Raw genomic sequence first — 54,009 nt, forward strand, 5'->3', positions numbered from 1 at the left:
AAAATAAAAATAATGGCATATAAATTCTCATCTTACTCATTTTAGACAATAGAGATATAATATGAACAAAAAAAATTTAAATACAAATCAGTTAAATACAAAAATTTGAACCAACATGTCAAAGATGGAATGTAATATATGTGGCAAACTAGTCAAGGAACTTGTATCAATAAACAAATAATTCGAGGACTAGACCTAATTATTGGTTGGATTTTTGGACCTCTATCAAATTTTCTAAATTAATAATTACAACTCATCGAAAAATTCCTAGTTCTTTAGTTAATTACTTGTCTCATAATTGAACCTTGGTAAAACTGTATAATGAGTGGTAAGATGTGAGATAATTGCTTGAGAATAGTCTGGAAGGGTTGGTTCAACTAATCCATTGAACATGTTGTTCAAGCTTTCACTTTGCATAATTTGATGAACTCTGAGGCACTGAAGATATGATCTTAACAAGGCTTGGAGAAATCGGGTTATGCTTGTTGGCCTGATGAAGGATGGGAAGAGATTTTTTTAATTAATAGATTGTAGTTGTTGATTGCTGATGGCATTCTTGATTGATGTAGTCAATGGTGGCCATGGAGGAAGAGGAATATAAGTAGAGCCAATGGTGGACACGGAGAAGAGATATAGAGAGAGAATCATGGGAATTGTGGAATTCATATTTAGTCTATTAAAATAATTCTTGTCTTTTCCCAAAAGCATTTAATGTTCTAAGTATTGTGTGAATTATTCTTGTAGCAGTAGTCAGTTGTTGTAGAAGTTTGAATTTTGATTGTATTCCTTTGTGTAAATATTACAATATTTATAATTGCACAATAAAGATATAAACGGTAAAAGCCTTGAATGGTAGTAAATACAAATTATTTGGAGAGCAAGTCAACTATTGTGATTAAGAATAACCCGTTTCAAATTATTCTTCCTTGATGAGTGCATGTGGTTTAACACACCCCCGCAAACTGAACGGCCTTGGACAAACAAGTTTGGAACATAAGAGATGGTGGCGTGGCTTGTGAAGTGGTTTAGTGAGAAGATCCGCAGGTTGATTAACATAGGGGATGAAGCAGGCTTAATGACTTCCCAAGGGCCACCTTCTTGTGAACAAAGTGGTAGTCAAGTTCAATGTGGCGAGTAAGAGCATGGAATACCAGGTTTGCCACCATATAAGTTGTGTTGAGATTGTCACAATGCTTGAGAACTGGAAAAGGCAGTTGAACGCCCAGTTCATGTAACACAAAACAGAGCCAAGAAGATTCGGAGCAGGCATGAGCAAGAGCATGGTACTCAGATTCCGCACTAGAGCGCGAAACTATTTTCTGCTTTTTGGAGCACCAGCAAATAACCCAATCGACATTTGAGTAAACGATGAGACGAGTGGAAGGACTTTGGGGTGTAAAATGGAGGCCAAAGTCAATGGTGCCCTTAACATAGCGGAGAATCCTCTTGAGAGCAACCATGTGAGGAGAGTGAGGAGAGCTCATAAACTGGGCCACAGTGTTGACCGCAAAGGAAATATCTGGGCGGGTAAGGGTGAGGTACTGAAGACTCCCTACAAGTTCACGGTATTCTGTGGGAGAAGTGAGCAAGTCACCATCACTAGCAGTTAGAACAGACTTGGCCGCAAGAGGAGTAGAAGCGAGGCTTGGCATGTAGAAGATTACTCTTGTGTAACAAATCAGGAATATACTTGAGTTAATTGAGATGAAGAGCAACATCATGAGAAACAACCTCTAAACCCAAGAAGTAACTAAAAGGACCAAAGTTCTTCATGTCAAATTGGCAGCTCAAAAGAGATATAAAATTCTGTAAAATAGAGGAATCATTGCCAGTAATCACAATGTCGTCAACATACATGAGGAGAAAGATGGTGTGGGATCCCTACTGAAAGATAAAAAGTGAAGAGTCTACCAAACTTCTTGAAAAACTAATGGATAATATGAAGGTGCTGATACAATTAAATCATGCACGCGAAGCCTGTTTGAGGCTATAAAGAGACTTGTGAAGTTTACAGACATGAGTGGGATGAGAAAGGTTCACAAAACCAAGGGCTGGACCATATATACATCTTCTTGAAAGAACCCATGAAGGAAGGCATTCTTGACATCAAGTTGTCGTAAAGACCACCGGCAAGAAACAACAAGACTAAGAACAGTGCGAATTGTGGCTGGTTTGACAATAGGGCTGAAGGTCTCAAAGTAGTCAATGCCAGGGCGTTGATGAAATACCTTAGCCACTAGGTAGGCCTTGTAGTGTTCAACAATGCCATCAGAGTAACGCTTGATGCTGAAGACCCATTTACAACCTGGAGTATGTATGGGAGATGGAGGAACAAGAGACTAAGTCTGATTTTGCAGCAAGGCATTGATTTCTTGACATTGCGCGCGCCATGCAGGATGTTTGGAAGCCGAGAAAAAAGTGGGTTCAACATCGTCAATGATAGTTAAAATAGCACGAGGACAGGTATCAAATTGTGCCTTTAGTGCCATTTTTAGGTTGAAAGAGCCATCATGTAAGGGGAGCAAGGACTAGCGACTAGTGCTTGCGCAGGTTCCATAGACTTATGCGAGGTCTTCGGAATATGTGTGGAGCAAGGGCTGGATTAGCTCAAAATGAGCTGCATCAAGTGGATTAAAGGTGCTTTGCTCGATCGGGCCGATCTTGTCTGTAGGGTGGGGACTATGGCTTGTGGAAAAATGGAGGGATGAAAGCTTGTGAAAGGATGGAGGTGCGAAGCTTGTGGAAGGATGGAGGTGCTGGAAGCTTGTGGAAAGATGGAGATGCCGAAAGCTTGTGTAAGGGTGGAGGTGCCGAAAACTGGTGGAATGATAGAGGTGTTGGATGCTACTGCTCATGATTGTAATGTTGATGTAGAGGTTGAAGATGTAGCTACTGCTCATGATAGTAATGTTGAGGTTGATGTCGAGTCTACTGAGCCATCTCAAGTAAGTCCCAATGATCCATCTTCACTTACGAGTTTTAAAACTCACATAGCAGCTTGCAATTTGGAATAACCAAGTAAGTCATTTTACTGTAACAATAGAAGGCAGAATATAAGTCGGGTTCATGGTAATTAACCTCTCTTTTTTTCTTCTCTATTTTACTAGTAACATGAACCTCTTAGGTGCATGTCAAAGACATCTACCCGTTAGTGAGTGGAATTGGTGGGCTAATTCAAATAATGGTATATTCAAATGATACATTCAAAGGTCTAGATTAGAGCAACTTATTAGGTGTTCTTATCATAATGCAGATAAGATTGTGGTATCTATATTCGTTAAGATGTGACATCCCGAAATGAACACCTTTCACATGCCTTTTGGTGAGATGACCATCATATTGGATGATGTGTCATCTATTTTAGGCATTCCTGTGTCTAGTGCAGCAGTTGCTCCGTTTGAAGATGATAACGACACAAATTTCAAGTTGTTAGTTAATTACATAGGAGTGACTAATAAAGAGGCTACTGGACAATTGCACTAATACAGTGATGATTATGTGAGTTTGTCATGGTTACGGGCGTGATTCTTCCAATGTTTCAGACACAGATTCAAAGGAGCACATCATGTATTCGGCCAAAGCATATTTGCTAATATGTCATCTACATAATAAATATCGTGCTTTTGAAAATATAGACGTAATAGAATTCATGAGTGCTAACTCTCGATTAGGTGACAATAACACCATGAAGACAATTATCATCCAACGAAATCCTCAATGCAGTTAAAGCTCCATATGTAATTGTAGGAGTGGCTTTTAAACAAAAATCGAAAAACCGCGAAAACTCCGACAATCGGCATTCATATACAATGTTATTTATGCTTCTTCTTATAATAAAATGTACTAAACTATGTTGTTTTACACAGCAAATCCACTCACCACCAACACTTAAGTTTGTAACATTGGTGCATTGCATTTTCCTTTTAGTTTGTGACTTTAATTAACTTTGAATTGGATTTTTCTTTTTGGTTGTAACTTTAATTCATTTTGCTTTGCATTTTCCTTTTGGTTTGTAACTTTAAAGGATTTGGAATTGAAATGCTTGAGAAGTTTAACTTTAATTGTGATTGGAATTATAACTTTATTTTCTTAGGTTATGAATGCTTGAGAAGTTGAGGAGATTGTGAATTTATATATGCTTGAGAAATTAAGGTTGTGTATTTATTTATTTAGGTTGTGAATTTATATTTTTGTAAATGCTTGAGAACTTGCGGTTTTATTAGGAGGTTTGAGTAAAAATTTGCGGTTACCGAACCGCAACCAGCCCTATGTAATTGTCTTCATTCTCAGCATTCATATACACATACACAGCAGAGAATGTCATATTATGAGATATCACCCCCACAATTTGCAATAGTGGGAAAACGATACCTATTAGTCTTATAGGTGTCACAACCTGAACTCCCCTAGCAAGATATTGTCCGCTTTTGGCCTTCCCCCCTCAAGGTTTTATTCTTGGGCTCAAGCTAATGTTACCTTGCCCAAAAGGCCTCTTTCTAGGTAGAGAAGTGCCCACACATATAAGGCACTTCACTTTTCCCTCCCCGAGCGATGTGGGACTGCTCACCGTTCTTGTTTTTCCAAGATACGGGTCTTACAATCCACCCCCCTTGGGGCCCAGCGTCCTCCTTGGCACACTTCCGGTCGAGGTCCAGCTCTGATACCATTTGTCACGACTTGACTCCCATAGCAAGATATTATCCGCTTTAGGCCTTCCCCTCACAATTTTTGTTCTTGGGCTCAAGCTAATGCTATCTTGCCCAAAAGGCTTTTGCTAGGTAGAGAAGTGCCCATACATATAAGGCACTTCACCTTTCCTTCCCCGAGCGATGTGGGATTGCTCACCGTTCTTGTTTTTCCAAGATACGGGTCTTACAATAGGTGCAATCCATGATAAGTATATGTGGAAATGCACGCAGAATCTCAATATTAATGGGGTATGTCCAAAACAAGTCAGTTACAATATCACTAGATGTCCTATGCCACTCAATATAATTGTGTTCGGATAACTTAGTAAGTAATTGTTGCATTTGTGTTCTCCTAGCAAATTCTTTGGTTCTATTTCGGATCATAGCATTGTATATTGTCTTCATAGTTGAAACATTCATTGCATTTCTATCCTTTAGGGTAACCAAAATATCTTTGGGTTTCACCAAACTCTTAGACATGTCTACCAATATGGCATTCTCCTCTTCAGAAAGTCACCTCACAAATGAATGACTTTGAAGATATTCTGAAGTAGGATGGTTCTGTACTCCGCAAACCACCTCTAACTTCCAATTATCCTCATCACCAATATTGACACCTTTTAATAAGAATGGGCATCCACATTTCTTCGTATTAGTGTCCCTAACATACTTTTCATATCCACATTTAATTGTAGAATAAATCATTAGGTCAAAATATGAGTAATCATTAGGTTCGAATCCACACATCCTTCCTTGATTGGGTTTTATTATTTTCTATACAAGCTCGCATCAATAAATGTTTATCCATCAAAGCAAGGCTAAGACTCAAAGCAAAACTCTTCATCAATAACCAATACACTTTCAACCATAGTAGTTGAGGTTTTAGCAATGGCAGCAAAGACAGCAAGAAGGCAGAATGGCATGTTATGGCAGGAGAAGCTGGAATTGGTGATGTTAGATGATATAATGAGATCAAGTGTTGATCGAGTATGAAGTCTGTTTATGAGAGAAAAGCTATGTGTTGAGAGTTGTGCTCTACATCTATTTATAGGCTACTAGTTCTTGCACACTTGGTGAAGAAATGGTTGAGTTTGTGTCAGTTCTTTCTTTGTAGTTTAATTGGTGAACTAGTACATTGATTTCGGCACCATTGACGATGGTATTTCCAAGCTTGACATATTCTTCAACAAGTTGGTGCAGTAGAGCCTCATGGTTCAAATGGCATTTACTACGGTTGCTCAATCTTTCCCTTCACCGTATGACTTTCTCCAACTGTCGAAGTCAACTTTAAGTTTTAACTTGGGTAGTCACACTCGCGCCATTAATCGAGTAAAAGCAATTTTGAAATATAAACAATAGCTTTATTTGGAAAGTTAGAAATATTGGGCCTGCTTGACCTTGGGCCTATACCTCATGGTACTTGATTTTATGAATTCAAACAGCCCATGCCCATCCTGATTTAAAAATCCTTAAATGTGCTTTTTTCCATTTTAGGTCCAAACACAAACTAGAATGAAGTTGAGATACCCTATGGCAAAACGAAAAATAAAACAGTTTTGAAAAATAAAAAAGAAGTTAAATTAAGAAAGGTAGAGCTAGATGTGGGTACAATATGATTTGGTCCGATTTTCACCTCAAATCGGAATTGGAATCGGCATTATTCATCTAGTCTTGTTCGGTTTAATTTTGATGAAAAAAATTATAAAACCAATTCGGTCCTGTTTCCAATTATTTTAGTTTTGGACCGTAATTTTTTTTTTTTACAAAACCCAACTAAAAATGTTATTTTTTGGGCTTAAAAAATTCACAAATTGCCCAACTGCATACAAATTAAGGTGATTGGGCCTAAAAATGTGATTTTGAGTTAAATTAGGGGAAAGATTATTTATGGGCTTAAAAATTTAGCATTTGGCCTAAATATTTTATTTAAAAATAAAAAACCAGTTTAGTTTGATTCGATCCAATGTTTTTACAACAAAAACCGAAACTGAAACTGGACCAAACCGGTCCAGTCCTGTCCAGTATTTGGTCAATCCAATTTTTTTCCATTTTTTCCGGCCCAATTCTGCTGGGTTTTCCAGTTTTCGTTTTCGGTTTGAATGCCGACCCGTAATAGAGACAAATTTCATGTCCTATACGGCTATACTCAATCCCAGAAACGCACGCAGGGTATACTGCCCAAAAGCGAAAAAGGTTCCTTTCCCCAATTCACAAACAGTGACACACCAAAAAGCGACTCGCTTCCCAAACTCACACAGTTCCAAAACCCAATAGCTCTCCTTTTTCCCTCTCTCCCCTCTTTCTGCCCAGAAGACCAAGGCCACCAAAAACCTTCCTCTCTCAGTCACAAACAAACACTCACACAAACCCAAAAGCGACTCACTTCCCAAGCAAAACCCAAAGTTCCTTTTCCCATCTCTCTGTACTTTTCTCTCCGTACCAGTCATGGCTCAAAACAGACCCAAACAACAAGAAGTAGAAGAAGATGAACAAGACGATTTGAAGAAGCTTATGAGCTCGTACCTTGGTCTGAGCTTGGGCATTTTCTTGGCTTTAGCTCCAACCAAGTTCCAAGAGCTACAGACCCAAGTGAGCGAGCTCTCTGCGAGGCTATGGCAAGCGGAAGAACAAGTGAGACAGATGAGATCGAGAAGAAAAGAGGACTCAAAAGCCAACGCGAGGGTTGTGGAGATCTTCGCCAGCCACCGCAACGCTTGGCAGGCGGAGGAGAAGCGGCTGCTGAACCAGATCGACGCGGCCCACCAAGAAATTGCTCACCTCCATGGAAGGATTGTGGAGTTGGAGAAAACCCAGGACGAGTCGAGCGCTAGGATTCAAGATTTGGAGAGAGAGGTTGGGGAGAGGGACGACATGATTGGGTTCATGGCCAGCAGAGGCGGTGAGGCTGAAGAAGACGACCACTTTGGCGTCCTCCAACCACAACAACAGCATCAAGTCAAGGATGATGTGAATGTGTACGACAATGCCATTGCCTTTGGCTTTGACTCCCACTTGGTGGCCGATGCTTCCAAGCTCTGGCAGGTTAGCCTCCATTTTCACTTATTGGGTTTTCAATGTTTGTAAATTTTGTTTCAATTAAGACTCAAAAAGATTTCCATTATATTTTGCTGTGGTCATTGTGTGTTTGATTTTGATGTTGATGTGTCTAGCTCACCAATCATCACCAAAACTTATTTGCTGTTTACATGAACAAAGACAGCAATTGAGTGAAGCGAAAGCCATTATTAGCATCTTAGCTTAACATTATTTAAAAACAAGTCAAAGCATTTGGTAAGACACAGGTCCATTGTCTTCTTCAGCACTAGCAAACAAGTTGCATTTTGGAAGGCATGTGTTGTTTCCATATGTAAAGTGAATAGTTATCCGCAAATGATGTGACTTGGCATTATGGCATATGGTCTTTGGCCTCTGTAGGAGATAGGTGACTTATGGCTGTAATAAGTTCAACACCCATATTCTCTGCCAATAATTTGATGAACTATTGTAGCTTTTAGAAAAATGAAAAAAAGAAATTTATGTCTTCTCCTTTTCCCTTATGTTTCCTTAAATTTCTTTCTTTATTGTGTCTTCAATTTTTTTTCGATAAAATTTTATTGTTCTATGTGGCAGCAATTTATTGTTCTTTTGCCCCTTAGAAATGGGTTAGACATGTTGGACCATCTGAGCCATCAAACTTTATTGGGACCTATTAAAAAGTGATTCCATGTGATCTAATTGGGACCTATTAAAAAGTGATTCGTGATTAATTGGGACCATGCGATTCCATGTGATCTTCTTTCACCATGTTGCTGGTGTGAATATTTTGTACTAGTTAAATTTACATACTTATTTTTCTTTGAGAGAGGCAGATTAGTTAACTTTGTTTCTATAGGATTTCTTTATTAAGGCCATTTTTTGGCCCTTTTTTTTTAATTGATTAAATTGGTAAGATATTTAACTTGTTTGATCTGCTCTCATCCCTTTGCAGGATGTACAGTATGAATCCCTTGAACCATTGTATCATATGAAGCATTTTGTACCAAGGTATATATTTAACATTCTATATACTGATAATTTCTGAGGCATTTAATTAAAACTCTGTAGCTAATGAGAGATCAACATGTCTTTCTCGCCTAGAAGGGAGTCCCCTTGGAAGCTAGATGGTGAATCGACCAGAGTATCCTCTAAACTAAAATTACTTGAACAAGAATTGCTAAATTTGGAAAATATTGGAAACAGTGATCTTTCCAAGGTGCCTTCATTGATGAGGAAGCAAGCTAAGAGGTATCAAGCTCTTGCAGGGAAGATAGATGATCTGTGCAGAAGAATGGTAATGTTTAATTGCCCTTGTTTTACTTGTTTTATGCTATTTTATCATCTTATTGGTCTGTTATTTCGTTTAGAAAACCCAAGTATTAACAAAAGAAGGTTCAATAGAAAGAGAAAAAGTAAACACAAAAGGAGAAGAAAGAAAAGAGAGTTCTGTGTATATGTGAAGCAAAATGCTTTGTTATTATGAAGCTTCTGCCTTACAGTATGTCTGAATATGCAAGAATTCCTGTTGATGCGTGCTATAGTGGAAAGTTATTAAGGTTAAAATCTTCTATTAACAGAAGAAAGTACCCCCAAAAAAAAAAAACTCTGAAAAAATTAGAAACAAAATAGATATTTGTATGCAAGAGATTCGCTGTCTATTTTTTTTTTTCTTTTGTTTGGGGGATCAACAAGAGATTTTCTGTCAATGCCTGTTATATTGGGAAGTTGACAAGATCCTGTGGCTCTGACTATTATTCAAGCCCAGCAATTAGTTAACCATACACATATTTTAATTAATCATCATGTACTTAGTTATTGCTGCTAGCACCGAACAATCCTTTGTTAAAATTTGAGATCTAATAAACCACTATTTCAAAATGCCTGTGAAATTAACGAGTTTTTGATTCCCAAATTTGCAACTGATTAATGAACTCTTTGTACGATATTCTAGTTTTTCTATGTACAGTTCTTTGAGAAAAAATAGTCTTTTTCGTGTAATTCTAAATGTGAGGTAATTTGGAAAGTGCTTTGTAAACATATGCAAAAAAATGACATATATCATTTAGTCTATCCATGCCTAATCTAGCTTTTGATTATAACCTCATCTTTTTTTACCAATAAGAAGATACGACTTATTTGAAATTAATTAAATTAGCAATTCATAAAAATGAAAATATAAATCTTTCTGTGGTAGTTCATGGCCCCTTATCATATCAAGTTCCAGTTCTTGGTCATGAGTTATACCTGAACTGTCTTTTTTGTTACTTGCATCTGTTTTTACTTTTGTAACTTTTAGCAATTGTCTCCACAGGTAGTTGACAGATTAAATTTTTTGTTGTGTTCACAAAATTGTCTTGTTTTAACAGCAGGATAGTGATCCCTCTGAACCCACACTCAGTCCAGAGTTTCGTACGCAAAGACAAACAGAATTTTTACTTGAATCATTTAGACTTCAGCAACGTGCATCAGAAACTGCACAGAAGCTGATGGCAGTACAAACAGAGATTGGGAAGAGTTATTATGGGGGTGAGGTGGGGAACCAGGCCAAACTTACCACCCAACGTTCTTTGGATTCCATCAGAAACAACTTCAAAGAAATCCAGAGAAATTTGGAGATATGGTTGGCCAGAATTATTGGAGATCTTGAAGGTATTCTGGCCAGAGACGGTGCTTCTCACGTAAGGGAATACTATATTTCTAGGTATCCTTTTGTTCAATAAATCTCTAGACTTGAATTCAAATCTGTCCACCAAATTGTTTACTCTTTTTGTAAGTATCCTGATCCAAGCCATAAGGGTGGCGGTTCGATGTCCTCATTCCACTTTGTTTATGGTAGCATCTGTATATATGTTGTCTATTTTCCTTTTCGTTCCATTCTTTTTTTGGCATGAAAATCCGTTGATTCATCTTTAAAAAAATCATCCTAACAGTCAAAAGAGAACAAAACTGTTGGGGCTATAATGGGCTTTTTACTTCTTATGATCATCTTTGTATAATGATTTTCATTGATCATTGAACCAAATGTCATATCACTAAATATGTTGAGCACTAGTCTTATTTGTCTCTTAAAATTATCGTAGAGCTCTTACAACTTTATCCATGTTAGGATTTGAAGTCTACAAATATTTTGGTTTTACATATTAGATTATATCTTAAGGTTTGAAGGCTCTGCATATTTTAAGGTTTCAAGCATGACAATTCAACTCAAATCTACACTTCTGACTATATACTGCTGAAATAATTCGATTTAACCTAAGTGTTTGTGTATTTGTCAATTATAATTGAACTGAATAAAATAACACTGAGTGTCTCGCTTAGAGGTGGGCACGGTCTAGTTCGGTTCACTTTGAATATAGCATGTGGGGACTTATTGAGGGTTTGGGCTCTCATTTGTTCTGATATGTCAAGAGACCTTAAAAACAAGTCGCATACGTCGTGGGTACTTGTAGCTTTTGTGGTGGGAAAGTTCACCCCTACACCCTATATTAGAGTTCGAATGTCCTCTACCCCAAGAATCGTGAGAAAAACTTAGTTATCCCCGTTTCATGTAAGTCTTTCTCCAAGATCAGAGTTCAAATGTCGTCTACCCTACATTTATAGGTGGCAATTTGTAAGGTAGTATTTCTGCAAATTGATCTAGGAAACCATTTACTAAGATCATATCTACTTGAGGCATATCATAGATGAATCACACACAAATTTAGATATAACAGAGTACCAGTGCGAAAAACTACAAAGTTTATTTTGAATCAGGCAAGAACACCACAGGATAACATCAAGTAGAAGCTCCAGCCTCTTCCAGCAACTGCTTCACCTTTGTAACATAGTCTCCCATGGCTTCCTCCTTGGATTTCCCTGCCGCAAAGGTTAAAAAAAATTCAGAATTATGCTAGAGTATAAGAAGATTGAAATGAAACGCTAAAAATCAATTTGCTCAGAAGTATTACCTTCAACAGCCTTCCATGCATCCCACTTTGCTCTGTCCCTCATATTGAATATTCCCGGGCGGCCTGCAAGTCAGCCACGAAGGAACAAACATGAAGGGAAAATTTAGAGGACCGGACAGTTAACTATCTCTAGTTTGTAAAGCAATGAGAGAATGAAAAATAGTGGACTAATGATAATTTTAGGGAGCATTATACTTACTGGTGTTCACTGCACCAACAGTGGCTTGCTTGTACAGCCCATAGAGGATGAGCTTGTTCTCATTGGTTGTTGACTCTGGAAGAGTCTTGGCTTTTTCAGCATACTCATCAAACTCCTCCTGCAAGACCCCATCCCAGTCAAATGTGATTCAGAACATAACTATTCATCATCATTCCAAATAAAAACATAAAGAACTAAGTTATAAGGAAACTATAAAAGCATTGATGCCAAGAACTACAAAAACATTTGAATTTCCCCTTCGGCTAACCATCTGTAGTTCATAAAAGCAATGGAGCAACAAAATAATTCGGCAAATAAATTACTTTATTGCAAGTGGATATTCATTCAGCTACTAACTAGGTATACCTCAGACATATGTTCATATTTGCAACTTTTCACAGGTAGTAAATAACAAGCTAAATCACAAATCATAAAGCCATACTCTTGAGAAGGTGTAGAACACTAACTCACAACTCCAAAATTAACATATGCATAACTTAGGGAGCATATCAAGCTTCTTACACGATAAAGTTTAGGAGTGCCACTGATGATACACATGCAGTTCCAAAGTCCAAAGTTTATGGGAAAGTTTATTCACCTAATTAATATCATAATATCATAAGCAGAAAAGTTATCAGATGACATTTTCTTAAAATAATTATTGGGAAGATAGGTAGGTAGTGGAAATCTTCGACATTTCTTCTCCCTATGTTCAGTTAAAGAAAACAAGCAACCAGAATGTAATGAAAAGGAGTGAAAAACCTCACTATAGGATTTGCATTTTGATAATACCATCTGGATCTGAACTGAAGCTCTGATCCATGATATGTAGATCAAGAACTTCAACCAAAATGAAGATCAACAGTCCAAAACAGAGAAAACGAAGAGAACCCACTACAATTAACTACAATTCTTGCTGATTTTTCACCAATTAATCAAAAAGAGTAACGGATTCAAGCCCAATATATTACATACAGATCTGAACTAATTTCACTACAGTAGAAGAAAAATTAACCAAAACAGAACCTACAGAAACGCTGATTTTCTCAGTAAGTACAGATTAAAATTGAAAACAATGGAAGCGGAATAGAATTAAGAGCATACCTTCAAACCCATTTGCTCGATCTGCGAGATTGAATCTGCTGTTGTTTCAACGTATGGAGTCGCAGTGCCGTGTGCGTGTGTGGTGGTGGAATGGAGGTGGTGATATATAAGCAGTCCCTGATTCTATACCCCATCGTCCATTATTAAAAGCCACGCAACGTTTGGCGTGATTTGTTTTTTGTTTTTTTTTTCGGCTTTTTGGTTCTCCCAAGTTTTTTTAAAGAAAAATTAGGATGAGGTGCTTTTCTTGTTCTTGATTGTCACGTTTTTGTCTTGTAGATTCTGGTTATTCATTATACACATCTTATGATATTATTTTAATAAAATGTCTTTCCCAACGAAGAATTTTTTTTTGTTTTTTTCACAACAATTGTATGTGATATTTGAGGGAAATGCTTGATTAAGGATTTTATGGTAAAGTTTTAATTACAGTTATTTGATCTCATGTATGGTGCGTATTAAATTCACTAACACGTATAATAAATACCGGAGATTAAAAGTCACATAACTTAAAATCCTCAATGTAGAAGCTCTTGATATTTGAACTCGCATTATAAAAAAAGAAATTCTTTAAAAAGTTTGGAATTGGATTGTAGTGTTACTAGTTATAATATTTTTTTAATATTTATAGATATTATTCTTCCCCTTACGAAAGCATATTCCGTGTGATATTAATTCAAGATGATGGTGTGAGTGAGAGTTGAGAATAAAAAATCTCACAAAGTCAGAGAGGTCCCATATGCAGGTAGGCTTTTATGGGTCTTTACGTTTTTAGGTGTAACAACCAACCACCTTTTGATGCCCTTCTATGATTTGTCTACCCAAAAGAAATATCTGAATATATTTATTATTTTAAAAAAATTAAAATATAAAAAATATAAAAAAAAAAGATATTGCATGCATTATATCACATCGCTTGTACGACAAATTTTATTATCATTATTCAATTTTAGTATATGTAAAGCTATTATCTTTCCTTTCGACCCAAAAAAGAAAAAGAAAACTATTATCCTTCCACACTCTTTTTCTCTCCCCCAATACCGGAAATCCACTTCTCTCTCTGCTTCCATTGTGAACTCCACCATTATTGCAATTCTCTCAAACTTACCCACATCTCAAAATTGAAACTATAAATTGTCTAATTTGTCTATTTTACACTTGGGTCAGACATGGTTGACGTGGATTAGACCATGTGGTCAGAGTAGTGAACCCACCTCCTTGCATTCAAGTTCTAGTCTTCCTCTTGGTAGATTAGATTAAATTTAGACTATCACTTGTACCACACAAAAAAAGAGAAAAAAAAGAAAAGAAGGGTTAGACATACATCTCGGTATGTGAAAATTGTTTTTGAAGTTTTTGGCCCAAATCATATATTTATTTGTTTATGACACTGAATGGAGAACTCGAACGATTAGAAGAGTAGAGGTTTTCTCTTCAATAAAACCATAACGAAAGGAAATGAAATCGAACTCCCAAGAGACTAACTCAATCAAGGACCAGAAGTAACAGCAGCAGTCTTAAGATAATTGTTAAAATCCAAATACTCAAATGCATGATGGACAGATAAAATTTCTCAACATTCCAACCAAAATTTAACACCTGCCGATGGCAGACTAATAAACTCAGTACTACCATCTATTTCTTTTCTTCCTTCTCTGCCTCGGCAGCCTTCTTCAGTCTCGCACCAACATGACGTTCATTCATACGCTCAACGCGTAGCTTGTCATAAGCCTTAAATGCCTTCATATCATTTGTAACCTTCACAAGCTCAACAGTTGGCTTCTCCCTTACAATGGGCATGTAAGGGCCTTGAATTTGGGTAGCATTGGCAAGCTCCTCAGGACTTGAATCACCAGCCTAAGAACACAACAAATTTATGCAGTCAAAGGTTGCAACTTGCACACAGATAGCAACAACGAGAATATCACACTCTACATATATGTTGAATATATTAAAAGAATATTATTACCTTCAACTTCCGTGCACGTCTTGGGAAGACAACTAACTTGGCCTTGTATGTTTTCAACCTCTGAACATTTGCTTGAAGACCTTCTAGAGATCGATTCTTGCGGCGATGATCAACAGCTATGCCAATGGTTGGAGCAAGCTTCTTCGGGATACCAGCAGCCTGTAATAGATTACAAATACATCAAAGCAAAGGATAAGCGAGCATTCCATAATTCCAACATTTTCCTGAATATAGGTAATATTCAGAATGTGCAGAAAAACTGCAGGAAACCCCATTCATCCTATCAGAAATATTCAAATTAAAGGCAAAAGGGGTAAAAAAAAACTGTTGAAACCACAAGTTTCCAAATGTTAATAATAGTTTCTTATATGACGGACGGAATTGGATTCCCTAGACCTCATTTGAGGATCCATTACTAACCGAAACAAACATTGTTATAACTAAACTTTTGTATATGCAGAACCATGTACCCTACTAAGACAAAACGTTAACATGTCAAGCACTAGAAATTTCCCTTCCCTTTTTGAGATGAGCAACAATTATACCAAAAACAATAGTCTCACCTTCAGTTCTTCAAGAGTAAATCCTCTGCCAGATCTTACTTTCATATTGTATTTTAACGTTTGGCCATGAACGATAGGTCGCAGTGGTCCAGATGTAGGGCGAGGAAAAATCTTCACAGCTTTCTCTTGACGGGCTGGAGATGGTATCAACCAACATAGAGAAGAAAAAAGTAATAAGAATATCTGATTACCCAAACAATGAAAGGAATACACAAAATTAACAAAGATTGGGTAATCAAAGATTTTTATTAGAGGTAATCAATTGAATATCTAATTTCTTACCCTTTCTTCTCCGTGTTTTACGCGCTGGCTGATTAAACCATGTTTTCACATAATTCTGCCAATGCTTTCTGAAGTGCGAGCTAGGAATGACATTGTTGTGCTTCACCATGACTTACCTGCAAAAGGGATTTGAACAAGGGACTTCAACATAAGGCAATGCACATTCAGTTCTTTTACATCACATCCCAAACAGCACAAAGAAGGGTACGAAACAGCACAAAGATTAAGATAAACAGTTTTAAAGCAGGCAAAAATAACATAAAATACAAGTCGTTGTATGAACAAGAAACTAAGAAAGCAATGCAATTAACACATACCCATTCAGAAGCTAGTGGACATGGTCAGAGACAAAGGGAAATAAATTACAAATAGCCCTACTGTTCTTCAATTGAGTTAAAAGGGAAATGGGTTCTGCAATTTTTGCTTATTAGCTCGGCATTTTATCAATAAAAATGCTTGAGAGTTCACAACAAAGAAACTCAGCTTGCACATTTTCTAACTTGCCAAAAACAAAACAAAAAAAGTTGCCACATTTAAAAATTTGTTCTTGTTTTTAGAACCGGCATACAACAGAAGTTAGAGAACCCAAATTGCAACACTAGAAGTGCTTGAGAATCCAAGTTCGAAAAACTATTATCCTCAAACAGTGATCAATATAATACAAAAGCATAAGTTCTTCATCAGGCATCGACTACACCAATGACAAACTTAAACTTCAATTGCACTAACAAGAAGAGGGGAATTTGACAATGGCTCCACACAACTAATTGACGTGGTAAACCAGATTACATCATACCGACATCAAATGGATATACCCATTAGAAATCAATTTTAATAACATTTGCTCATAAACGCAACGGACGATGATACAACTGCATAGATCAGTATAGTAAACTGCCGGAATCAAAGAGAGAGAGAGAGAATGGAAGTAGGGAACGTTACCGGCTATGAACAGAGCACCTGCAGGCTGACTGCTGAACTAGGGTTTCCTTCGGCTTTTAAAACACCTGCCCCTCTCATTTGGACGGCTCTGATTGGTTTTTTTTTTTTTTTTTCAAATTACAATTTTATTTTATTTTTGTCATTCATTTTCCACTTTGATAACTGTCATTTAAATTGTGACAATTTAATCTTGTAATTTTATTTAAGTACCAATCAAGTTTTACTCATTTAGGATTCTATAGAAAGCACTTATGCTTATAAATGCTTCTCGTAAAAACACTTTTATTATAAAAATGTTTAAAATTTTCATAAAATTTCAAGTGCTTCTTAAAAATACACTTGACATAAGAATTTCAAGTACTTCTTACAAGTTTGGCGCATGAATTATAATAGTGACTTTTCCTTGTCCTTATATGCCCATAATATATTGCCGTGCGCGTAGACACCAATGCAAATGCATCGATGGAGCAAATACAAATGCAAGCATAAGAACAAGTTGATTGAAAAAAATAACTCACTTCTTCATACCAAAAAGAAAATGGGAGAGCAAGCATTGGAATTACATATATTCCATTAAAGGGAATTTCTTTCTTTTAAAAAACTCACTTTGCCCATTTTATTTCATTCAAATTCAAAACTGCTCTTTGTTTGCAGGGTGGCTTTCCTTTCTCTCTCTCTCTCTCTCTCTCTCTCTCTCTCGCTGTGTTATCTTCTTCTCTTCTCTTATTATGCAGCAAAAATAAGTGAGTCTTCAATTCTGTTATTTGAAATATTTGAGTTCATATTTTTATTGGCGGTGCAAAAAGATGATGGATGATGGTTCTGCAGAGCGGCGCGGCAACTTTATTGGTGATGATCAAGTAGCTCCTCCTCCTCCATCTCAGAGTGCTGGGGAGACCACTGATATTCATAACTCTGACGCCACTCATCACCAGGTAGTAATTACTAATTAATTTGATTGGTCATTCTAATTAATTTGAAACTGCTGGGTGAGGAAATGAAATCCTGAACCCTTTTGGTTTCAGGGAAAAATAGGTCATTTTGTCTCTATTAACAATTTAGAATTATAATATAGCATTAAATGCATTCTTTTTTATTTGATTTAATATGGGTATAATTGAAAAATTAACCAAACTTCATTTTACATTCCTACGCAAACCAAACGTGGGAAAGGAAATAAAGTGGTAATTCCTGATTACTTTCCCATCATTACCAAACATGAGAAATGAATCTTCCATTTCTCATCCCTTTGGAAAAAGACATGGAAAATTATTTCCCTTCGAATATTTTCCACAAACCAAACGGGGCCTAAATGAATTTTATTTTGGTGGCTAGTTTTCATGTATTGTATGATCTGTTGGGTTGTGTGTTGTGCCATCATTTTGGGTAATTCTCATTTCCATTTTGGTCATTTAACACATCAGTTTCATGTCATAATAATAAATTCTGTTGACTTGGGTAATGTCAATTGGACAAGGTAGTGAGCCCGCCCTAAAGTTCAAATTCCCCTTCTCATAGATTAGATTGATGTAGAGTAGATTATTGCTTATATAAAAAATTAAATCCTCTCTCCATACTTTTTTTTAATAGGGTAGGGATGTTCAAACACAAGATCTTAGGTGTATGGGTAATTGTTTTTAACTATTGAGGTACAAACCCTTTGCAATCGTCCCTCCACTGGCGGAACCACATAGTGGGTTGTAGCCTTATGAAGGTTTGGGGAAAAAATTAAAAATAAACCTATATAGCCCAATATTTTAACCTAAAAATAATAAATACACAATTCCATACCTTACCAACACCAATAGACATAGTCAAAGGTTTTCCGCATTTGTAATTAGTGTCAAATATTGTCGCAACACCAATACATGCGATAAAGTATGTAGCTCTAACTCTCCAATTTTAATCTTTTTATTAATTTGTCTTAAAAAAGAAAAGCAATTTTCCAAATGAAATTCACCCTTTTGTGAATAATATGACTATAATTTCTTTTTCTTTTTTCTTGTCTTTACAACTAACGTGGTTTATATGACTATAATTTTATTTTATTTTTTCATGTGTTTACAACTAGCATGTTTTATATGATTTAATGCATACTTTTATTTATAGAAAAAAAAAACTATATATAAACTGTAAATACAAAAAACAAAACCAAAAACCAAAAAAAAAAAATTTGATAAATTCTTTTTTGGGGGTCAAAATTGCTGGGAAATGTTATTAAAAACGAATATTAAGGTTTACATATGCTGCAAGAATATTAAAAAGCCATTCAGTACCCACTATAGTCCCGAACATGATTACCCCCATGTCTATAAACGAAACGAGCTACAGCATGTGCAGCCGAATTGCAACACCAAGGTGCAAACACAAAGGTCACTCGAGTAAGTTGAGACATCAACTGATGAATGTCAAAGACAATCCCTTTAAGATCAGCATCCACCGCAATCCATACGTTGAGTATCGAGATTCCTCTCTGAGCATCGGATTTTACCATCAGATTAGTAAGTTGAGTTTGGACACACACACTCAAGGCTTGTCTAATGGCAAGGATTTCCATCATCAAGGCATATGAGCCACGAAGATCTCCCTCTCCACCAGCACCTAAGAGCAAACCATGGGAGGTGACGCCTCCTCGCTACTGTTAGGCCCACAAAGCGGCATCACAGTTTAAGCTAAAAACTTTAGCTAGCCTACCCGTTGAAAAATTCCAAGTGACCCTTGCTTCCCTCCATACTTGACTAGTGTTACAAGCTAAGGTGGTTTTCTTTTCTTTGAGAAGAAGATCAAATCCATTAAAATTCGAAGAACATTACAAAAGAACCTGCGTGTTAATAGTGCCCTCATTAAAACCTTCTTAGGAAATCCTGAGCAAGGGAGGAGTACCACACATACAACAGACTAACAAAAGAGTCCAGACAAAATTAGAATCACAGAACATATACATCTAAAACAAATCTACCCCACCAACAAAACAAAAACTAAGAAAAACCCATCGAAAGAGCACACCAACGCCTCTCATGTTATGTCAAAAAAGGTCTTCTATGTGAACATAGTCCTTTGCATAGCACAAGACTTATTCATCATGCAATGGACAGAACCAAAAGAGCACCGAGACGAACAAACCACAAGAACAAAACACAAATAAACAAACTGAAGCAAAAGAGCACTGATACAATTTTTAACTACTCCAACCAAATTCAAGCAGTTTTACTCCAGTAATGCTTGGAGATTTATAATGTAACGACCCGATCCTAAATAAATTGGTGAATATTAATTTATTAAGATAAAAAGGACCATTTTGCCCCTAAAATATTTTGTGAGGTTTAGAGTTGACTTTTTGATCGGAATGGAATTTGGAAATTTCAACAATACCGTTGCGTAGAGCGCGGTGAGATGAGTCCGTAGACACGTAGTGGGCTCGAATCGGAGTTGTGACGAGAGAGATACGATCAAAATACCCTCAGTGGCATAATCGTAAATATTTCAAAATGGGTTTTTAATAAAATCTGAAACACTCTCTCTCTCTCCCGCGAGCTATCTCTCCTCTGGTCCTGCTCGTCCGGCCACCAAACTCGACGGGCCAGTACCAAAATGACCGGGCCGCGTCCTCTTCCTACCCCACCAGTCCCGCCACCGCCGTAGTTTTGCCGGAAAATCAAGGAAAAGCCGCTCGAAACTTCGCGGCCGTTCTCCGTCATCCGGCAGCCATTTTTGGTGATCGAGGTATGAAAATTCATCCCCTCTGCATGATCTAGCTGATGGTTGGGTAGGATTGCATTGATTTTGAGAGTAGGTAGCTTGAATTTCGAGTTAGGGTTCGGCCGGTTTTACGATCGCGATTCCGGCCACTTCCGGTCAGATTTTGGGGTACGTCCAAGAACAAAAGTGACTCCAAATAGGGTGTTATACCTAGGGTAGGAGTCTTGAGCCATGATTCAGAGTTTTTCCGGCGATGGATTATCGCTTTGACACCCATGCGCTGCCGGCGCGTGGGCGGCACGTGGGCACTTTAGCTGAGGGTCATTTTTGTCCCAATGTGATCCTCTCGATGTCACGAGCGCGTAGGTGTGCTCGGATTTCAATTTGGATACCGTTAGTGTTCCGAACGAATATCGCATATTGCGTATTTTCTGGGTTCGCTAGGTTTGGACCGTTGGATGGTCTTGAGGTTATAATATGTTGATCTATGAATTACTAGGATCGTATCGGATTCGACGGATCGTAAAACGGAGTCCCGGATACTTCGAATAAGCCAACCCTAGGGTTAGGGTTTTAGTAACCATCCGATCCGGATCAAATTTGCAGGACGTGTGTCCTAGACTTTGTAGGACCTATAGGAACTGTCGGATCAGAATTTGAAGGTCGTGGACCCGAGGGCCCGTTTGACCGAGACTGGGTAGTTTGACCCTGGGTTGACCGTGAGACTTCCTAGATAATACCTCCTCAGTTATGGGTTTTATGTTTGAGATTTATTTTTGTCCAGGCCCGTCGGAGATTGATTTATTTTTGCCCAGGCCCGTCGGAGTTTGTCCAGGCCCTTCAGATGTCTTCTTGATACGATGCCTTGGAAAGGAAGTGTTAATGTTTCAATGTGTTTTTATCTGATTTAGAATTATGATAGATCCGAAAGGTATAGAGGTTTGGAACAATTGAATTAAGGAAGAAAATATCATTTTATAATGTTGTGATAAGGGGTACGAACTCCACCATTATACGTACCTTCCCTGGTTACTATTCACACACGTGCCGTGTTTCGGGCGTGTGGGCTTTCTTGGTTACGGATCCTGAAATTGTGGGATGCCGGGAACATTATGATATGGTTTGGATATGTTGAAATATGGGGCATCCTTGATGAGATGTTGCCGTGGACCCTGAGGGGTGGTAGTCTGCGCGCGTAAGACTGTTTACAGGCATATGGGTCTTGATTCTTCGTCCGCACGTCTGGTGAGAGTTAGTCCCCAGTTGGACGGCTCGTTCCCTTGCCACATGGTGAATTGAGTAATTTCTCTACCATGTGGACTAGTCAAACGATCCCCAGTTGGATTGTTTTCCCTGGTACATGATGTACGTCATCATATGTACCTCCCCTGATCTACATTTGGTTACGAACATTGGATACTTTTGGAGTTATTAGAACTCAGGACATCCTTGAGGGATGTTGCTGTGGACCCTGGATTTGGGGTAGTTTGCGCGCGTAGGATCGGTATTAGAGGCGCATGCTTTGACTGTGTCACGTGCTGGCCGAGAGAGTTAGTCCCCCGGTTGGATGGCTCACTCCCTAGCCACATGGTTATTGAGGATTCCTCCATGTGGTCTAGTTAAACAATCCCTGAATTGGATTGTTTTCCCCTGGTACATGATGATGGTGAGAGGTGGGTGTGCTTATTTATATATGTATATACGTGGATTTGTTTCTAGATTTAGATCCGTACGGTTGTGCTTTGTGATTACCCTACATTGTTATGAATGGTCTGAGTCCCGGATTGGGGAGTAATGGTTGGCAACATACGCCTGGCATAGGGTATGGTTGCAGGTTGATTTGATATAAAGGAAGAGTTTGAGAATGTGTTCATTGTGTTTAGTGGGACATTGATTGGTGATAAATTTGAAATGCATTTGTTGGTTCTGCTTTAATTAATTGTATATTATCGGAGATGTGACCTTTGATATGAAAGAACTACGTGTGGCTTGATCCCTCAGTAAGAGTACGTAAGCACTGAAGTAACTAGGCGCAGCCGCGGGTTAAACTCTAATGATGTGTTTTGTTGAGTGTGATGCGGACCTTGTTGTTGGTCCTGAAACTCGTTTAAAATCGAGGTATATTTAGATTTTTGTTCATACTCCCAGTTGGCTAAGGGAGGGTTGTGTAGGTGTACTATTGAATCAAGTGTGTGATATAATGGGCTGAGGCCCTGGAATAAATGGTGATAATTTATAGATGATAATTGATGCTTTCGGCAAGTATAAGTGTGTTTGAGCTTATTCTTGCATGTTTAAGGAAATTTTTATCTCAAAACTTTGTTGGCAGCTCTTTTTCGGAATATTTGAAGGCCGGAGGCAAATTAGATGAATTGCATGAAATTATATTGTGCGTGCTGCCGGTTGGGTTATAAAACTATGTTTTATGTAGGTGGAAATTTTGGGAAATATTCAATTTACAGGGGAGACTCTGCCGAATTTTCGGCAGAAAGTCTCATGCCCTTACTCCTTTTGAAAAAGGAGGTTACCATTTTAAGGAGTGAACCCGGCATGGGTGTGATGTCGGGGTCTCCGCAGGATTCATCTCGGGTTTTGTGAAAAATTCGGGGCGGGTCCTGTCATATAAAATAGAAAAAAAAAAAAAACTAAAAGTCTTTAAATATGTTGAAAAATAAAGAATTCCAGATTTCCCAGGTAATTGAAAACGTGTAAATTATTTTTTTACAACTAGCTCCTTGTCCCTAATGACTTCTTAAAAGCTTAATGACGTGGACGGTTTGGATTCCACGTACAACCTGGACACATGTACACATCTTTAATGTTATTTAGTTTTTTAAATTCTCATTTTTTGTTAAAAAAAAACCTGAAATTCAGCCACTAAAATGGTAGCTATGTTTGTGAGAAAACCCAGAACGGTGGCTATTTTTGTGAAAAATATGGACCAACCTGACTTTCAAATATTGTTCAGTGAAAATGTATCAATTTGTTTCTACCAGAAAAGAGAAAACAAGTACTAGTTCATTTCTATTTTGTTAGGACTTTAACAGTTATTGAAAAAGGTAAGAGTATTTATTCCTGCATTTTAGATCTTAGGTTATTCTCTCCCTAATATTGCTTATATAAAAAATAATTCTTGCAAATGATAAATAAAAGAACTACTTCATTTTCCCGCCAAAAAATTGTCTAATTTTACTTATAACTTCTCTTAAAAAATTATTTACCTAGAACTAAATTAACATTGAAACAATTTCTTTGTATTTACATCCCAAAGCAAAGGTCCTCATCTCATCTAGGGATCACCATTCGGCATGTGGCTCATGGGCCGAAGTGGGTAGCCCAACGAACAATAGGCCAAAGTCCGACCCAACCTATTTTTCAGGCCCACACAGTTTGGCCCTCTTTAAGATTGGATAGGGCTTGGGCCAAGGGTTTGAAATCATGGGCCGGCTCACAGCCAGGCCCGTTTGAGCTCATCTAGCCATGGCCTGGTTAAGCTCATCTATGCCTGGCACGACCCACCCATAAATATAATACCCAATTAAATGCTATACTTCTTCACTCAATTTTCTAACTTGTCAAGCTTTGTCAAGCTTTATTCTTTCAAATGTCAAGCTTCAATTTTCTCAATATGTCTAAATCCTCATTCCTCTGGTGATGGTGCTCTCATTCTTTTAGAGTGCTACTATTTTCACCCACCTGTCTTATTTTCCCACCCACTTTTATCTTCAAAATTTAAAAACAAATTTATCCATTTGTAAAATGACTTTTAAGGACTTAGATAAAAAATAAAAATAAATAAATAAATAAAACCACTATTCTCCTTCATCCCTGTCAACCCCAACCCCTCCCTTCTCTCCCTCATCCCGACCAAATCCAAATCAAAGTTCCAATAAAGCTTCAAAATTTCCAATTGGGTCCAATACAATTCCATTAGATTTCTCCTCAGTTTCTAAACCCAAGGACACAAGCTTTCTGTTTCATTTGCTCAGTTTGCTCTTCGTCTTCTTTCTAATTCTAGCATTTCTCTCAGTTATTGTTTTCGTTCAATGGAGAGACGATGAACATTGAGAGCAATTTTCTTTATTATTTTTATTTTTAATAATAATTTACAGAGGATCCCACACGTTTTGATTGACAAAGGTTGAAGGTTCGAAGCATGCTTTGAATGAAAGTAAGGAGAATTTACTTGAATTAATAATTAAAGGATATTTTAGGAATAACGGTGGGTGTAAAAATAAAATTGTGTTTTTTCAAATTTACATGGTGGGTGGAAAGATAAGGTGGGTGGGGAAATAAGACTGGGGGGTGGAAATAATAGCACTCTTCTTTTATTTTCACAAATTTGAAGTTGCAACTTTCTCAAGTTGTCTAAATCCTCATCCTTGCTGGTGGTACTCTAATTCCTTGGTGGTAGTGGTGCTCTTATTTCTTTGTAATAAAAAATTATAAAAGACTTGGACAAAAAAGTACAAAAAATAAAATAAAAAGCAAAAAAGGCCTGGCTCGGCCTATCCCAATGGGCGGGCCCATGCATTGACATTTGAAACCTCAATCCGGCTTGAAAATTCAAAAAAGTCCGTGACACCTAGCCCAAGCCCGGCCCAAACCCAAAAATTTCGGGCAAACCTAACCTGCCCCATCTTGGCCTAGTGACGAACCCTAATCTCACCTACATACCGTTCACACTCTCATAATAAATTTCTTTAAAGTTTTCTTTGTGGGTTACAACAATTCTAACAGTCCCATTTTAATTTTTGGTACTTCCATTGTGAGTGCCAACAACATCAATAGCTTCCTTTAGTTATATTTTAAAGGTTGATGTTTATCTTGATACAGTTCTTAATCGGAACAAATTCAAACTCCAATAATAGATTTTTTTTTTATTGTTACCAAATTAGTTCCACAACAACCCTGGGTTGTCGTTATCAGAAAAACTTGTCTATTACGCGAATAACACTATTTTGCTATCATTTTAATTAATCATTTTTCGTAACGTGTGATGATTTTTCCATATGATGGAACGTGATTGGATGAAAATAACAAAACAATGTTATCCTCGTGACATGCAAGTTCTTCTTCATCGTCAGAGTTTCAATGATTTGTTAAGCTATCAGATCGCTTCAACTTTGCGAAGCTCCAATTTTCTTTTAGTAATAATATTCAACGCTAGTTTTGATTGGATTCATAGTCTTTTCCTTCATGTGTTCAAGTTTTCAACCATCATAGGTAGAATTTTTGAATGTTGCTTTTTTTTATTTATATAACCTTGAGGTGCAATGAAGCTTGAGGTAAGATTGACCCCCCAAAAAAAAAAAAAAAAAAAAAACTTGAGGTGCACGCACTATGAAATAGAAATATTCCTATTCGCTTAGCAAAAATGAAATAGAAAATATTCTACTATCTGCATTTTTTTTGCAGCCCACCTGCACGGTTGACTTATCGTTCATTTCTCTCTGAGCCGCTGAGGTGTAAAGGTTCGAGCTTTCTTTGTTCTTTAATGGCGGAGATTGTGTACCGCAACCCGGCTGGAATTTTTTCCTTCTTTTCTTATTCCTGGTTTGTCCATTTTCCATAATATATCTTCTATTTCCCTCCCGAGTCTCACCAATGTTTTATTTTTTATTTTATTTTATTTTATTAATTTATCTTTTGGTTTTCGTCATCCTCTACCCATAACTTGTAAATACTCAAAGATAATCTTCTCACCCTCTCATTAGCTATTTAAGTCGTTTTTGTAATAACTCAAATCCTGTATTTTGTTCAAGCATCCAATTTCTTTGCACTTTTGAAGTCTCATCTCTACTTGTGAAGTTTACTGTGTTTGATTGAAAGTTCCTCTTCTCTGTATATGCATGAATGATTAATGTGTGAATCCTTGTTACTGAGAATACCCATTTATTAGTTTAATGTATACTGCTAATCAATTTGTTTAAATTGAAAACCCCTTCATTCTACATGTAAGAGATTTTCCCTTCATTCTACATGTAAGAGATTTTTATGTTTGCTTCGAGATTGATGCCAACAAAAAACTGAAATTAATATTATTGTGTTGAAAACTTGCACTAAATGCAGAAACTGAGAACCACAGAGAAGAGGCAAGGTTCCATTGCAATGGGAGAGGGTAATGGTGATGCATATGTTTCAGTGGGTGAAGTGGATTCCCCTAGGATAGATAACTTCAAGAAAGTCTCACTTCTGCCCCTTGTCTTCCTCATCTTCTATGAGGTTTCTGGGGGACCATTTGGTGTTGAGGATAGTGTCCAGGCTGCTGGTCCCCTTCTAGCCCTTCTCGGATTCTTGGTCTTTCCACTCATTTGGAGTGTTCCTGAGGCCTTAATTACCGCAGAGATGGGTACCATGTTCCCTGAGGCTGGCGGTTATGTAGTTTGGGTTTCGTCGGCTTTGGGTCCCTATTGGGGGTTCCAGCAGGGCTGGATGAAATGGCTAAGTGGGGTTATTGATAATGCTCTGTACCCAGTTCTGTTTCTGGACTATTTGAAGTCGGCGATCCCGGCTTTAGGTGGTGGCCTTCCAAGAATCATAGCCGTGTTGGTTTTGACGTCGGTGCTCACTTACATGAACTATAGGGGTTTAGCCATTGTGGGATGGGCTGCTGTTCTTTTAGGGGTTTTCTCACTCACTCCTTTTATGGTTATGGGACTTGTGGCAATTCCCAAGTTGCAGCCTTCGAGATGGTTAGTGGTAAATCTACACAGTGTGGACTGGAATTTGTATTTGAACACTCTCTTTTGGAATCTGAACTATTGGGACTCGATAAGTACACTTGCCGGGGAGGTAGAAAACCCAAAGAAAACTCTACCAAAGGCTCTGTTTTGTGCCTTGATTTTGGTTGTTGTTGGGTATTTGTTCCCTCTTCTAACTGGTACTGGGGCTGTTCCCCTCAACCGAGAGTTGTGGACTGATGGATACTTCTCAGATATTGCTAAAATTATTGGGGGAGTTTGGTTGAGATGGTGGATCCAAGGGGCTGCGGCAATGTCAAATATGGGGATGTTTGTGGCTGAAATGAGCAGTGACTCCTTCCAACTTCTTGGGATGGCAGAACGAGGCATGCTGCCCGAGTTTTTCGCTAAAAGGTCTCGCTATGGAACCCCAGTGATTGGCATTTTGTTCTCAGCTTCTGGAGTCCTTTTTCTATCTTGGCTGAGCTTTCAAGAGATTGTAGCTGCAGAAAATTTCTTGTACTGTTTTGGAATGATTCTAGAGTTCCTATCATTTATACGGTTAAGAGTGAAGTACCCGGCAGCATCTCGGCCTTACAAGATACCTGTTGGAACAGTTGGAGCCATTCTTTTGTGCATTCCTCCAACCATACTGATTTGTACAGTTTTGGCCTTTTCTACTCTCAAGGTGGTGGTTGTGAGCGTCGGAGCCATTGTGATCGGCCTTGCCATGCAGCCATGTCTTATGTATGCGGAGAAAGAGAAGTGGATCAAGTTTTCGACCAGCGCTGACCTCCCAGATCTTCATGGTGCTAATCAGGGGAGTGTTAACTAATAGATTAGTAAGTCCTCAAAACATGGAAAGGCAAATGTACTCTCACTACTATTGTGTTCATCTCCCAAGGCAGTAAGGTTCGCTTTGCTCATGTTCATGTTGGTGTATCTGATCAAGAAGTTTGCAATAGTTGCTCTCTAACCTATGCATTTCCCTTGCTCAAGTGCATAGCAATTGACCAAAAGCTATTTATCATATATATATATATATATATATATATATATTTTAAGACGATGATAGGTGGAAATGCTTTATTAAATATTTACCATTAATTATCTATTGCAATATGTGAATTTGGTTTGAGTAGATTTTGATGCAATTTCACATATTGACACAGATTTTGAAATGTAAGACGCAGTTAGATTTTGATGCAATTTTAACTAATGCCTTTGTTATTTGTTTTCTATCTGATTGGCATGTTGTAATGGACTCATACAAAAATCGCGCTATGTATTAACACATACGAAATTTATGCAAAAAATTAGCAAAATCAGAAACCATTAAGACATTTAGTTGTGATAAACAATAGACGATTCTAGTGGTTCAAGAAAACACTAGAAGTACAACCATAAATTGAATGGTCAAATGATTTCAGATTCAAATGATTTTTTGGCTGGGATGATCGTTGAAGGAATACTTGATTCAGATTATGAAAATACAATGTGAATGAGCCCCACATGGGTATCTCACATAAACTCCCTCAATTGAAGCTCCGCTTTTACGAATATCTATCCATTGCTATAAGAATTCAAGCGAAACGTCTTTAAGATGTTTAAAAATTCACACTACAAAGTTTCTTCGCACGTTTTCTTATTACGGCAACCATCCACATTTCACACATGGTTTCAGAAAACGAAAAACTGTTAGGTAAAACAGTGCCCAACGTAGCAGAGCCGGCCGTAAGTTTTTTGAGGCCTAAGGCAACAAAATAAAAGGTCCTACATACCTATATTTCCCGATGAACAATGTAACACGGTAGAAGATTGAAACCAAGATAATAGTTTTAGTTAGTAAAATAACAACAAATACCAGGCATTAGAATCAAACCAGGTCCCCCCAGAAAAACAATGTAATACATAACAAGAATCATAGTTTAGTTAGTAAAATAAAAACATCTATCAGGCCTACAGTCAAACCAGGGCCTCCAAAATATGTAAATATAAAAAGTGAGACCAAAGCCACATACCAATTTTATTACAAGCAATTTAATGTGAAATTTTTGCTGCTTTAAGCATGTTTAAAAAATAAATGAATTTTTTTTTTTTTTTTCGAGTTGATGGTGGAAGATGGATTACTAATGAAAAAAAACATTTATCGCATCTAATCCCTACATAGTGGTAAGATAAGAATATCTTATAATTAATCCCTCAAAATCCCCTCAAAATAGAAAAATCATTTATCTTTACTTTCATTTCCTCTATCAACATACCTTAGATTTAATATCCAATCCAATCTAATTTTAGGCACCAGAACGAGCCTCATCTTCGTAAGGGAAAAATAAAAAAGAGGTTAGTAAAATCTCTTGAGAGCCGGGCACAAGTTTTTCTCATTAAGCCCAAAATGTGCAAAATAAAAGCCCATATATAGCCACCTGCCAAGGCGCCAAGTCTATGCTCCTAGAAAATTAGAAATTTTCATACACAAAAAGACTGAAGGAGAAGAAGATACTTGAGAGACTGAGCAATGAAAAGAGGCGGTGGAAGTGGAAGTCGGAGTCGGAGGTCTTCAGCTGCGAAGTTTCTGGAAACGCCATTGACGTCGTTGCCAGTAGCTTCTTCTCCTGAAAACCAAACTACTCCCAAATCGGCGACTTTCAATAACAGCAGCAAGCGCAAGAGGACGACTGTCACTGTCGGAGCAGCCATTGGAGGACCTTCAGCCTCTGTGGCCGCGCTCATGGAATCGCCTCAAACCAATAGTTTGGCTTCGATTCCTGATCTCAAGCACCTCGCCTCCTCTCGCCTCCGCGATCTCAAGCTTCACATCGATCGCTCTCACTCTGAGATCCTCAAGGATTTCGATTCCTCTCATTCTCGCCTCCACAAGCGGTTCAAGGTCTCTCTCTCTCTCTCTGGAATTGATATCCTGTTGTACTGATTTGATACTTATTTGCATCATTGAGTTTCTTGATTGATGAACTATTGTTTGTTTGATTACTGAGAAAAATATCTAAGAAAGAGAATTTAAATTGAATTTTCGCCAAATAATAACAATTTTATGTTCATTTAGTCTTGCTTTGATAATCACTTGAAAGCAGTCAAATCTTATTACTGTTGCAACTTACAAGGTTTGGTAGAACAAATGTAATCTAGTGAATTCCTGATTATACGTGGTTACAAGAAAGAAAGAGAACAGAAAATTGAATTTTCGCCAAATAATGGCAAGTTTAGGATGATTTAATCTCAATTTCATATCAATTCCATTTGTTGATAACAAGAAATTCTCAATGCAATTTCAAGGTTTGGTCTGATGTGAGTTTAGTAGTAGTGCTAGTAGAGGGAATGGGAGCATTAGAATTTAGAGCAGGGATTTTTTTGCCAATTTATTCGGCTTTCTGTGTTACTAGATTCAAAGTCAAGCATGTCAGCAAGTGCTGGATGAGACAGACAAGGAATACAAGAAGATGACCCAAAGGATTACCGAAAGTCGGGAAGCAATGATGGTATCCTTTGTTTCTATCCTTCCTTCTAATTCTATGTCCATAGTGCTAATTCATTGAGTGTAACAACCTACTGCTTCTTTCTCAGGCTTCATATGCAGAGTTCATGGCAGATGCACAGACCACTGCTTCTCGTGGTATGTCTTCAGTTTAAATCTATCTGACCTGCTTAAAGTATAAGATTTCGTATAGGTCATGTGTTGGTACTAATGCTATACTGGAGTCTGGACTCAATATCCTTATTGATTAACATGCCATGTCGTTAAAACACTTGAGATGGAGTCCATATTGAGGCTTTGAAAAGTGATAATTGTGTCCCATATGTGGAAATCGGTTCTATTCCCATGTCAGCTCGGATAGCTTTTTGACCTGTTCAGTTTCACATTGTCATATATAATGTATTACTGTGGAGAAGAGAAAAAAGATATAAAAAAACCAACAAAAAGATTGGCAAATGAAAAATTGTCTCCTATGTATCATTAAACTGACTTGTAAGTACCATCAGTATGCAACAATCTAATTTAGTTCAACAATTTATAAATTACGTCTGATTCATTCTGAGTACCAATTTATAAATTACTTCTGATTCATTCTGAGTACCAATATATAAACTACTTCTGATTCATATTTTCAGCTTGCAAAACATCCATCACTGAGTTTTCACAGTCCTTTGAGAAAGCAATTGATGCTCTTCGGAGCCGCTACGGGATTTCAACAAATTAGCCATCAATTGTTCATGCCATATGATATCCACCGGCAATTTTAGGTGAGTGCTTTACTGTTTAATACCGTTTACTAGTGGTGGGATTATTCAGTGGTCTGGGTTGTTAAGCATCTCTGGATACTCTGTCTCGCATTATTTCATATGCTATACATAAGTTCACATTCATTACAACCTGCACTAAATTTGAAAATGAAAAAAAATAGAAAGAAAGAAAGAAGAGCAAAGGTAGTTCATTAGTCGTAGAGTATTATGATTAGAATATTGGAGATAGATCACCTGGATACAATCTCAAAATCATTTGTAAGATGAATACAAAGAAAGAAAACCTATAGAACCAGGTGACGTATTAATGTTTTGTTGGCAGATTCCCATGCTTTCATTAAATTGCTATCGCTAGAACAACATTACGCAGGACAATTGTACTTTGCTAGGTTACTTTCTTTTTTGAGACATGTCCTTTTACTGTATCTGAAGGAGTTGGGATGCTCATGATTGTTCCATTTTGGAGGAACATTGATGGATCCAATTGTCTTCAAAGGTTAAGATTTCACTATATTCTTGTATAACTGTTATACGTACCCATTGCCAATAAGTATTTCTGTACTTCCGTTTGTGCAAATTTTTGGTTCTGGTACTAGTAAATGCGATTAAGCAGATATAGCGTCTCATAAGCAGAATACTTTACTTGTATAACCCCAACCAAATTTGGATAAGAAGTATTGACAATCTTATATATGTCCAACTAAGTTTGGGTAAGAAGTACGACAATTAACCTGCAGCCTTGATACCATCTCGACTGTGCCAGTTAAGACCTTTACTGGAACTGCATTGCATGCAATGCTTATATGAAATATAAACTGCAAAAACATTTATATGAATTATGGTACTCTCAGCTCATCACCTCGCCAGAAGTCGTAGATATAATTGGACTGTTGACTCTATTTTCTATTTGTATTCTTTGTTTAGACATATGGTTACAGTTTCAGATTTTTGGTTCACATTCTCATTTATTTTGGTTTTATTTGGTCGCAGGTGTCATATTTTTGAGTAATACCTTCATGACAAGCCCTCCTAGTTCCATACACTGAGGCGTTTACATTATCTGTTGGGTTATGTTTTCAGGGATGTATAGCGGAGAAGGTAGAATATGAATTCCAAAGGATTTCCGATCTTCTACTTCAGACTGATACGATGACAGGGATTTTGAAACATAATACTCTTGACCATCTTGCGGTTTCAATACTACGCAGCATCTGAATTTCATAGCATTTGTTGTGTGATGAAACAAAATTTCATTGATCTGGCCGACTATTACAGTACATATTTGGACCTGTACTACACTTTTGCGCGATGAATATCAGAGCTGGATACATATTTGAACTCTACGGAAATTACTTTTAGGATATTATATGTAAATTCCATTGATCTAGTACCTTAAAATTTAAGATATTAATTGCCAAAATCAACACCCAACTCCAGTTTCATCAAGAATCCCATGGTTTCTCATGAAATGCACCCAAATAAATTTCCGATTTTAATGTTGAACGACCATCTCAGCTACAACTTTTGAGTTCAGCAAAGGCAATACCAATCACTTGAGCATTCCAGAAAAAAATAGTTGCCAAATGCAACCTCGACATACAGAGCTTTTGCAACAATGAGGCATGAATGACTGAGTAAACACTATTTACCCTGTCCTGACAGTGAAACCAATTCAAGACATGACACAATCATCCTGGCAAGCAAAGTGAAAGAAAACAGAGAATGACTGGAAATTTCAATTGGAAAGATGGGACGAAAGAAAAAAAACCAATATACTTTTCAACAATCATTAACAGATGAAATTATATAACATAGTACAAAGAGCTACATGTTGATATGAGTCAGTATAGCAGTTAGCTGCTTGATTAAAGTCATTCTACCATACTAGTCTCCTTTAGAAGCTTCATTCCTCATCTTGCGTATCATCAACACTTAGAAGATGATTCAATACAACTCGTGGCTTTTTCCGTTCCCCTGACGCTTCCTCAGAATCATCTTTTTCTGCCTTCCTCTTCAGACTTCCATCTTCAGCCGGTTTATCATTCCCAGAATTTGCAGCTTCACCTTCCGATTTCACTTCTTCCTGCAGGGATGTATTTGGATCAGATTCTTCATCTTTCTGTTTTTCATTCAGACCTTTCTCAGATGACCTTTCACACTCTTTCAAACAGGAGCGAACTTCGTCACTGCTAGCAAGATCAAGAGGGGTCTTCCCTGCTTTTGTCTTCGCACTGAGATTTGCACCTTTCTTTACCAAATACTTGATAAGTTCTAAATGGGCCCCTTGAACAGCATAATGCAGTGGAGTGAGGCCTTTGCGAGTGTAAGCTTTGACAGAAGCCCCAGATAAAAGGAGAGTGCGAACAGCCTCTAAATGGCCCTTTTGGGCAGCAAAGTGTATAGCACCCATGTCGTCCATAGCAGCAGCACCAACATCAGCCTTGTGGCTACACAGAAAATTCACCACCTCTGTTTGCCCAGACCATGCTGCTAAATGTAGTCTTTGATCAAGATCACTTGTCAAGGAAACATTAATTTGAATTCCACATTGTGAACGGTAGGAAGTTGAAACTTGAACAACACAAAAAAACAGCAGAACCAAGTGATTTCGAGGTTTAGACTAGAACAAAAAACAATTTTCGACGATGAATAAATATTCAACAAAAATGCCGCAGTACGTTATTTCCTAAGTGAAACAAGTCAAGTAAGCACTCAAGTAAGCATAAATTAAAATCCCATGAATAATGGATACATCTTTTTGGGTGACTCTGTGGAATGGATTCGGCCATCCCTTACCACAGCAAGATATCAGACACTCACTAGATACCGGATGAGAAATGCAATCACACATTTACTACATATCAGATGGGTGAAATTTTCAAATGACAAGAAACAAGTTGAAACACATTTTTGCAGCTACATTTATTGTAAAACAACTCATCATTTGTATGTTATATGGCATCATATTTTAACAAAAAAAAACAAATTAAAACTGTTTTATAGAATTTTTAATCCAAGTCATCCCCACTGCATATATCAGTTTTCTGTTGTATGGGGCTAAACCCTCATGATTAATTTTAAAAAATAAAAAATAAAATGAAATGTATAGGGCTAAACCTTCCTGATTAATTATAAAAATTAAAAAAATAAATGTATAACGACTTAACCCGAAACTGGTTATTGAGCTCTTTTCTCAGAGGCAAGCGCTCCTCGAGTAACTGAAGCATACCACCAAATATTTCTCGAAAAACAATCATGGAAATAACAAATCATAGGAATAAGAATTCAATTGGAACATAAAAAAATGCATTGCCACATTTATTTTTTTGTAAGGAAAGAAGAATATAAAATCTTCATCAAGTTGAGAGAGAGAGAGAGAGAGATTTGTAAAGAGGGAAAAGAAGGATACGGAGTTCTGGAGTGCTTATCTCTAGAATTGACGGCCAAAGGATTGGAGCTGAGAATTGACTGTACTGCAGTTAGATCACCGGACCTTGCCGCTGTATGAAGGTTTTGGCTCCAACTACTCGACTTCTGTGGATTTCCCATCTCCCTTCTCTCCAGTATGCGGATGCTCCCAAAAACAATTGAATTTGAGTGCTGCAAGATGTCTGAAACGCGAAACCCTCTACTATTTTCTTTCTGTTTTTTTTTTTTTCCAGTGGATGAAAACAAAGAAAAAGAGGCAAAAATTAAAATAAAAAAATATAACAAACGGGTAAATTTGCTGGCAATAATGTTTTTTTAATTATTAAGTTATTTTTAATTATTATGGAAAATAAGCTTTTCAAATTTTTAAAGACTTCACTCTCCCGTCGAGTCGGGTCCCGCCCCTAAAGTAGGGAGATTTTGGGCCGAGAACGGTAATTATTATCTCCATTCCGAACCTAGCTCAATAAATGATATAATTATTTTTAATTAACAAATATATAATATAATATAACAATACCCTAATTTCCATACCCATGTTACCTAAAGACGTTCCTTATTCCAACACAATCAATCCCCCATCCTCTTCTGGATTCTTCGACTTTGAGCGACTAAAACAAGAGTTTTGATCTCTTTAGATTTCTGTGAAAATCAAGTCCAGGTGGTTGGCACATAAAAACATTCAGAGAGCCCAGGTTAGTGGACAGTCAACAACTCTAATGTTGTTTATACTTTGATGACTCTCTGAATAGCAGTGAACATCACAAACTTATGCATTGTTGGTGTAGGTGTTGTGCGAAAACACTCCAAGACCTTATTGTTGATGGACTATGAGATGACACACGCACAAACCCCTTGAGAATAAAACACACACCACAACGAGAATAAAACAAACACACAAGAACACAAAGATTTATAGAGGTTCGGTCTCGTGTCTACGTCTTTTTGGTGATCCATCCAAGAAATTCACTAGTATGTAAGAACAATTTTGGTTACAATCTTGAACCCCCTTAACTCTCACAAGAACCCTAGATCTCTTTTCTCTCACCATTGCTCACACCCTTTGATGTCCTTGTAAACACTCAAGAATTCACTCTTGAATTATGTCTTGTGTTTCTCCTTTGAAAATTCACTCTTGAATTCTCCTCTTCTTATCTTATGAAAACCTAGCACTAAAGGACTTAAGTACAATCCTAATAGGAATAGAAGACTTAACCTAGCCCAAATAGGCCAGTAAAATACCCAAAACCATTGTAAAATGATAAAACACGCCAAGTAAGAAAACATGTGGCTACCGGTCGCCCAATACTTGCACCGGTCTCTTCGCACAGTAACTCCAAATCGTTCTAGCACTTTGCGACTATTGCCCTTGGTATTATGTTATCGGTCGTTTCCGAAAACAACCGGTCACTTATTGCTTATCCTTCATATTTCCACATAATTAAGCGAGCCAACTTCAACAATCTCCACCATGGCGAGTGTAACACAAGTGAAAAACGCCTTTAATTTTTTGACCCTTGCTCGGCACTTAGACTCCTCCTAAGTCAGCCTTCTCGCACCTCTAACTCGTGAGGCTACAGATTTCATGTAGCGGAACAAGTGAATGCCAACACACCCAAGTAAGACTTGCCTACACAGGAAAACTCTCACACACAATATACGGGCAAAGTTCCCAACCTTCTATTTCTCTCAAATAGCAAAGGATTACAAGCTCTCACTTTTGTTGTACTACCACATCACTTGACATCTAAACTCAACCTTCTCAAGGTAATTATAAGCATAAAACATGTAGATGACACTCCCATCTACTAAGGCAATGTTGGCAGCCCCTAGATCCGCCACCTAGATATTCAATCTTATCACAAAACCTATCCAGCCTACTCTTGGATCCACTCAACAACCCACTATGCCTTGAGGCCGAATTTCACTTCTTGAAAATCTCCCTACTACTTGGAGCATGCAGCCACAACCATGTAAACCGTCCACACTTGCTCTAACATTTATCCACATCCCGAATTTTAAGCTACAGCACTCTCAGCCAAGTTCCAACTCTTTTGAAACCGCTCAAAACTGTTCAGCCACGTCAGAGTCCCATTCCAGAACATATGCCAGCATTCTGCCACTTCCTATCCACATGCTGCGCGCTACTCGATAATGTTGTGCGTTGCATGAGCTACGTGTTGCTGTGCTGCGCCTCAGTCTGAGCTGTACGCTTGCATGCTCTAAGCGCTATTGTGTTGTGCACTTGCATGCTCTAAGCGCTACTGTGCTGTATGCCTGCATGCTATGTTTCGCTGCGCATTCTAGGCATTGCTTCCATTGCTATGCCAAAGTCTTGGCTACCTATTCTCAGCCCAAAATTCCCTTCCTGCGACCTTGTCTTGCTTCCAGCGTGCACCATCACTACACGCTTCGCTTGCCTTGGCATGATGCAAAACATCAAAACCATGCCATGGCCTATAGCACTTGCTAAGGGTCTTACAAAGCACCCCCACCAAAAGAGCCTGATGCCCTCATCGACTTAACTCCCTAGCAGCCTTTGTTCATATGAACATCTCTTGGCTCCTCTTGAACCAATTCACCATTGATCTCCTCCATAGACTCATCATCACTTGACTCAATCAGGATGACCTCCATCTTGGACTCTTCCATAGGCTCTTGTTCGTCGTCACTTGAGATCACAACTATTTCACCCTTAGACTCTACCATAGGCTCATCCTTCCACTGTGGCTCCTCCTTAGCCTTGGGGTTTTCACTAAACATAGCATCCTTTATAATGCTATCAATTGCTGAGCTCACCCATGACTCATCCTTTGACTCACTTTTCAAAAGGTCCGAAGCCGAAGAAACATATTAGGCCACATTTTCCATCAACTCATCAAACCGCTCCTCGAAGTCCTTGTGCCTTGTGGACATATAGGCCAACTCGAAATTGAACTCATCTAGCACATCTACATAAATGCTAAAGTCATCTCGAATGGTACCTGTACTGTACATGTGACTATGTAGCATGCAAGTCCTTCCCACAACCTTCCTATCTAGCAGGTAGAACTTCTTCAATACGCCAATGCAAACTGCATCTCTTCTAGCCCACAATTCACCAATTCGGCTCCATGTTTTCAATTGCCTCTATAAGCATACCCCCATGCACCAAAGATTCGCACATACATTTTCTTTTCCTTTTTCTTCCTTTTCTCTTTTCTCTTTCTCTTCCTATTTCTCACGCATGCTTGTTCATCTTTCCTTCTCCAACTTTCTCCTTCTCTTTTCCCCTTATTCCTCTGTCTAGTTTTTTCTCTTCTTCTTCCTTTCTCTTATTCTTTCTCTTATTTTTTTCTTCTTATCATTCTCTGTTTCTATCTCTTTCTTTCTTCTTATTTGTCCAAAGTTAGATCTGTTGCACATGTGTAGATTTCATTTCAGATAAGGTTAGATCTGTTACAAGAAAAGAAAAACTACCCAACAAAAAGTTACAACAAAATTACTAAAAGACCAGCAGTCAACCATAACAACCACCATCTACCCAAAATGGCAAAGGAAAGAAGTCCCCAGTTAATAAGGGACGGAGAAAAAACAAAAGGGCTTTACCAACAAAAGAAACTTCAGTAACTTGCCATGCTATAATCACAACAATATCGAGACAGGGCCCATGAAACTTCAAAATCTCTTACCATACTCCTATGTTTTTATTTTGGTGCCAAGCCATTAGGGAGGATGAGGATTGGTAGGGAAAGTGTTGGAATGACTATATTATTGTTCAATTATGTTCCACATGTGAATTTTGACAAAACTTTGGATAAAATCATCTTAAATTTTACGGGTGAAATTAGCGAATTCATTTAGGGCACATTGCTTTATTAATATGAGTTCATGAATGAAGAGTTATTAGGAGAGTTATGAATATGAAAGGTTTAAAAGAAGTAATGTGACATTATCCAATCATTGTGACTCCTATAAATACCTTATTGATCACATTTGAACTGTATGAATCAAAGAAAATAGATTTCTATCGAAGTATCAATTGAAAAGATTTTTATCAAGTAAGTCTATGTAGGAGCTATGTGTAGCCTTCGGGTTTCACGTATCTAAAATTACTTTTGTTGAAGTTAGCCTCAGTCAACCCTCCCTCAAGAGTGTTCCTCAGCTGACAATGGTGTTTGGTGATGTATTCTGACCTCACTTGGAGTAGTCAAGTAGAGGTAAGAGCATCTACAATCATACTTCCTATTTTTTAGTAAAAATTTAGCTAAAAACACACACAAATTATTTTAGGAGCTCTCTATAAAATTTGAACTTCAATCATACTCCATAATTTAGGGGGTCATATTATTTTATAATTCAACACGATTGGTCCATCTCTACAAAAAAAATATATTTAGTATTAGTTAAGAGTTTAACTATGCATAAAACAAAACAGTATTAAACTTTAGAGAGCCACTAGGAGTCCTTTCTCTCTCCTTAGATTTATGAGCTCTTAAAGGTTTTCTTATTTTAGGAGGTGGATAGGGAGTATGGTTGTTGGTGTATTTTTCCAATTCCTCCCAAAATTTATCTAAGGATGTGGTTTAGGAAGCCCATTGTGAATGCTCTAAGATTCTAGACGCCAATCCTTGCAAGAAGACAAGGAGAATTCATTGAAAAGTGGTGGTAGAGGAACTACCAACCACCCTTTGATTCCTAAGTAAGTGCTTCCCTTAAAGGAGGTATGAAAAGTACTGTACTCAAGTATGGAGGAAGTTGAGATTACCTTCTAAGTGGAAAAGTATGCTTCTTTTATGCTAGTAGAGTAGGCTCCACTTCTTGTGTTGTTTTGATGTGGGATTGTGACGTGGCACCTTCTGGGTGACTGATGAGTTGCAAAAAGATGTGGAGTGAATATTCATGGGCTGATTTGTCCTTCCATATGAGCAGCATGGGTTTCTAGGCGAAGTACCTAGTCTCTGCGTACGCCAAGGACGGTATGGTCCACGCGTCATCCCTTTAGGTCCGACCACATGCGTGAAAATGGGCCTGGTCAGCCTCTTTATCTTGAGGGCCTCCTAAGGCGCAAATAAAGGGTCTTTGGGCCTTATTTTTGGCCTTTTGGGCCCGGTCACTTCATTAGGTGATGGATGCTAGTTTTTGGGCTCGTTTTGGTAGACCCTATTTATATTTGGTATCAACAACTTTTGCTGCTTTAGTTTTTTGTTATGCTTTCCCACTTTATTCTTCCACTGTGCGTATTTCTAAATAGGGAACCCTTTTTGATGCCAAAGAATACACTCTAGGAGGATATACAACAAGTGATATCATGTGACATTATTGTGGTATTCCCTTAACCTCATGCAATTCTACAGAACGACCTAATTTATGTAAAGAAGATTAAAGAAGGGGATCATGAATCTGATGGAAGGAACTGAACTCACGTGGTTAGTTAAACTTGATCACATTATTAAGGCATGAATAAGTCAGACCAACACTACGCAAGTTTCTTATGGTTCTCTTTTAAGTTTGTAGTCTTTTCTCTTTCTTTCTTTTATGATTCTTCTTCCTTTGCCATGGGAGCTGGACTTGCCAAAGTAGCAAACAGTTTGGGAGGTGAAGTCATTGCGATTCGAGAACGGTTTTGAACAATCAACTAAGTAAGTAGAACAATCACCTTTCCAACAAAACAAGCATATTGGTCTTCCAAAGTTGGTCTTCCAAAGTTTTTAGTGTATTGAAACAAATGCAACTTGGTCTTCCCTACTCCCACAGTTTCCAAAGTTACAAATAAACTGCTCGCATGATTAGATTATACCAGACATAGTAGCTATATATAAACTTTACTTGTTAACTGACAGATTGACATTCACAAACTTTAGTTCAGAAAATAAACCAAACCATGCTTTACGTGTGCATCAAGCATTACATTTGTCTGTGTTCATTGTAATCAGGGTGGGATCATGGATCTTCTACACATACCCCAATTGAACTTTTTCAAAATTCTCAGGATCCTGAAGAGGAGGGAAATCAAGTTAGCAAAACTAGGATGGACTTTCAAATCTTGCCAGTTTCTGAAAGGATCCTCTCTATCTCCTCCAGGAGTCGCTCTTTTTCGTCCGTGAGGTCTTCATTTTCCTTCTGCAGCTCCTCTATCTGCTTAGTTTGCTCAGAATCCTTCCTGAAACAATGCAACACTTATTTAATCAATAAATCTCAGATGGAACATGAAGGCGTGTCTCTAGAAATCAAAACAAAAGCATTAATTCATGGAAAATTCTCGATACGTGGAAACATCAAAATGGAAACTTTTGAGTAAATAAATTAATTTGTTCCATTACCTATTCATGAAGGACAAGTTAAGTTTGAGGGATCGCACTTCCTTTTCAAGATTTTCACACCGCTTCAAGACAGATTGTATATCTGATGGAATTACTGGAGTTGAATTCCTTTCCTTTGCCTCTGCCATTCTACAACAACAACAAACTTCAGATAAATATAACTCTCCCAGCTCTAAACGACATATAGCACTTTCTACATAATTTTTATTGCTTCATGTAGCCTACAAATATTTTAGACATGTAGCATTCCATAGATAGTTTTTCTTTTTGGTTCTCATTTTATTGATACTTTTCATAGTTGCCCTACAAAATTAAAGATTATATTTAAGCTCTGTTGACCTTAACATACAATCCTCCTCAACTTCTCATCCTCTAGACTTCCTAATAAATGTTCACAATCTTTGATACTCATGCATTAAACATACCCTAGGCCTGCATCTAATCAGTAAAAATGGAAGAAAGAGAAATACTTAAATAATTAGTGAAATGGAAATGATGTTTCATGTGATGTCAGATATGTGTGTTGTGTCTGTTCTATGCAATGCTAGATGTGTATCTGAGAAACCAATTAAAAGAAAGACTGCAACTTAATGGCTAGCCAATTAACTGAATCTATTCCCATCGCTAAAAATGGAATGAAAGGAAAAAAAGAACTCAAATTCTGAGGAAGATAGTTTGTTCCCGGGAAGGCAATACTCTTCCCCATTGTAGATATCAGTGTACGTACTTGCGTGACCTCTCCACCCTGCGTTTTTTCGTAGCATCCTCCTTGTCCACTGCACAACCTTTTTGTGGGTTAGAGAGAATGCCATGACTCTGAATAATACAGTAATGCATCTTTTCAAAAGAGTTATTTTATTTTATAATTATAGATGCAGCATCTTAAGAGGAAAGCCACATTCATGATGGTGAAGTTTCAAGCATACCCGAAACAGCTGATGTCACAGATCCATATCTATCTAAACGCTCCCCTCTCTGTGAAATATGCCCAGTTAAAGAACGAAAAGATAAATGTTCTCAGTAAATTTTTTGAATATTGGCACCATATTTTCATAACAACACTCACAACCCAAGAGTAAATTATACCTTTTGATCATCTTTCAAATTTCCAATTATCCGTTCTCTGAAATCTACAGTTGCATGAAAAGGCAGTGAATATCTAATTCAAGAAAAATAGTGAAAAACAAAACACTTAATGCATGTTTCAATATCCCACATCAAATGAATGTCTAACTTTGTGCATGGAAGGAACTAATATATACTACACTCTGTTCTGGCAAGGGCTTCAGCATTCAAAATACCTGAATGATTTGAAAGTAATGCTTTCCACAATTAATTTACAGGAGACCTGCCAATATGTCTTCATGATATACACGTTTTTATACATAAAGGTGGAAGAAAGAAAGGTTGGAATATGCATCAGAAACTTCTACACAGGCATTAGTTACTTTGTGTGCTTATGATCTTTCTTTCAGAAAATGTGTACGAACTTTCATGTACTTTGGGAAATGAAACAAGTACAAGGAGTCCCATAGAAGTGCAAAAAGAAAAGAAAAGATGCAGTTATCTATTACAACTGTGTAAAATGACTACCTTTAGATCTAGAGCCGTTTTCTGAACTCCTATTTCCTGCTCGTTTCATTGAACTTTCGCAAATGCTCAGTGTTTGACTTGAATTGCTGGGACCATCACACGCATCAAAGCCAGATGAAACTACTGGTGCAGCAGCAGATGATTCACTTTGGGAAGGTTCTTGAGAGTTTCTGCTTACGGGGTTGGGGTTTCTGAGATTTACAAAACCTTCCATCTCAAGATCCAGGGATCCTTCAACGTTTTGTGTAATTCTATGATCGTTAACTTGGATAGTGGATACTTCCTGAAAAGTTCCTGCCATTTCATGAATTTGATCCCCTTGCCCTTGATCAAAACCAGTGTTGACTATAATTTCTTGAGCAGAGAAAAGGCCATTGGAGCTATCATCTTCTACACCTTCTTTTTCGATCTGGTTACTAAGCTTTTTGCGCTCTAATGTACCTTTTAGCATGCTCACCACGGATGAAACTTTATCCATGTCACTCATTTGTGGGGTGTTGAAAGTGGATGATGATGAATTGGACGGAGAAATGAAGGTCCCCAATTGATTGGTGACCTCACAAACAGAAGGATCATTGAAAGCATTTGAAAATGCAAATTCTTGTTTAACTACATTGGGGCAATTCCCTGAAGCAGTCTGCAGGCCTTCCAAACCTACTGTAGTTTGAGCATTTTGCATGGCAACATACCTCCTCCTGTCATTCAAATATATAATTATTTAATGACATGAGATGATGCCAGTTCTCTCCATAAAAGCAAAGTAGAACAGATAATAAGATTTAATGATTTCTACAAGCTTAAGTTGTTAGGATATCAGCAAACCTTTATTTTTGTATTCTAACACTACGTGGATATTCTGAAGATCCCAATGAACTCTATATTTATGTGTCGATGGTTTCCATAAGGAACAAAAATAATTTAAAAATTCAATCTTATATGGGTTTCCAAGGGTCAAAGAACCAAATCCCAAAATAAAGGGCTTGACATTTTTTACAACATCAACTGAGGCCTCAACCAAGGGCATGAAACACTATAGAATCAATTGTGAACTGATTCCAGAAGACAGTTTTAACTCATATTCTGTTGTTATCTATTAACAAATGTATATACAATACCGTAATTCAGATGATCGGCTTCTTGTCATAGGCTGAGAACTATGAAACCAGGCCTGCGTTAATAGTAAAATATTAGATAACATGAAGAATCCTCGAACTAAACCCTGAAATGGATCAATATCAACATGCCTTAGCCAAATATAACTCACTAGCCTGCATTCCTCTTTCAACACCATGCCTGACAAATTGAGACCAAACTAAATGAATATAACTATCTTGACAAATGTTTGTCATGTAAAGAAAATCATAATGTAAATTTAACATTTTCAAGGTTCCCGAAATTTAACATAAGGGGCACGTACTATATACACATATATGTTACATGACAACATCTTGGAAGGGAGCAGTAGCCACCTGATTGAATTTTGATTGTTGTCACCAGACATTTCGTCAGGCGTGACATTAATTTGTGGATATAAACAATCGTTGCTTCTTTTCTTTTGAAGTAGACCAACATGTTGCTGACCAGACAAACTAGCAATTTCAGTAGATATCCTGTGATGTACGGAGTAATTATGAGCAAGGAAACCAAGAAATGAAAATCAGGATGATAAGATCTTGAAGTTCAAAAGTAGTAAAAAAAATTCAGAGAATGAGAGAATAAATCAGCAGGTGCAATGAAAAATCAACGTGATAGATCATTTTTTCCAACTAAGATATTCATCTAGTATGCAATAAATTTAAACAGAGACCTACCCATGATCATATAAAATACATCATATAAGTACCACATATCTGCAGTCTGGAAACTAACAACATTTTACATGCTTGTCATTTAAAGGTTGCTAGAACTGCAACCCACTTACCTCCGTGATCCTTGTCGAGTACGATGTGCAATGCTTGATGTGTTGAAGCAATTGGTCTGAACAGGATATATGCCAATCAAAGAAAAAAGACAATCAGGAATGGGAGATCAATCCATATCATCCAGTTTCTATTGAATTTGTTAAATGTTATGTGAACCAATGACTTGAGTATCAGACTGTAGAGTTATTGAAAAATGCTATAGGGCAAAACTGTCAGTAAATCAGTGGGCTGGGATCTTTCATATATCCAGTCAGATTTTTATCAAAATCCATGGAGCAAATGCTCGATGTTACATCAAGCTCCGTAGTAGGAATTTCTGCCAAGTGAGTAAAATCATAAATGAGAGACAATGAAGCATAGTCCCATGGAATGAATGGTATTTGAATGTGAATGACATGCCATTTTAACTGACTCAAAGCTAGATACTTTATCAGACATCCGATGACTGATCAACTGTCAACCAGAACTGAAAGTCAATGAATATATAGGGATAACACGGCTGCTTGCCTCTCCAGTTGTGAGCCAGCTTTTGAAGAGCTCCTCGCTATCTGTACGAAAGTTTTGAGACAAATTCTTAAAACCAAGCATCTCCATGGTTGGTAGAGGCGTTGCAACTGAGCTCTCCATATAAGATCTCAGGATCAACTCCTCACTTGTATTCCTATAGAAGTCTGAAAGCCCTCTTCCTTCCATCTGCTGCCCCTCACTTCTTGCAAGCACCTGACCCTCGAACGAGTTTATTATATTTTGCCGACTGCTTTCTGGTTTCATAAAAGAATCATTCACTGAGCTTCCTTTATTTCCTTGATTGACCATACTATTAACTTTTCCCACAAACAAAAAAAAAAAAGAAGCCCCCCAAATGGGTCAACTCTTATATACCTGTGAGCTATAGTTGAACTATGTACTCAAGCAGGTGATGATCCTCTGATCCTTCTCAAACTAGCTACTCATGCGAAACGACTTTGAACCAAGTTGACAAGAAACTGTATCTCTCAAGTCTCAAGTCTGATCTGATCAAAAATAACACCAGCTGTGAATTATCAAAAGAACAATAACACCAGCTGGGGAAGAGTTCAAACATTAAAACCAACCATACATGATAAAGAATAGGTCTCATGTACCAAGACAAGAGATTACATGTCAACATTACACGTATTTTTCTTTTGACCAATTTTACAAGCATATGTTGGGCTGTGGTCATCAAAACTAAATATTATAAAAACTGCGGTATCTATGACTTCCGGTTCTCTAAAGATTCCCACAACCATACATTGTCTCTTCTTTCTCATGAAAAGTTTATTCTTGCTGCAGTAAGTTACTTCAAAGTTTAACGGTTCGTCAAACACAGGAAGATTAAGAAATGAATTTAGTACATATTAAGCTAAATGTAATATTTCAAGCAAGGACTTGTAGCTCAAGTGGTTAAGAGCATTTATCCCAGCACTTGAGGTCTCAAGTTTGATTTCTCCTATCCCCAATATCCCTTATACCCCCCCAAAAAAAAAGAAAAAAAGTAATCTTTCAGTAAAACATAAAACGTGTGAACTTTTTTTTTTTTTGGTTTTTTCATATCAAAATAATAAACAATATGCAGAAGTCTAGGTGGTAATTTACCACAGAAACAGCAATGAAATGATGGCAGCAATGAAAGGGACTTGGTGCATCCGTCCTTCCTTGCTTTTTATTTAAAAAGTGTAGCCGTTGGGAGGGCGTTGTCATTAGGCTTGGGGAGTAGTAGACTCGTAGACTTTTTATATATGGTAATGGTCCATTCAGAATTTAATATAAGTCAAGTGGCAAAGTTGTAGAGGGTAGAAAAATCATATGCTCCATTACAAGCCTGTTTTTTATTTTTTATTTTTGGACGAATTACAAGCCCGTTTCTTTTTGTTTTGTTTTGTTTTATTTTTGCTGATCAGTCTGAAGGCTTATGACGTAGGGAGATTAAGTGGGAAGGGTGCATTTAGGGAGGACCCAATTAGTGTCAAATCTGCCTATGAATTGGTCACTAACATGAACCATGCTTCTATGATTATAACCTACCTCTTCTATTTTTATGTGTGTTGATGTTCAAACGAGAGATATGAGTGTTTTCGCCTACGGTACCTGTGGGAGTGATTTTCCTCTCTAGGGAATATTCGTCTCAAGATTTGTTCATTCTCTTCACTTCTCTTTCTCCCTGCTAAACAACACGGAGTGAAAAGACCACCAAAGGCCCTCCAATGCCTAAGTTATGTCGATTGTGTATAGGAAAATTCTTCTACTTCTTCGAGGTGAGATGCTACGAGAAGTATGCTCAGGTTCGCGTGTACAATGCCAAGCTTTTTGACAGTCTGAGTCAAGAAGATCATGTGTGGCATATAGACGCGCAGGAAGTCATCGACAGATGGAAAGGGGAGGTTGACGATGGTCTGCTCGTTCCTCTCACGGTCTCCACACAGATAACCTAAGACTGATTATCGTCGCCATTAAGCAGAGACAAAATGTGTCTTTCGGAATCGTTAATAGTCTTACGACTGAGATTATTTAGGAACTAGTACAGAATAAAAGTCTCCAACTGTAGCTATTAGAACATTATTTCCTCACCAAAGCTTTGTTGGACTCTTTTATGCTTGAAATACTGTTTGTGCAAATAATCTCGCTGGAGAATATTCGCTTCTAGATCCTTCAACCTTCGATCTTCCCTCTCTCTCTTCCTCAATTCCTTTAAAAAATACTGGAGTAAATAGACCACACCCGAGGGGTGTTGGCCAAAGACCCTCCAATTCCTAAGGTAGTTTGAGTGTTTGTAGGAAAACAATAGCTAAGCAAAGGGTACGAAGTAGTATGTATAGTGTGAACCCGGCGGCCGGAGCCGTGTGTGGTGGCCAGAGCCATGTGGAGAAAATATGGAGAGTGGAGAGGGAGAGAGAGCTTCGGGTATTTTTCTTGAGTTTAGAAATAGGTTTAGATGTACCTTGAATGATGAATGAAGTATTCTATTTATAGGAGTCTCGGGGCTAGGGTTTTGTAGAGAATATGATGAGTTTATTCTCTATCCAAATTCGTAGGGATCGAGTCGGACTTGATTATATCTCTTTATTGAAGATAATATCTAATTTAATGATATTATCTTCTCTTTATTAAAGATAATATCTGAATTAACGATATTATCTTCTCTTTATTAGGATAATATCTGAATTAATGGTATTATCTTATTAAATAAAGATAATATCTCATTAATTAAGATATTTATCCATATTAATTAATTGACCAAATAAAATGGTTCAATTAATTAATTTAAGAGATAATCTTCTTTTCCACGTGGCATGCCGTGATTGGAGACGAAAATATATGCTCCCACAAATACATAAAAGAATGAGTTTTCCTTTGTTAATATACTTAGAAAGAGTGTTGTTTTCACCCGTTGTCTCATTTTCCCACCCACTTTGTTTTCAAAATTTTAAAGACAAATTTAACCATATATAAAATGACTTCTAAAGACTTAAAAGAAAAAACATCAACTCATGTTAATATAAGAGTGGGCATCTCATCCGAATTATCCGCATACTGACCGTACTGTATCGACGGTTTGGTTTGGTTTTGTTAAATAATTATTTTTTAATTTTAATTATTCCGATCCAATCCGTACTGAGATATTTGGTTTGGTTAACGGAACAATATTTCTAACCCGACGGAAAACCGTACCGATCCGATATTTATACTTATTCTATTATTTAAATACAAAACAAGAAACTAAAGATAAATACAATCAGCACTTTGTATCACTCATTTATCATTGTTGTATCACTTCTTTATCACCATTCTATCACTTCTTTGTCACTAGAATATTGTAGCACTTTCTGGTTAGAGATGAATTTATGAATTTCCTATGTTTTCCGGTTTCGACCTTTGTCCCCTTTTTTACTTGTAACTTTCCAATCGTCAATCCAAATTTTATTTTCTTTATATGGTTGGATTCAGCATGAAAAACTAAAGAACCCTTCGCGGAACAAATGTCAACATCATTTACATAAATGTAGAGAATTCAGTAAAAATAACACTAAAATGTTCAAACAACAAACAAAAGTGACTCCCATTACATCTTGAGTATATATTGAATGATATAGTGACTAAGTTATTTGATTTCATACTTGGATGAATTAGACTATTGAATTTTAATATTTTACAAGGATAATTTGGTGTATTTGTTCAAGAACTTATGTTATGTGAAAGTATTATAAATTGTATTTTTATTAGTATGTTTTTATTACGGTATTACCGGCGTACCGAACCAATCCGAACCGAATATTAGGTTAACCTATCCGAAGTCTACCGAAGTCTTTAGTTTGGTTAACAAAGAGCCTTCTACCGTTCCGAACCGATCCGTACCCAGGCCTAGTTAATACTCTTTCTATCCTTTTATCTTCTTCTCATCGCCTCTACAAATTCAGTGATTTCTTCACCGTCAATAGTCAGCAGCCAAAAAAAAAAAAAAAAACCACAATTCCATCCATTTGCTTATCTTTATTTTTTCTTATCCATGTTTTCCCCTTTGGCAAAATGAAATCCCAACTTCTAAGCTCCCGTCCTGACTTCTGAACCCTAACTTCTAGCAATTGCCCTTGTTAGGAATTTCACTTAACCCAGCCCCTCTGACATTATCAGTTGCAGGTACCCCTTCAAAGATGTTTGCCAATATTTATACCCTTTTGGAACAAGAACTTCGTTTGTATGGCATTAGGAGGAATTTTTTTATTTATTTATGAAAAAGGGTGGATAAAACCCAAAGAACAACCTACACCTTCATATCAGCAGAAACTAGACGAGTTCTAGTAACTCCTAGCAAATCATAGATGGTTTGATTTTTGGATTATAAAATAACAAAGAAAAATTTGAAAAGAATAAGTGGCTGAAAATTACACGCAACCACTTCCGAAAACAAGGAAGATAACCATACAGGTTATTCCAGTCAAAAGGTCTCCTGATCTAAAATGCTTGCCTGTATTGAATCACCCAGAAAGAATAATAAATAATAGTGAAGATTGAAAACTACAATGAATTGCAAATTGAATTGCCAGCCTAGGGAATGCTGTGACAGCAATAATGAAAACTGAAACAGAAAACATGGATAAACTCAACTGTTTTACATAATCACCCAAAAAAATTCTTAAGTTTCCTAAAGAACATTTAAATAATTGTAAATCTTAATAAAAGAAAATATTCTCCATGTGGAATTAGATTTTAGAATCATTCATCAAGATCAAGTTTTCAAAAACAAAAAACGGTGAGCATGACTTAAACTCATTGATGGCAAACTTGGAAGTTCCAAACTCCAAACAAAACATACTTTCTTTCCGCTTTCAAGTTGTAGTTAGTTGATAATCACAAACGGTTGTTCAGAACAGTAGAAACACACATATACACTACTAATACAAGTTGCAAAGGGTCTAGAATCAGGAAAATTAAGGTCAGCTAACAGTCACAAATTCCCAACTAATGGTAACAAGGTTAACCTGGTCCAACCATCTGGTATTACACTTCAAAGAACAGATGACGAGCTAATCAATCTCCACTAGCACAGCCCCTACAACCACAATGCACACACTCTATAACCTTCTCCTCCCGCAGATGCTTGGGCACTCGGCAAACACATGTAGTGGCATAGTTATGATCCCGAGGCTGCATGCATCTCAAACAGCAGAGACGTTCATAACCAGGCTGCATTTTAAACGCAAACCATATGTCATTATATCTTATTTGAGTTGAGTTATAATATAATAATAATTTAACAGACTTAGATAAAAAGACACCAGGTACACGAGTTTGCAATATTTTCCTCATAATTCCAATGTTCTAATAAAAGTAACTGTTATCCAATAGTTTTACGTACAACCTGCAAATATAGTACAGAAGGTGCAATACATGAAATGAGAACTTCAAACTAGTTCAATCAAATGTTGAAGGATCTCTCATATTGCTTAATATCTTCATGGTATGCATATCCATGTCATAACTACACACGTCCCATGTGTATGTATTTCCCTTGCATTTGCCAATTTTCTAGTAATGCTATGTTCACTCCAATTTTCAAATATAAAATATTCATGCTTATGTTCTTTGAACCTTATTTACAGGGAACTCCAATTCCAAACCAGACAACTTATTTCCAAGTTTGATATATCATGCAGTGAATTCCACACACAAATAAACCAAATGAAGAAAAAGAAAACAAATCAAGATAGAAGAGATCTGAGATAAAACCTTTTTCCATTTTGCAATTAGATTGCGGTCAGCATAGCCTTGGTCCAGGCAGAACTCATATAATTCCTTGGATATTTCATTTCTTCGGTGGTAAAGGTCAAAAATGTAGCGGCTCTTTTGATGTGCGATTTTGAAAATGGGCCACAAGGTCTCACATTTCCTCTTACCATCATGAGTATCATTCTCAGCTGTCCAAAAGAATAAGGAAATATGCATTAGTATCCTTTTGGGTCCTTAAACACATATTTTATAAAGTGCAGTGAACAATGTAATAAAAACATGGAAACATTCAAACCTTCTCTCATCTTAGCTTGTAGTTCACGAAGGGTAGGCTCAATCAGTTCCCAACCTTCAGGGTATTTGACCCGGTTTGTCTTTACCTTCGGCATTTTCTACCTGTCATCAGCGGCAACATAAGATGAATTAATAGTCTGAAAATTACAAAGGTCATCAACAATTAATCAAAATATTTTTCCCACAAAGAATAAAAAGATGTCTCAGGTATAGGAAATTAGAGAAATAATTTAATCACGAAACTTATTGAATACAAAAACCAAAAAATTCAATCAGCTGCAGCAATGGGAAACAACAAGAGCTCTTCCCATGCACATATTCAGTTTTCATTTTCCTATTATCTTAAGAAACCTTCATATTCATTAGTGACAATCACAAATGATGAGCACCAGACACAGACCCAGGAATTGAAATTGGGGTTGGCTGAACTTTTAAGCCAATTTTTAAGTCAAAAGTTTCACTCTAAATATCTGAAGAATCTCATTTGCTTTTATGACATTTCCCAAAATTGTAGCTGGCAAGCCCACAAGATGCTAAGCTAACAACAAGAGGAAAGCCAAAAGGCTGAAAGCTGAAATAAAACAATGAGAGTGCACTCGAAAATTCATAAAGCCACAGTAACATAGTTGTACAAACATCAATCAAAATTTTAACGACAGAAGTCTGGAGCTCCAACTCAATTCCAAAATCCCAATGCCTTTCCTAAACTAAATCCCTAAATTCGCAAATTACTCATAATTAAAATCAGAAATTAGACATTAATTGAACCCCTGAATCCCTTTGCCCTAGATTAGATTTCAATTAATAAAAACCCTAATTCCAAAATCCCTGAACTAGAATTTAGAAACAATAATAATAAATTAAATTAGAAGAAGAAGAAGAAGAAGAAGAAGAAGAGAAGTAGGAGGCTAGGCTGAGCTAAAAAGACGAAGGACTTACCGAGGAGGCTGGAACAGTGGAGAGAGCCGCTGCAAGGTTGAGGATTGGCTGGGCGGGCTGGATGAGCTGGACTATACCCAAGGACGTTACGGAAATATTCGGGAGGGAGGGACGAGGAGGGCTGGTTTTCCAGTACTCGGCAATTTCGAGGTAGATTGTTTTCTGTAAAACATTACCCTCCATTTGGAAAGTCGAAAATTTAAAGAGGAAATCAGCAATTCACTTGTTTAGCAACTTAAAAATGGAATTTATTAAATAATACGCAGAAAAAATCGTAAAAATTAGAGCATTAAATTTTTGTGTTTAATTTTCACAAAAATAGGTATAATCATTTCACAATTTTCATAATGTCATTTACAAAATTCTGTCATTACAAAATTCGACATACTTAAATTCAAACACTGAAATCTTCAATTGCCGGAAATTGAAATGATAGAAATCTAAATTCCATTATTTTAGAATTCTATGTAATTTTTAATTACTTCATCCAAACGAAGGGTTATGGAAATTACTAAAAATATGTTAATATTTTTAGAGTTTCTCTATTTAACCCCACATTTTTCTTTATTCACTCCAATACTTAAATCATTAAGCTCTTAATTTTTATTATTGTGTAAAAAAATAAAAAAGGTCATTCAATTTAATACGTAACCCTTGTACATCTATACACACACCCTACCACTCTTCATATTAAGTTTTAAAAAAACACAACAAAGCTAAAATAAAAGTGGCTAGGCAAATTGTTTTCCTACCCATTCAAGAAGATAAATCTTCTCAAGATCCAAGTTGTTGCCAGAGTTTGGTCTCCCGTTGAGGATCTCCAAAGCAACAACCTCAAAATTGAAAACATCAGCCTTTTCTGTCAGATGTTCGCGAATTGCATACTCCAGTGCAAAATAGTCTCTACACGATTATCAAATGCTTATTGAAAATGTTGCTTGGATTACACCCCTAGTCATGATTAACAATGTATAACTTAAACAAGGGCGTACATTGTCCTAGCAACAGGTGCTAATGTGGGTTTTTTCATCATCATAAAGCTTTGCCAATCCAAAATCTGATACTTTTTGGGGAGAGTTCTGAATCAAGCAAAATATTACTGGCTTTGACGTCTTGATGTACAATCCTCGGCCTTGACTCTTCATGAAGGTAAGCAAGTCCTCTTGCTGTTCCCAATAATATATCGAAGCGGGTAGACATTTAACTGTCAAAATTTCTCTATCAAAACCCCTTAGTTCATTCTCAAATTTTTAAAAATAATAATTATAATAATAATATAATAATGTTGTTATACATTTGACAACAATATTTTTATCTCTTTAAGTAATGTGAGGTAGAAGTGAACTTAAAGTGGTGAGGGGCAGTTTGAGAAGATAGTGGGGTTCTCTTAGAAATTGTGAAAATTTGAATTAGAAGTTTGGGTGAACTTAGAATATAAGGTGTGTTATACCTCGACACAATTTAAATTATTAATTATAATTATTTAATTATTAATTATAATTTTGCCCCTAGGATAGGGTTATTTTGGTCACTTTTTAATCTAGTAGGATTTCGTGCATCGATACGAGTTTGTAGACACATAGTGGGCTCAAATCGGAGTTGTAACGAAAAAGTTATGATCAATGGAAGTGTAGTGGCACAACTGTAAATATTTCAAACTTGGAATTTTAAAAACACCAGATTCTCTCTCTCTCTCTCTCTCTCTCTCTCTCTCTCTCCGACCTCTCCTCTCTCTCCCTCTCTTGCATCGCAACAGCTAACCAAACTTTGGCGGCAGTTTTTCCTCCGCCACCCTAAGCAAGCAACGAGGTCGGTATGAAAACAACCAGGTGCAATGTCCTCTTCCCACCCCACCCCTCCCCTTGCGGTGGCAAACCTAGTCGAACGTAAAACGTGAAAAACGAACCGATTT

General features: G+C 37.2%; 8 protein-coding genes across 18 annotated transcripts; 3 read left to right on the forward strand and 5 right to left on the reverse strand.

The window, feature by feature from the left end:
- The first annotated feature begins 6,865 nt into the window (after positions 1–6,865).
- On the forward strand, positions 6,866–10,591 carry LOC103336775 (Ribonuclease P protein subunit P38-like protein). Of its 3 annotated transcripts, none has more exons than XM_089041359.1 (4): positions 6,866–7,730; positions 8,677–8,732; positions 8,826–9,018; positions 10,091–10,591. In XM_089041359.1, the coding sequence occupies exons 1-4, from the start codon at positions 7,134–7,136 to the stop codon at positions 10,442–10,444; spliced, it is 1,200 nt and encodes a 399-aa protein (XP_088897485.1). In that variant the 5' UTR covers positions 6,866–7,133; the 3' UTR covers positions 10,445–10,591. The 3 variants fall into 3 exon arrangements, with proteins under 3 accessions (XP_088897485.1, XP_088897487.1, XP_088897486.1); XM_089041361.1 differs by having other exon boundaries at positions 10,094–10,591; XM_089041360.1 differs by having other exon boundaries at positions 8,829–9,018.
- Positions 10,592–11,404: 813 nt separating this feature from the next.
- On the reverse strand, positions 11,405–13,196 carry ACBP6 (acyl-CoA-binding protein 6). The gene is made up of 4 exons (XM_008239825.3): positions 12,975–13,196; positions 11,871–11,988; positions 11,672–11,734; positions 11,405–11,579 (listed from the first exon to the last, which is right to left on the reverse strand). The coding sequence occupies exons 1-4, from the start codon at positions 12,984–12,986 to the stop codon at positions 11,500–11,502; spliced, it is 273 nt and encodes a 90-aa protein (XP_008238047.1). The 5' UTR covers positions 12,987–13,196; the 3' UTR covers positions 11,405–11,499.
- A 1,192-nt stretch (positions 13,197–14,388) lies between these two features.
- Positions 14,389–16,834, reverse strand: LOC103336730 (large ribosomal subunit protein eL13z). Its single transcript, XM_008239826.3, has 5 exons — positions 16,731–16,834; positions 15,789–15,904; positions 15,507–15,640; positions 14,944–15,102; positions 14,389–14,831 (listed from the first exon to the last, which is right to left on the reverse strand). Exons 2-5 carry the CDS (start codon positions 15,895–15,897, stop codon positions 14,610–14,612), a joined length of 624 nt encoding a protein of 207 aa, XP_008238048.1. The 5' UTR covers positions 15,898–15,904; positions 16,731–16,834; the 3' UTR covers positions 14,389–14,609.
- An 8,916-nt stretch (positions 16,835–25,750) lies between these two features.
- On the forward strand, positions 25,751–28,090 carry LOC103336731 (putative polyamine transporter At1g31830). Of its 3 annotated transcripts, none has more exons than XM_089041779.1 (2): positions 25,751–25,903; positions 26,502–28,090. In XM_089041779.1, the coding sequence occupies exon 2, from the start codon at positions 26,541–26,543 to the stop codon at positions 27,945–27,947; it is 1,407 nt and encodes a 468-aa protein (XP_088897905.1). In that variant the 5' UTR covers positions 25,751–25,903; positions 26,502–26,540; the 3' UTR covers positions 27,948–28,090. The 3 variants fall into 3 exon arrangements, with proteins under 3 accessions (XP_088897905.1, XP_008238050.2, XP_088897904.1); XM_008239828.3 differs by having other exon boundaries at positions 25,759–25,985; XM_089041778.1 differs by lacking the exon at positions 25,751–25,903 and having other exon boundaries at positions 26,496–28,090.
- A 1,453-nt stretch (positions 28,091–29,543) lies between these two features.
- On the forward strand, positions 29,544–32,715 carry LOC103336733 (uncharacterized). Of its 3 annotated transcripts, XR_016122173.1 has the most exons (6): positions 29,544–30,002; positions 30,514–30,609; positions 30,695–30,743; positions 31,241–31,372; positions 31,805–31,868; positions 32,453–32,715. XR_016122173.1 is itself a non-coding variant. In XM_089041721.1 (5 exons), the coding sequence occupies exons 1-4, from the start codon at positions 29,631–29,633 to the stop codon at positions 31,327–31,329; spliced, it is 606 nt and encodes a 201-aa protein (XP_088897847.1). In that variant the 5' UTR covers positions 29,545–29,630; the 3' UTR covers positions 31,330–31,372; positions 32,363–32,715. The 3 variants fall into 3 exon arrangements, 2 of the variants coding, with proteins under 2 accessions (XP_088897847.1, XP_008238051.2); XM_089041721.1 differs by lacking the exon at positions 31,805–31,868 and having other exon boundaries at positions 29,545–30,002; positions 32,363–32,715; XM_008239829.3 differs by lacking the exon at positions 31,805–31,868 and having other exon boundaries at positions 29,546–30,002.
- Positions 32,716–33,126: 411 nt separating this feature from the next.
- Positions 33,127–35,041, reverse strand: LOC103336776 (Ankyrin repeat family protein). Its single transcript, XM_089041720.1, has 2 exons — positions 34,782–35,041; positions 33,127–33,873 (listed from the first exon to the last, which is right to left on the reverse strand). Exons 1-2 carry the CDS (start codon positions 34,919–34,921, stop codon positions 33,276–33,278), a joined length of 738 nt encoding a protein of 245 aa, XP_088897846.1. The 5' UTR covers positions 34,922–35,041; the 3' UTR covers positions 33,127–33,275.
- A 5,433-nt stretch (positions 35,042–40,474) lies between these two features.
- On the reverse strand, positions 40,475–45,719 carry LOC103336734 (protein CYCLOPS-like). Of its 5 annotated transcripts, XM_008239834.2 has the most exons (12): positions 45,501–45,718; positions 45,126–45,379; positions 44,618–44,673; positions 44,166–44,306; positions 43,941–43,989; positions 43,812–43,864; positions 42,697–43,391; positions 42,190–42,233; positions 42,030–42,078; positions 41,831–41,888; positions 41,104–41,232; positions 40,475–40,943 (listed from the first exon to the last, which is right to left on the reverse strand). In XM_008239834.2, the coding sequence occupies exons 2-12, from the start codon at positions 45,309–45,311 to the stop codon at positions 40,820–40,822; spliced, it is 1,584 nt and encodes a 527-aa protein (XP_008238056.2). In that variant the 5' UTR covers positions 45,312–45,379; positions 45,501–45,718; the 3' UTR covers positions 40,475–40,819. The 5 variants fall into 5 exon arrangements, with proteins under 5 accessions (XP_008238056.2, XP_008238054.2, XP_008238052.2 ...); XM_008239832.2 differs by having other exon boundaries at positions 41,831–41,879; positions 45,126–45,718; XM_008239830.2 differs by having other exon boundaries at positions 45,126–45,718.
- Positions 45,720–49,868: 4,149 nt separating this feature from the next.
- LOC103336736 (protein BUD31 homolog 1-like) lies at positions 49,869–52,279 on the reverse strand. The gene is made up of 4 exons (XM_008239835.2): positions 52,098–52,279; positions 51,160–51,260; positions 50,865–51,052; positions 49,869–50,321 (listed from the first exon to the last, which is right to left on the reverse strand). The coding sequence occupies exons 2-4, from the start codon at positions 51,251–51,253 to the stop codon at positions 50,166–50,168; spliced, it is 438 nt and encodes a 145-aa protein (XP_008238057.1). The 5' UTR covers positions 51,254–51,260; positions 52,098–52,279; the 3' UTR covers positions 49,869–50,165.
- Between the last annotated feature and the right edge of the window lie 1,730 nt (positions 52,280–54,009).

The sequence above is a fragment of the Prunus mume genome, linkage group LG7 (genome assembly GCF_029339155.1).
Source record: "Prunus mume cultivar Tortuosa linkage group LG7, ASM2933915v1, whole genome shotgun sequence".
NCBI lineage: Eukaryota > Viridiplantae > Streptophyta > Magnoliopsida > Rosales > Rosaceae > Prunus > Prunus mume.

What these genes read in the sequence shown, in the direction of transcription:
- LOC103336734 (XM_008239830.2), bottom strand. Translation starts at nt 45,434, where the DNA reads ATGGTCAATCAAGGAAATAAAGGAAGCTCAGTGAATGATTCTTTTATG. An exon ending in GTGAGTTATATTTGGCTAAG is followed by an intron (nt 43,865 to 43,940) that starts GCATGTTGATAT and finishes CTATTAACGCAG; the next exon opens with GCCTGGTTTCATAGTTCTCA. An exon ending in AACTTGTCCTTCATGAATAG is followed by an intron (nt 40,944 to 41,103) that starts GTAATGGAACAA and finishes GCATTGTTTCAG; the next exon opens with GAAGGATTCTGAGCAAACTA.
- LOC103336775 (XM_089041359.1), top strand. Translation starts at nt 7,134, where the DNA reads ATGGCTCAAAACAGACCCAAACAACAAGAAGTAGAAGAAGATGAACAA. An exon ending in ATGCTTCCAAGCTCTGGCAG is followed by an intron (nt 7,731 to 8,676) that starts GTTAGCCTCCAT and finishes ATCCCTTTGCAG; the next exon opens with GATGTACAGTATGAATCCCT. An exon ending in ATGAAGCATTTTGTACCAAG is followed by an intron (nt 8,733 to 8,825) that starts GTATATATTTAA and finishes TTTCTCGCCTAG; the next exon opens with AAGGGAGTCCCCTTGGAAGC.
- ACBP6 (XM_008239825.3), bottom strand. An exon ending in TGTTGGTGCAGTGAACACCA is followed by an intron (nt 11,735 to 11,870) that starts GTAAGTATAATG and finishes GCTGACTTGCAG; the next exon opens with GCCGCCCGGGAATATTCAAT. An exon ending in TGCATGGAAGGCTGTTGAAG is followed by an intron (nt 11,580 to 11,671) that starts GTAATACTTCTG and finishes CCTTTGCGGCAG; the next exon opens with GGAAATCCAAGGAGGAAGCC.
- LOC103336730 (XM_008239826.3), bottom strand. Translation starts at nt 15,897, where the DNA reads ATGGTGAAGCACAACAATGTCATTCCTAGCTCGCACTTCAGAAAGCAT. An exon ending in TAAAACACGGAGAAGAAAGG is followed by an intron (nt 15,641 to 15,788) that starts GTAAGAAATTAG and finishes TACCATCTCCAG; the next exon opens with CCCGTCAAGAGAAAGCTGTG. An exon ending in GACGTGCACGGAAGTTGAAG is followed by an intron (nt 14,832 to 14,943) that starts GTAATAATATTC and finishes TTGTGTTCTTAG; the next exon opens with GCTGGTGATTCAAGTCCTGA.
- LOC103336776 (XM_089041720.1), bottom strand. Translation starts at nt 34,921, where the DNA reads ATGGGAAATCCACAGAAGTCGAGTAGTTGGAGCCAAAACCTTCATACA. An exon ending in GATAAGCACTCCAGAACTCC is followed by an intron (nt 33,874 to 34,781) that starts GTATCCTTCTTT and finishes TCTTGATCAAAG; the next exon opens with ACTACATTTAGCAGCATGGT.
- LOC103336731 (XM_089041778.1), top strand. Translation starts at nt 26,496, where the DNA reads ATGCAGAAACTGAGAACCACAGAGAAGAGGCAAGGTTCCATTGCAATG.
- LOC103336736 (XM_008239835.2), bottom strand. Translation starts at nt 51,253, where the DNA reads ATGCCGAAGGTAAAGACAAACCGGGTCAAATACCCTGAAGGTTGGGAA. An exon ending in ACAAGCTAAGATGAGAGAAG is followed by an intron (nt 51,053 to 51,159) that starts GTTTGAATGTTT and finishes TCTTTTGGACAG; the next exon opens with CTGAGAATGATACTCATGAT. An exon ending in TAATTGCAAAATGGAAAAAG is followed by an intron (nt 50,322 to 50,864) that starts GTTTTATCTCAG and finishes TTTAAAATGCAG; the next exon opens with CCTGGTTATGAACGTCTCTG.
- LOC103336733 (XM_089041721.1), top strand. Translation starts at nt 29,631, where the DNA reads ATGAAAAGAGGCGGTGGAAGTGGAAGTCGGAGTCGGAGGTCTTCAGCT. An exon ending in GCCTCCACAAGCGGTTCAAG is followed by an intron (nt 30,003 to 30,513) that starts GTCTCTCTCTCT and finishes CTGTGTTACTAG; the next exon opens with ATTCAAAGTCAAGCATGTCA. An exon ending in AAAGTCGGGAAGCAATGATG is followed by an intron (nt 30,610 to 30,694) that starts GTATCCTTTGTT and finishes CTTCTTTCTCAG; the next exon opens with GCTTCATATGCAGAGTTCAT.